The sequence below is a fragment of the Phoenix dactylifera genome, chromosome 6 (assembly GCF_009389715.1).
Source record: "Phoenix dactylifera cultivar Barhee BC4 chromosome 6, palm_55x_up_171113_PBpolish2nd_filt_p, whole genome shotgun sequence".
Taxonomy (NCBI): domain Eukaryota; kingdom Viridiplantae; phylum Streptophyta; class Magnoliopsida; order Arecales; family Arecaceae; genus Phoenix; species Phoenix dactylifera.
This window is the reverse complement of record NC_052397.1, coordinates 16,820,652-16,881,599: the sequence shown is the minus strand read 5'-3', so window position 1 is coordinate 16,881,599 and position 60,948 is coordinate 16,820,652. Positions and strand designations below refer to the sequence as shown.

At 39.2% G+C, this 60,948-nt stretch overlaps 4 protein-coding genes and 1 long non-coding RNA gene across 7 annotated transcripts; 3 read left to right on the top strand and 2 right to left on the bottom strand.

Annotated features, from left to right (window-relative positions):
- Nucleotides 1–13,753: 13,753 nt before the first annotated feature.
- On the top strand, nt 13,754–21,618 carry LOC120111124 (protein transport protein Sec61 subunit alpha-like). Its single transcript, XM_039127635.1, has 8 exons — nt 13,754–13,878; nt 14,291–14,368; nt 15,065–15,412; nt 16,782–17,009; nt 17,100–17,454; nt 17,518–17,645; nt 17,838–17,973; nt 21,021–21,618. Exons 3-7 carry the CDS (start codon nt 15,069–15,071, stop codon nt 17,950–17,952), a joined length of 1,170 nt encoding a protein of 389 aa, XP_038983563.1. The 5' UTR covers nt 13,754–13,878; nt 14,291–14,368; nt 15,065–15,068; the 3' UTR covers nt 17,953–17,973; nt 21,021–21,618.
- A 2,798-nt stretch (nt 21,619–24,416) lies between these two features.
- On the top strand, nt 24,417–32,097 carry LOC103707570 (microtubule-associated protein 70-4-like). 2 transcript variants are annotated; one of them, XM_039127634.1, is made up of 11 exons: nt 24,417–25,005; nt 27,233–27,318; nt 27,409–27,474; nt 27,567–27,737; nt 27,825–27,995; nt 28,085–28,240; nt 28,332–28,478; nt 28,780–28,851; nt 28,945–29,631; nt 29,727–29,866; nt 31,324–32,097. In XM_039127634.1, exons 1-11 carry the CDS (start codon nt 24,909–24,911, stop codon nt 31,334–31,336), a joined length of 1,806 nt encoding a protein of 601 aa, XP_038983562.1. In that variant the 5' UTR covers nt 24,417–24,908; the 3' UTR covers nt 31,337–32,097. The 2 variants fall into 2 exon arrangements, with proteins under 2 accessions (XP_038983562.1, XP_038983561.1); XM_039127633.1 differs by lacking the exon at nt 31,324–32,097 and adding an exon at nt 30,493–31,076 and having other exon boundaries at nt 24,418–25,005.
- LOC103707571 (pentatricopeptide repeat-containing protein ATP4 homolog, chloroplastic-like) lies at nt 31,983–38,615 on the bottom strand. Of its 2 annotated transcripts, none has more exons than XM_017842950.3 (2): nt 36,275–38,615; nt 31,983–32,486 (listed from the first exon to the last, which is right to left on the bottom strand). In XM_017842950.3, the coding sequence occupies exon 1, from the start codon at nt 38,459–38,461 to the stop codon at nt 36,305–36,307; it is 2,157 nt and encodes a 718-aa protein (XP_017698439.2). In that variant the 5' UTR covers nt 38,462–38,615; the 3' UTR covers nt 31,983–32,486; nt 36,275–36,304. The 2 variants fall into 2 exon arrangements, with proteins under 2 accessions (XP_017698439.2, XP_017698438.2); XM_017842949.3 differs by having other exon boundaries at nt 31,983–32,470; nt 36,275–38,613.
- Nucleotides 38,616–43,372: 4,757 nt separating this feature from the next.
- LOC103707573 (protein PYRICULARIA ORYZAE RESISTANCE 21-like) lies at nt 43,373–45,394 on the bottom strand. The gene is made up of 3 exons (XM_026804840.2): nt 45,238–45,394; nt 44,265–44,346; nt 43,373–44,142 (listed from the first exon to the last, which is right to left on the bottom strand). Exons 1-3 carry the CDS (start codon nt 45,247–45,249, stop codon nt 43,532–43,534), a joined length of 705 nt encoding a protein of 234 aa, XP_026660641.1. The 5' UTR covers nt 45,250–45,394; the 3' UTR covers nt 43,373–43,531.
- A 10,056-nt stretch (nt 45,395–55,450) lies between these two features.
- LOC120111123 lies at nt 55,451–56,532 on the top strand. Its single transcript, XR_005512273.1, has 2 exons — nt 55,451–55,572; nt 56,102–56,532. It is a non-coding gene; the product is annotated as an uncharacterized LOC120111123 (long non-coding RNA).
- Nucleotides 56,533–60,948: the final 4,416 nt, after the last annotated feature.

Here is a 60,948-nt window from a genome sequence, read left to right as displayed (position 1 = left end):
GAAAGTACTACAAACTTCCAATTCTATCCAACTTGGCACATAGGAGAGCCTAGAGCACCAGCTCCAAGCACCGTCAGAAATTTTTTGGCTTGCCTTATCAAGACATAGAAACTCTGGACCATATTTAGAAAGATCTAAGGCTGACTAAGAGCTTGTAGAATAAATTTAGATTTATTGTTTTATTAATGTACTCCCGCACGCGCATGTTTCGCTCATATAAGGCTGCTGCAAGGACCAGGCCACAGGTGATGCACTTGGCTTTTTATTATGGGTTACAAGAGTTCTGTCATCAGCTAGTCTAGCCGAGGATATATTCATTCCTTTCTTCAATTCATTGTTGCTACTTATTTGTTTCTTCTCTAGTCCACTTCACCACCCTTTTGTGCACCATATTTGCCCGAGCTTTCACTGCTTCTTCCCCATCCCGGCCACCCACTGATGTCCCACATCTCTTCAGCCAGAGCTGTTGTCGGTATTGGAAACGTCCTCAGTTTTTTGACTCATTTCGTAAGTAACTTAGTTAGTGCTTTCTTAAAAAAAAGAAAGTTAAAAAAAAACACATAGACATATTGTATTATATTCTTATGATCACCATCCATTTTGCTTTCGAGTCCCCATGCCTCCGTTCATTTGCTTGCCTCCTTTCAGCCTAGAATACTTACTGACGTTAAGCTAACCAGCAGAAGCTCACCCTTCAGGTGTCGCTTCTCGTGCAGGAGGCCAAGCATTCTGCCAGACATCCCAGCCTGGGAGCCCCATTCGCCTTTACTATAGTCTTTAGTTTTTCTTCATTCATGTGAGAGTCCATCACAACTTTTTCCTGTCCATGATCGACCCACCCCTATTTCTAATCTACTCGCTTTTGATGTACGAATAAATTTAGGAGTGGCAATCGGATCGGGTCGGACAAGATACACGCCAAATCAAATGAATGATATATAAAAAAGATTGAAACAAGTTGAACAAGTTAAATGGTTAAGCATTACCATCCAATAATGGTAAGTCTTCTTTTTGTTTGGTTGAATAGGAAAACTCTATACGGTACTCATTGTTTTGTCATTAATGAACATGTTAGACGCCTATGAAATTAGATGCTTTGCAATAGTTTATACTTAGGGAGAAGCTTTGGCAATTGAACAACTCCTGTAATGTCCGGGCCCAATACAGACTAGGCCCAATACTGTAGGGCCCAGTTTGAGGGTATTGGGCCAGGATGCAGGGTTAGCAGGTCCAGAAAGAATAGGCTCCCATCTTCCCCGAGGGCTGAAAAGACAGGATCACAGATGGCCAACGGAGAGACCCCCACAGGCATGCACAACCGGAGCCCGCCACCTCCCTCCTCCTCGGCAGCTGGGCCTCGAGCTGGCCTGAAGAGGGGGGGGTAGCTGGTGGCTCCCGAAGCCCTGAGCAAGGAGAGGATGCCACCTCTCCTTGGGGTCAAATCACAAGCTTAGTTTTTATAGACCTAAGCCCTGCTAACCCTAATCTTGGATATACCCTCCTAAGCTTCTAACCCTCTGATATTCGGTACCAGAGAGCTAGATCCCGGAGCTGGAGGTGGAAGGTGCCCCGCAGCCCCAAGGGAGGAAGGAGGGAACTTGCCGAGAAAGGGTCACTGCCCAACTCCACTCAGCCAAGTCAAGGTAAGCACACTGCCATTAGACTAAAGCAAGAGAAGAGGGGAGGAACCCCCTCGGTGGGGGTGTTCTCCTCTCTGTTCCATCCATGGAACAGAGGGGAGCACACCAGCACAAGGAGAAAGATCGGGCAAGGAGAAGACAACAACAAAACCCTAGGCCGGACCCACGGGCCGCGGGCCGGACCCACGGGCCGCGGGCCGGACCAAGGAAACCCAAGCCCAGGCCTGGCTGCCACCCGGGCCGAGCCCAACCGGACTCGGCCTACGGGGTGACAGTCCCCGGCCGCTGCTACTCTAGGGCTCGGGGGCAGCCCCGGGCCGCCGGTCAGGTTGAGCCGGCAATCGGCGTGGCCACAAGGCCGCCAGCCCCGGCCGGACCACTGCCTCCTCTCCGGCAAGAGGCGGTGGTGCCGGAGGGAAGGATCAAAGAAAAGAAAAGGAAGAAGGGAAGAAGAAAGAAAGAAAGAAAGAAAGAGAGAGGAGGAAGAGGCCGTAGATCCGGCCGGAGGAGAAGAAGAAGGCCGGAGGACCGGCCGAAATGGCTAGGGCTTCCGATCGGAACCAAGGAGAGAGAGAAAAAGGAGAGGAGGAGGGGACTTGCCCGTGTACGGCCGTGAGCGTCGCCGGTGCGGGCTCGGCCGGGGAAGCCGAGAGCTCAGCCGCGGGCTCGGCCGGGGAAGCCGAGAGCTCGGCCGCGGGCTCGGCCGGGGAAGCCGAAAGCTCGGCCGCGGGCTCGATCGAGGAAGCCGAGAGCTCGGCTGCGGGCGTCGCCGATCGCGGTCCGACCCCCTCCCCGTGAGGAGGAGACCATCGACCTCCCTTCGCCGGAGAGGAGAGGAGAGGAGGAATGGGAGATCGGGATGAAAGGAAGCTTCGGAAAGGAGAAGAAGAAAAAAAAAAAGAAACGGTAAAGAAAAGAAAAGAAAGAAAAAGAGAAGAGAAAAGAAAAGAGTGGGTTAACGGGCCGGAATCGGGTTCGGATCCGAAACCCATTAAGCCCAATAATAAGGAATTGGTTTAGCCAATTGAAGCTGAACCCGAGCCCAATCAAATTGGGCTAAGTCTGGACGAGCCCAATTTAAACCAGGTCCAAACCCAATTAAGTATGTGGGTCTCAGTAGGCCCAATTAATTATAAAGAAAGCCCAGTTCAAACCCCGACTTAACAGAAAGTAGGTCAAATTGACCTCGGGCTGACCCTAACTCCAGCCCAAACAAGCCGTACTGACCCTAAACCCAAAATTGAACCCAATTAAACTTGGGATTAAGCACATTGACCAAATCAGAGGACCCAATTGGCTAGAAAAGGTTGAACCCAATCTGGATTTAAACTGAGCCCCAAAGGCTCTAAATTGGGTAAATTGGACTTGGCTAGATCCTTGGATGGGATCCAAGCAAGTAAGTTCATAATATGATGGACTAAGAAATTTTATAATAAATAAATGGGGAATAATGTAATCCCTATGATGTTGTTTTAGGTGATTAAGGATTTGTCACCTGGACTTGAGAAATTTGGAAAGCGAATTGAAGTAAGTAATCTGTCTTAATCCTATCATAGATCTTGTATTACGTTTTATAAGATGAACCAGTGTTTTTTTATACAATTTGAATTGTATGCATGATTAGTGAAGAATGTAAGTAACCTGTCCTAATCCTGTTATGGATCATGTCATTAATGTTTCCTACGCATTTATTTTAAGTATATATGTTTCATGCATGATATGTTACAATGCATAAGTAACTTGCATGATCCCAGAAGCTATGGCTATGTATGCAACATGATGATACTGATATTTTAATCATGCATGTAAGTTTATAAAGTCTTAGCTAGCCCAGAGGCACTATAATGGGCTCAAAGATGCTACTGAGAATGACTGAGCCGCCAGTGGCTGAATAGTAACTGAGCTTGCCCCGCCAGTGGCTGAATAGTAACTGAGCTGCCCCGCCAGTGGCTGAATAGTAACTGAGCCTGCCCCGCCAGTGGCTGAATTGGAATTGGGCCTGCCCCGCCAGTGGCTGAATAGTAACTGAGCTTGCCCCGCCAGTGGCTGAATAGTAACTGAGCCTGCCCCGCCAGTGGCTGAATAGTAACTGAGCTGGCCCCGCCAGTGGTCGAGTCTGACTTCGCAGTAGCATCCGAGAGAAAAAAAGACCACGGCATGCCGGGGGCACGGTTTCATATGCATAATTTTATGAAAATTTTTGTGATTTGCACTACTGCTTTGTTTAAATTGCATACATGTTATGCCATGATGATTATTAGATAAACATGCATGTCAGCTTCTCAAACCCTGATTTACATGTTTAGCCTACTGATTGATCCGGTAGGATTATGCAGGATTACTTACTGAGCCGTGTAGCTCATATCCGTTCATTTACTTTTTCTTTCAGATCCTTACCACTGATAGCTGCCAGAGACACGTTAATCTGGTATCAGGGCTTCTTTCTTTTGGGGTGAAGCAAGTATACTATTGTGTACATAAACTACATAGAAGCTCTGTATTTGGGTACTGACCAGCAGGTTGTACTAAGAATGCTTTCATATGAAAAGATTTGGTTGGTTTGACTACCCTGTTACCCAGGTATGAGGCTGCGTGCTATTGTGGGCGGTAGTCGGCAATAGTACGGCCGTGTCACGGATCCGGGTCCGGGGCGTGACAACTCCAATCCACATGCCACCTCCCAGATTGAAGCATAGAAAATGTATTAGCATTCTACAGTTTAAGTATACGGCTACGTATAGGGTTTTTCCAGTTTTCATGCAGCATAATTCAGCTTAATTTTTAACTGTCAATGACTAACTTGGATCGTGATACTTTGCGCATGCATCTCCGGTTACATTTTTGTTGATTGTGTTCAAGTAGTGCATGCAATTGCTACAATAATCCCCAAAGCTTTTTCACTTGTCCTATTAGAATAACAACATATGGATGATATAATGTCATGGTACCTTATCACTGTATAATCTCCACCTTCATGGCTTGAATTAAAGGTTGATTTAAGTTTTTCATGCTTTGCCAATCTTGACAGATTTCACGAACATGAACATGGTTAAGCTTCAAACAAAGATTTGGGCCAACCTTAGGTCACAACAGTTGGTTGTAGAACTTAATTACAACCATTTACAAGCTTGGCTAACATCACCGCAGATGTTCACAGTTTTCCTTGAAATAATTTCTAACATTCCTCCAGAATACGGAAGAAGAGATTGTCACCAACTCCAATTGGGCTTCTTCAGTTGTTGGATAGTGAAGAAACTTAGGCTCATCCCTTATTAGTGTTGTGTAGAAAATGCTCAGCAAAAGGAAGTATTAACCTTTATGTTTAATTCATCTATAAGATAGAAATCCAAGTGACCGTTGAGATTAACAAATACCTAAGGAAGTCATGGAGTAAATTGGTGAATGATTTGAATTTGTAGCCTGTCTTCTCCAGAGGAAGTCTTGCAACTACTATGGAGTTTAACAACTTCTTTTGCTTTGTTTGTGTGGAAACATTAAGGTTAACAATGTTGCATCTTTTAGTTTGCCAGAAGATGAAGTTCATTAAATTTCTTTTTGTTCTGAAAGATTCACCACATTTCAGAGTAGATCAGATCGGTACAAAACAATTGTGTTAATAAATAAGTGTAGTTGAGAATAAATGGCATCAGTTATCGAAATAGCCAAGAGTAAAAGTCAAATGTGGGTAGTAATTATCAAAATGGGTGGTTATCATGTTTAGCATAAATAAATAGAATTTATACTCTGAAGGGAACCTTCGATAATCCAATCAATATATTATATCTTAGCTTATCAGTAGCTTTAACTTCGAAGTAGTATTAATTTAACTTAGTTCTCTATTGTCATAGCCCAGGCTACATCTCTATTCCTATCAAAATTTATCTCTTTCAAATGGTAATGTGACAGTGGAGTAAGTTCTTAAAGGTCAAGGCATTTAGATCCACACTACTCTCATATCTCTCCTATCACCATCTTTCCAGCTACTTTAATGCCAGTGGCACATTCAGATATTTATCTATCCAACCATCTAACTTGTGCCAACAAATTTTCTACCATGTTTGTCCTTTTATATGGTGTGAGAGAAACTTAGCACTAACAGCACTGGATATACAAATCTTTCATTTTAAATCTATCAAACAAATAAGTATGTACTTGTTCTAACAAATAAAAAAAATCCACTATCACACTATTTCACTTCAAATTCAAACCAATAATTCATCAACCCAAGATTTGTCATCTCAAGCTCATTAATCATAAAAGACTTAAATTCATCAATTTTTTTGTTATTCCGAATATCATTCAAATCATCCACATGTAAACAAATAATCAAAATTTTTGTGCCTTCAAACTGATGTAGAGTGGGGACTCACTTTTACCACGTTGAAATCCGTTACGAATAAAGTCTGCATCAATCCTATCATACCATGTGCTTGATGCTTGCTTTAGCTTATAAAGTGCTTTCTATCTTTTTTTTAAGAGGAAAAGTGAATATAAATAAGAAAACCAAAGATTTTGAAGTGCTTACCTTTTTTTCCATCTTGTCCATGCTTCATACATGGGAATATCTTCTAAAGATGATGTGAGGCACATGTTCAAAAAATATAATCTGCTGTAGATGCTGCCTCGGCCCAAAATTTGTTATGAAGTCCTTTAGCTTTCAGTATATTTTTTTGTCATCTTCACTGAACTCCTTGTTTTGCTCTCTGCTACATCATTCTATTGAGATGAATAGCTGGTTGTCAATTGTCAGCATGTACTATTAGCTTCACAAAATTCTTCAAACTCATTAGATACAAATTCTCCTCTTTTATTGATTAAAAGAGTTTTAATCACATAGAAACTTTCATTCTCTACTAAGATTTTTAAATTTTCAAAACACATAAAATACTTTAGATTTTCTTCTGAAAAAATAAGCCCAAGTCATCCAACTGCAATCATCCACAAATAAAGCAAGTGAACCTTGAGCCCTCCAATTAATTTTCTTTAGAAAAGCATTCAATTAATGATGCTTCCTTAGCATACATCCATCACAAATCATATCATCATGTTAGATTAAAGGAAATCCTTCTACCATATCTTTTTGATGCAAGAGATAATTGAGCCCTTTAAAACTAACATATCCACATATAAAGTGTCATAACTAATCATCTTCCAAAAATACTTTCATCACAATAAATGATGGGAAAGCATTATTTTTAACCACAGAAACTTTAAGCAAAAGATGCTTTCTACTTATTTCTCATAAATAAGACACTTTGAATGTTCAAAAATAAGATAGCATCCTTCACTCAAAAATTGGCCTGCACTAGACAATTTTGAATCCAATCTAGGAACATAAAGCACATTATGAATTTCGTTAATATTAGAGATTTTTACAACAACTATGTCATTTTCTATATATCTCTCTCTCAAAGCCATTTCCTATCTTCACAGAGCTCTTCACAGACTTGTGTAGATCAACAAATAGGTCTGATTCCCTATCATATGGTTGCCATAACCACTTTTTTCGTACCAAACACTGTTAGAATTTTCTTTCATAGCACTATAAGCAAAAGGTAATTTTTCAGATTTTTCTAACTCTTGTTTTCTTTCAATCAATTTAGCATACTGTTATTAACAAAACTTTTTAATATAGCCAAATCTCTAGCAATAATGGTACTGAATATTTTTTTTGGATTGAGCTCGATCATTACCTTTCTAATTTCTTTGATTTTGACCATCTGACCCCTTCATCCCTCTTACTGGAGCCATCAGAATTGTCTCCACCTCTCCGTTCACAGCCACGACCATATCTTCGGCCTTCGGAGTTTTGTTTGGACTGCTTATCTACATAACTTTTTTCTTTAAATTTGATAGATTCAATTTAGAACTATGGAAAGACTAGCTTAGGAAGAAATGAACAAAAGTTGAACTCTGGCTCTCATATTGCTACATAAAACATACTAACAGTGGAACCTTTCTAGAACTAAAATAATAAAATATTACAAAATAGGTAACTATTTATAGATGTTATCTTGGACTCTAATACTTGACACTATCTAGTTTTATAATTGGAACTCGAACTCAAGAAAGGCTTGGCAGCATGCTTGGAATCAAAATCTACTACATCAGTGTTATGTTTAATGGAATCGAGGAAATTAGTTAATTGGGGGTTGAAAGGGAAGGGCCGAGGCCACCCAGAATCAAACCCCAATCTTTTACTAAGAGGGTAAGAGATGTTACCATCCGAACTAGGGTTCGGACCTTATCAGAGGTTTTGGCTTCCAGAAAAGAACACCATCTTATATACTATGGCCTTTCTTTTCCTTTCTGTTTCTTCTTCCAAAAAAATATACACTGTCATGAATAATGATGTAATGAAAAACAACTCCCACAGATCATATGAGCAAATTCTTTTGACTAAGTAGTAGTCATTCTATAACGAGTAATGACATAACCAAGTACATTTCCTACTATTTCGCCATACATGCCTTAAATAAACAAAGTTAGATTCAAGTAATCATGATTTAAGATATTTTTGTTGGAGTCATACCTTATTTGAGCATAGCTCTTTTATTGTACCAGCCTCATCGAGTTGCAAGAGTTAGATAATTTATAGTTGAATCATCACGTCTAAAAGAAAATTCTTATACTTTCTCGAAAGACATTGCAAAGAGACCAACATGAGATTCTAAGCAATCATGTTTAAGAATTTTCTAGATCAGTTGTCTCTCATTTGAGCATTTCTCTTTTATCAAACCAACATCATGACTATGCTGCAAGTATTAGAGTAGTGACAACTGTATCATCACATGCTTAAGGAAAAACAACTGTTGCTATTTTGCCATACATGTCTTAAAAAACATAGTTAGATTCTAAATAGTCAAGTTTACTATTATTTTTTATAAAGAGTCTTACCTCATTTAAGCATTGCTTTTTTTTTTTTTTTTGCTGCTATAACGGATGACTCATATACTTCTAGTGTGAATACATCCAAAAAAGTCAAAAAGTAACAAGTCTCGGAGTGCTCTAGGCAGCTCCCTCTCACCAACTGAGAGAGCTCCCCTCGAGTGATCAACTAAGCATTGCTTTTTTGTTGTACTAGCCTTGCCATGTTGCATGCTCTAGAAGCAAAAATTCAAGTCATCATATCCCTAAAAAAAAGCTACTCTTACCTTCTCACATTCCTTGCCTCAAAAACAAAAATTAGATTCAACATAATCACATTCAAGAATACTCTGGATGAGTTGTACCTTATCTGAACATTTCTCTTTTGTCATGCTAGCCTGATAATTTTGAGAGTATTAGAGATATGGCTACCAAGAATCAGCACGTCTAGAAAACAACTCCTATAACCTTGCTCTAAATGCCTAGAAAATTAAAATTAGATTCTGAGTAATCACATTTAAGATTATGTTTGTAAGAGTTGTACCTAATTATTTGCGCAGCACCAGTCTGACTATGTTGTGAATGCTTGAGAAGTGATAGTTATATCATCACATGTCTGAAAAACAAATCTTAGTATCTCAGAATACATAAAATATTAGCTTTAGAACCTAAGCAATCATATTAAGAGTTTTCTAAGAGTCATACCTTATTTGAGCATTCCTCTTCTATCGTACCGGCCCGATGATGTTGCAAGCATCAGAGAAGTGAATGAAATCATCATGTGCCTGAAAACAACACCTACTATCTCCCTATATATGCTTGAAAAACCAAAGTTAGCGGTTAAGTAACATCACATTCGAGATTTTTTTTCCAAAAAAAACTTAAGCATTGCTCTTCTTTCATGCTAGCTTGATTGTGCTATGAGTGTTGGAACAGTGATGATCGAATCATCGCATGCTCAAAAATAACTCCTAATATCTCACTTTATATGCCTCAAAAACCCAAATTAGTTTCTAAGTAATCATATTCAAGATTTTTCTGGAAGAGCCACAGCTTATTCGAGCATGGTTATTCTGCCATACCAACCTACTTGAGTATTGTTATTCTACTATGCCAACATGTTGTGAAAATTAGAGATGTGAAAGCATCATTACATGTCTCAAAAAGAAATCTTGGTATCTCACCACACATAAAATATGAATTCTATATAGAACCTACATAATCACATTAAAACTTTTCTAAGAGATATATATCTTAGATTGCTCTTTGCAAGTGTTACAAAAGTGATAATGGAATCATCATATACCTAAAAGCAATCCCTACTATCTTACCATAAATGCCTGAAAAACCAAAGTTAGAGCTTAACTAATCATTTTTAAGATTTTCTTAGGAGACTTGTAACTTTTCGGAGCATTGACCCTCTTCATACTACCTGATTTTTGCAAGTGTTAGAGAAGTGACAATCGAATCATCACATGCTTGCGGAACAACTTCTAATATTGCACTATACATGCCTCAAAAACTAAAATTACATTCTAAGCAATCATGTTTAAGATTTTTCTACAAGAACCATGCTTTATTTAATTGAGCATTGCTACTCTGTCATACCAACCTGTTGTGGATACTAGAGATGTGACAACCACCATCCGATGTCCAGATAACAACTCTTTGTATCTCACTAGATACAAAAATATTAACTTTATAGCCTGAGTAATCAGATTAAGATTTTTCTTCTTTTTTTGGAGATAGAGAGGGATTCATCCCTCATTTAAGCATTGCTCTTTTGTAATACCAACCTAACAATCTCTAGAGAAGTGACACTGGAATCATCATATGCCTTAAAAAACCAACTCCTACTATCTTACCATACATGCCTGAAAAACCAAAGTTAGAGCTTCAGTAATCATATTGAGCATTTTCTCTTGGGAGAAAGTTGTACCTGACTAGTTACTGGAACATTGCTTCTCTCCTGTACAAAAATAATTGTGCTGGCTCTGCTGCAAGTGTTAGAGAGGTGACAATCAAATCATCACATGCTTAAAAACAACACCAAATATCTCACCATGCATACCTCAAAAACCAAAACTAAATTCTAAGCAATCTTATTTAAGATTTTGTAGGAAAATCATCTTATTTGAGTATTATTATTCTATGATGCCAACCTGTTGTCCCTATTAGATAGGTCACAATTGAATCATCACATTTGGAACATCCTATAATCACATCACACCAGTACTGCTCTACTACTGTAGCTGCACCTATGAAAAGTTTATGCCCTGAAGACTGGATCTCTTTTACCAAAAAAAAAAAAGAAGAAAGAGAGAGATAAGTTCTCAAAAGACCAATTTGCCAAAATATCCTTGTATTCCGATGTCTGAGATCTACAACATTTTTTTTCTTAAATCTTTTCTGAATAACCCCTGTGACCCTGTCTATTCCGTACAGAAAATACATCCAAAAGGCCACAGATTATTTTAACTACCCCGGAAGACACACCCAGGGACGCCTGTCGGATCCGGTGCTCCGCCGATGATATCTAATCCAATCCCGCCACGGAGACGGGCCGGGTCACATTAAAACGCTCAGGCGGTGCAGCTGGAACAAGTTTCTACAGGGATTCCGGGTGCTTCGCCGCCTCATCGGACGGCGGAGGCGGCATCTCCTTCACCGGAGGCGGCAGTGGCGGCGTCTCCTTCACCGGAGGAGGCGGAGGCCTCTCCTTCATCGGGGGCTGCGGCGGCGCAATCTCCTCCACCGGCATCAGTGGCGGCGGCCTTTGGTCGAGCAGAAGCGGCGGCGGCGCAAGCTCCTCCGGCATCAGCAGCGGCAGCTCCTCGTGGCCGGCGGCCACGAAGTCCAGCATGTCGCGGCCTACCACGCCGGCGGCGGCTTCTGGCGGCTTCTGCGAGTAGCGGGCTATGATCGGAACGGTCCAGAGGACTAGGGCAGTGGACATCAGTAGGGGAGCGAAAAAGCCAAGGATGGTTAGGAAACTGGGGAGGATATGCAGTATGCCGACGGCGGCGGCGATGCCCAGGGCGGCGGTGAGGAGGTGGTACCGCCACTCATAAAGGGTTTCCGGGATGGCCATTGGAGAAAAAGCCTCTTTTTTCAGCTAGCTCACAAACCTAGGTTTAGGTTTGATGAAATGAAAGCGATAGGAGATATATATACAGAGATTTAATTTAATTTATTTACAGTCGCATTCAAAGAGATTCCGAGTGCTTTATAATAAGAATTTGTCCTGTTCTTAGCCTTTTTGGGGCTGGGGAGGGAGGGGCAGTGCTTCCTCTCCCTTGTGCAATGTTATTATTTTCAATATATAATATATATATTTCTTAAGTGTTTGAGTTTGCTGTTTATTTTTTTTTCCCAAAAGAGAATGCTTTCCAATATACCATTTGTGATGGTTTTGAGCAATGCTTTAATCCTCACAAATGTGATCCAAGAATGGTACTTCTTTGCCGGAAAAATAAGAAAACCTATTTGGAGGATGATGTTTTTCTGAACTAGTTGCAGCTGTGCATAGAAATTTTATTTAATTTTTGTAAGCATCGCAAAGAATTTTTGGTAAATTTTGCTTAGCTTTTCCATGCTTGATGTCGTGTCATGGGATCGTCCAATGTAAACTAGGTAATGTACCATTTAGAGAAAAATAATTTTATCGTCATCTTCACCCCATGCCTCCATGACTCTTCTATCGACTCCTTCCACTTGCTTAATTTTCATAATACTTCTAGGAGATTACATTTTCTTATTCCTATTTGGAAAGAATTTTTTTAATAGAAAACCTATTGTTCTCCATCTTCAAGCAGCCAAAATAAAAATATTTTATTTTTAAAATTTTATTATTGTAAAAAGATTGGAAATGGTTATGCATAAAATTGTATGTAATTTTTTGGAGGGCGGCAAACGTTGTCCAACATAATGTTTGGAAGCTAGGAAGGCGCACATTGTTTTCTATGCTTGATAGCACACCATGTGATCATCTAATGCAAAGATAGCTATGTACTATTGATATAAATAAAATATTTTTCTTTTCAATTGGGCAACCAAAACAATTTGTTTCATGCATCTTCATCTTACTCTGGTGGCTTTCCTTCTACCCTCTCCTTCCCCATATGCAAGCTCCACAAAGTTCTAGGAACGACCATCTTCGTAGTTCTACTTGGAAAGAAATTACTCTTCTTTTTTTTTTCTTTAAAGAGAAAAAAATATTATGCCCTAAAAATTCATAATCCATGATTACAAAGTCACAAGGCTTGATTCTCCATGTTCTATTGCTGGCATTAAAAAAGTCTGGACGATAGTTTTCTGTTTTCTTGATGGAGGTAACTTCTTCTGCCTATCTATGAGAGAAAGAGAGGGAAGCATTCTCAATTTGTATTGAAATCTTCTCAATTTATTTTACCTTTTAACTATATGCACTTCTTTTGTGAAGAACATGCAACAATTAAGACATTTATAGAATTTCTGAGATAATTTTTGCTACCCACTTATGATAACCAAACATATCCATAAGCTTTTTTTTTTCTTTGGTTGGGGATGTTACCCTAGAAAACAGCAACATTACCTAGGGCATCAAAACATATCCCCAACTCCCAACCTAATGTTAACTCGACTATTGTTGTCACAGTAGATGGCGATTTGGAACATTTCAATGCTACCTTATCTATTATTATTTAAGTTGAATGAAAATAATCAATAAATCATTTTTAATTTGAGAAAACAAGATCAGAAAATATCAGAAAATCCTATGAGTTAAGGTCTGGCTATCCTAGATTAGCAGTGAACAGCCCCATAAGCTCAAGTCTAGTCTCAGCATATCTAGAGTGAGTAGAGTTACTAACGCATTGCATGGTTATTCTTGCATTCTAAAAACGTTTGTTTATTCTAGAGATATTCTATGGATCTGCTCTGTATCTGTTTTTTTACCTCTAGTATTTTGTCCTTCGATTTGTATGGCAGTGCTGATGAAAAAAAAAAAAGAAAAAGAAAAGGAAACAACAACAACAACGTTTGTTTATCTCATCTTCTCCTAAACTGGCCGGGAAGTCCAACCCAACGGGCACGCATAAAGTATGAGACTGGATGGGCCACCGGATTCACCGGGTTATCATAGTCCGACGAGATTGGCTGGCTACTTTGAGCCACGTGTTTCTTATTTACTGGCTGAAGCGTCGTGGAAGACACCGGAAAGCGCGAGCCGGCCGGGTCCATCTCGACTCCCTCCCTCTCTTCGCATTCTCTCATTTCGAACCCTTTGAGGCCAAGGAAGTGGAGAGAGGGAAGAATTCGCTCTCGGTTCCGCTAAGGTTCTTCGCGGGATCCTCTCCTGCTATTCGATCTTCGGATCTAATCGTATCTGGAGGTATGACAGCCTTTTCCAAACAAAAAGTCGAATTTTGACGTTAAAAAAAGTTTTTTTTTTTTTTTGTGCATGGAATATTTTGATTGATTCTTCTTATATTTTATCTTAAATCCGCGGTCTGATAGCTTCGCGGGGTAGCCCTAGATCTGAATTGGTCCGGTTCTTGATTCCTCGTGGTTTTGTGGAAAAATGTGTTTCCCGTGCTTGTCTTCTGCTTGAGAAATCTTGCTGTTTCTCTTCTTCTTTCAATCAAATTTCTTCCTTTTGATTATATCTCTTCATCATGTAGTGTTGAGGTGCTTCTAGATCGGAACTATATGCCATCTTAATATGAAATAGATGAGTTTATGGAATGGGGTTCGTAGAAAGTTCAAGTTATACCAATGCAACATTGCAATTTTCGTTCTTGTAGGTACAAAACAATTTCAAACCATGAAATTCTGCTGAATGGAACTTTATTGCAGTTCATCGAGGGGTGAAGGATTGAATGGTAACCTTCTGGATCAGTTTTCTTATCTGAAGTTATCTGGATACACATGCAAATTTTAGCATCCAACTAAATCTGTATTCATAGTTGGATCCATCAAAGAAAATAGGATAGGGACATTAGACAGATACCCAATATCTATGTAAACTTCCAAATCCATTTTCAACCGTATGTGTTCTCATGCAACTCTTCTAAACTCCAAAATGAAAGAGGTTATAGCATCAACATATTTTCAAGTTAATTTTCTTTCCATACGGGACATCTTTAATTTGGTGGATTGCATCCTTGACAGTCAACTTTTTAACTCAAAATGTGTATTTAAGCAAAATTATCGGGATCACTACAATAGTCATGTAATTAAATAGATGCTGCTTTTTATTGGAAAGCTTGTATACTTTTTTCGGAAATAAGAAAACATAAAGTGAAACAATATTTTACCTGTAAAGTTCAACTACCCAATTTATATCCATATTGTTTATTTCTGGTTCATGTCTCCATCTGTTTAAAATAAATATAGACACAAATTACAGCATTCATTTAATATAGGTATCCGAATTCATATCAAATGAAAAATGAGAATGTGGATTCTAATCTGTTTTAAGGCTAATTCCTCTACCCCTTGTTAAATGATGAATGCAAAATTTATCTAAATTCAAAGAGTGGTGAATTAAATAGTTGGCTACTCTGATCTGGAAGCAGGAAAATGACGGGAGGGTTCAGAGTGCTGCATCTTGTCAGACCATTTTTGGCGATTTTGCCCGAGGTACAGAATGCTGATCGGAGAATTCCATTTCGGGAGAAAGTGATCTACACTGTAATATCTCTTTTCATCTTTCTGGTCTGCAGTCAGCTGCCACTTTATGGCATTCACTCAACAACAGGTGCCGACCCCTTCTACTGGATGCGTGTTATCCTTGCATCGAATAGGGGGACAGTTATGGAGCTGGGAATTACTCCTATTGTTACTTCAGGATTGGTGATGCAACTGTTGACAGGATCAAAGATTATTGAAGTTGACAACAGCGTAAGAGAGGATCGTGTTCTACTGTAAGTACTGCTTGCTCAAACTGGAACACACACTTAATGATGCTGGGTTAACATCATTTGAGGAAAATTATTCACTATCCTCTAAAACTTTTTACTTGTATAAAAGATGATGCCTTTGAAGAAAATTATTTACTATCCTGTGTAACTTTTTTCTTGTGTGAAGGTTGATGTCTTTCCATTTATTTTATTTGCTTTTGCAATGAGGGATGAATGTTGCTTGCATAGTATGTTTTCAATAATGCGGTATTCTGCTATCATGATCCTTTTCCCTTATGACAAAAAAACTGATAACTAATTTGTTATTTTTTCTGCTCATGTTATGTAGACTGTAATGTGAGCTCTATAGAGACATCCTGCATTTATGTACAAGGACGTATAATATGGAGTGTTAACACATGGACAACTTAAGTAATATGGCAAGCTGAAAGCTACACAAATACCAACTTTTCCTAGTATACCTATATAAACATGAGATGTGCTGCTCTTCAATTATGAAAATGTCATTGAATCTCATATTAGTATCTGGATTCATTTTTGAATAGTTGATGGTCATATGAGATGGCTTGATAAATACTTTCTTATCATGTTATTGTTTTTATGGAAGTTTATCAACATATATGAATAAAATTATGTTTATGCAAGCTTCAGGTTCAAAGAATATTCGGTGTATAGTTGAGGAATTATGATTTGACCTTATGGAAATAAAGTATTTGTATTCGATGTTTTACTTCCAGTCATTTACATGTGTTGCTGAAGAGGTGGTAAAACAACTCTATTGTAGAAGAATATGTTATTAAGATTATGTATTGACAAGTTAGTGTGGATTATTGCATCTTATATTCAGATCTTTGAGGAAGGACGGGCACAAGGCTTATACAAAGGCAAGGTTTTAAGTACCATGGGACAGGGCTGTCTTGATTTTTCCATGGATTGGGAAGTCTTGTATAATAATAATAAAGATGGGAGATATCCCATACCATCTCAAATCCATTTCCCAACTCGTCTTGTCTCAAACTCGGGATGGTGGGATGCCCCGCCATGCCACTGTTACTTAAAACCTTGTATAAATGTGATGTTCATTAGATAACAAGAGGGAACATAGATGATGTGGTCATCGCTTTGATTCCCGTTAGGATTAGACCAGCAATCTGGCATGTTGTTTGGTGGAGATATGCTGTTCCATGTCTTTTCACCATTAATTGTCCTACCTTTGCTTGAAAAGGGACCTAAAATACAGGAGACCGAGATTAGCCACGAATGCATGCCTTCTGCATTCATTATTGTGTAAAAGGTTGTTAAATTTACTCTAGAGCAATAAATGTCTTCCTCCTCCCCAAAGGCTGGTATTTATGTATTGTCGTTTTCACAGAAATGGCGCACAGAATTTACTGGGCATCTTAATCGCCGTTGGTGAGGCAGTTGCATATGTTCTGTCTGGGATGTATGGCAGTGTCAGTCAACTTGGTGCAGGAAATGCTATACTCATAATCCTACAACTTTGCTTTGCTGGCATCATTGTCATTTGCTTAGATGAACTTCTTCAGAAAGGATATGGTCTTGGATCTGGTATTTCTTTATTTATAGCAACCAACATCTGGTGAGTTAATTGCTTTTCTATCTCTATTTTTTGCCTTAAATTAATACACAAGCTTAGATGTTGATAAACCAATTCACATTGTCTTTGTAGTGAAAACATTATCTGGAAGGCATTCAGCCCCACTACTATTAACAGTGGAAGAGGTGCTGAATTTGAAGGTGCTGTTATTGCTTTGTTCCATTTATTGATAACTCGAACAGACAAGGTCCGAGCTCTTCATGAGGCTTTCTACCATCAGAATCTTCCAAATGTGACAAACCTGCTTGCTACAGTTTTGGTCTTTCTTATTGTAATCTTTTTCCAAGGTTTTCGTATTGTTCTACCTGTGAGATCGAAGAATGCCCGGGGTCAACAGGGCTCCTACCCTATCAAGCTATTTTACACCTCTAACATGCCCATCATCTTACAATTGGCACTTGTTTCCAATCTCTACTTCATTTCCCAGGTATGAGATATGGCACTTTCAAATTTTCTTTACCTCCAAAAGGTTTTAACTCTTTCACTGCAGTTGCTGTACAGGAGGTACAGTGGAAATTTTTTTGTAAATCTGCTGGGAAAGTGGCAGCAATCAGAATATTCAGGAGGTCAATCCATCCCTGTAGGTGGTCTTGCTTACTACGTGACAGCACCATCAAGGTGATTATGCAGTTTGTCTATTATTCCAGTGTTATTTCTGTTCATGTTGGTGTACCGACCTAAGCTCTTGTTTGATTAGGTCTTGTTAGCTTACTTTCACTAAACTATTCTGTATTCATCAACATTTGTTGGTCAGTTTTTTTTAATCCTTCACTAATTATTACCTTCTTGGCTGAAAATTGTGCTCTATAGCCTGGCAGATATGGCTGCCAATCCATTCCATGCTCTCTTCTATATAGTTTTTATGCTGTTATCTTGTGCGCTTTTCTCAAAGACGTGGATAGAGGTTTCTGGATCATCAGCATGAGATGTGGCTAAACAGCTCAAGGTTCATCTTATCTCTTTTGTCATTTATATTTGTGTTAATTTTTCTTTATAAAAAGTGTATGGATACGGTCATGCCTAATGTAATGACAAATGTTCAGTTTTTGTCTTCTTTTTTTGCAAATAATACTGTTTTCAGAACACTTATGTCTTCTGAAATTATTAAACAGTATTGGTCTTTCTTTTTACTAATTCTTCAGGGCATATCATAAGATTTTCATAGCGTTAGCTACATCTGCCAACTCAAAAAAAAGGGTGTTGTTTTATATCTGGGTTGACTTGCTTCATCTTTCGTTCACTACAACTTGTGACTGTATGTTATTAGATGGTCGGAGGTTTTGTTGGGGATTTTAGATACTTCAGACTCCTCATTTATAAGGTTAATATAACAGAAATATAGAACAGTTTAGAAGTTTCTAGAGATCTGTGGTCTAACTGATGAAAGCTTTCTACTATGTCCTAATGTCTTTGTGTAGTCAGCAAGTCTATACTAGGTAAAGATTTTCTCATTTGTAGCCATTCAAGTTCTAAGTTAGGGAATCCAAGACCCAAGCAATGCAAGTGTTTGGGAGTCTTTGTTCTTTTCTATGATAACTATCTTGCTTTAAGGTGTGTACTCTAAGCTTAATTTTGAAGAGCAGTACGGCACCTACCTTGTTTGTTAAAGAGCAGTAAGAGCTTGCACTAGTTTCAAAACACGCTATAAACACCAAACTCCACCTTGGGGTCCTGATAATCTGCCATGTTGGCGTTAAGCTTGAAATGATCATAAAACTTGTCTTGAAGCTCCGAGTTGAGATGCCTGAATGCCTTTATTATCAACTGGATTTCTTGCTCTAGTTCTGGTATGCACTACCTGTGCAAGACCTCAGAGTAGACTACTCAACACGGGTGGTTGGGAACCATCATATCAATATTCAAGAGGCAGCTTGACAACTTAGATGCACAAGGTGCAAAACATTAAGATATCTCAGATCTAGGTACAAGGCTCTAAGTGAGGAGAACCTTAGCAAAGTATGGTGCAATATATATATACATATATATATATATATATATGTATGTATATATGTATATATATGTATATATACATATGTATCTGTGTGTGTTCATATACATATATAAAAACATTTTAGACAAGTGCACCCTTAAAATGATCTATATTATGAAAAAATGCCTAGAAATCAAAATTCATGTGCTTTGTAGCCTTTAACCTAAGAACAATGAACGATTTTAATAGCATGGTACCACATTTTGCTATGATTGGGTCATCAAAATGCATTAATGAAATCATGATTAATGAAGTGGGCAATCAATTAATATGGTCTATAATATATTTTTGATCTGATTCGGGAAAAAGAAGGAATTTGCTCTCAAATCTCTTAAAAGCATATTATATAATAGGAAAATAGGCAAAGTAGGGTCTAGGTTCCTTTTTTTCACCAGTGATGATAAAATTAAACGACAAAATCTTTATTTATACTAGTGAGATCTGCCCTTTAATAGTCCAGGTTGAATTCCTTTTTCAGTTAAAAGAGATTACAACTTTTCCAAAATAGACATGATTAATGGAAATGACCATAGAAAATCTAAAATCCTATATCAACTTCCACATCAATTTTGTCTTTAGCTACCTTGCTTAATTCTTTCTGGATTGAGAGATATGTTTGGATAAAGTTTCTCCCATAATGAAAAATTTTCACTTTGATTGACCTGTTTCAAGGCCCAAATGATGGAATTTGGCACTTGAATACTAGCTATTCCAATATCTTTAACGTCATATTGTAGATCTTGAAGAGTTTTCTGATTTAGAAAAAAGAGCATATCGTTCAGATATCATATGAGCAAGTTAGGATCTTTAGAAGTTTGACATGCAACTTAGCTTTACAATATAGCAGATCTCGCTCCTAGATTTTGCCTAGACCTACCTATAGTGGCTATAGTGGTCCACATCTAGTAGGGTGATCCTACTGGATCGATTTTAGCCCATTAATGCAATTAATGCTATTTTTATTTTTACTTGATATGTATGTTAAAGATCCCTAAAAATATATGATTTTCTAATGTCCACCAATTCTTGAAGGTGTAGATCAAACTCAATGGTGGGGATCTTCAATTTGAGTATTGTTATTTTTAGAATTGTTAGATATTTTATCAAATATTTAACATTTATTGTCTATTCTCACTCATATAAGTAATAAATTCATCAAGTAAATATATTTGATGTCAAAAATAATAGAAATACAATGCAAAAAAGTAATAATTTATTGTTCCTCCACACCCCCCCCCCTCTTCAACACACACATACACCCTAAATACACTCACTTAAAACACACTCATAGAGACACATACGCATGCAAACCACATAAACAATCTTGAAGGCGTGCTTTTTGGCCTAGGCACCTTTCTGAGGTGCTCATAAGATACGCATCTGGAGTAGCTGGATGAGTTACATTCTCTTGTGGTAGGCAAGGAACTTGGGTTGTAGATGGGCATGCCTTGCACCTCAAGTTCACCATAGACATGCCCATAACAAGGCTGGAATCTCGTGCTTCCTCTTTGAGCCCTTAAACTTGCTTATCTGTTCATAGTTTGGTGGTGGTCTGTGTGGGTCTTGCAATAGACCTTCGGCTCACAAGTGGTCTTTCTTTTTTTCTCTTCATAAGCATGTAATGAGACAGCAGGTTCAATCCTATAATTATAATTTTATACCTTGCATATGCAATTCTGACCTGTTCGGTGCATTCATACAAAACTCTTATGGTCTCACTGTGAATTTCATTCTTGAAGCTAGATAAGGTCCATGACCAGTACATAGCCCCATAGTCCAGATCATGTCGTGAGGATAAATAGAACAATTATGCTCTTTATTCCCCCTAGTTGCATCATACAAGAACCAGTTTATGAGTCACAAAGTAATTCTTGTTCACCTGAAAATCTATTACTGCATAGGTGTTTTCTTAACTTCTACTCTTTTATTTGGAAATTTTCACCTTATCTATGCTGATCATTTGACAATGACATTTTATTTTAACTTTTATTGTTTTGTTTTAGGAACAACAAATGGTGATGCCTGGTCATAGGGAGTCCAATCTACAGAAGGAGTTGAACCGCTACATTCCAACTGCTGCAGCATTTGGGGGCATGTGCATCGGTGCCTTGACGGTTCTTGCAGATTTCATGGGAGCAATTGGTTCTGGAACGGGGATACTACTTTCTGTGACTATCATATATCAATATTTTGAGATGTTTGAAAAGGAGAGAGCAACTGAGATTGGGTTCTTCGGATTTTGATTCCTGGAAAGTCGCACGGAGGACAATCTAGATGAAGGCTAAAAAGAGAGCCATTTCTTGCAGTTTTGGGGAAACATGAATGTGGGACAGATACAACTATACAAGGCCTTTTTAACATCAGGTGTAGGAGTACAAGAAGTTTAGCTTTCACCAGTGTAGTTTTTTTTGTTCACACAGACTATTCTGATGCTGGATAGACCAAGTTGAAAGGAAGATGTGTTGTGTCCAGCCAAAGTAGACAACATATTGTTAGTATTTCAATTCAGTTTAATTTCGTTTGATCTTTTAAGAAGCTAACAGATAAATGTTGATCTCTAATTATCTTTGTACAATGAATTGTTACCGCTTAATGTTTTTAGCTTGTTAATCTGTGCTTCTCCATGCTTCAGAAACTCCACTCTTTTACTGCTTGACTAGAATTCAAAACAGATTTTGACATTTACAGTCATGCAATTTATACTGAACGTCGGGATGCTTCATGGAATCTCTAATGCAAAATATGTGCAAAAGATATTATTTGACAATTTTTGTTCTGCATTGGAGTTCTGACAGAATCCTTAATAAGATCAGCAGAAAGTAGATTATTTATGAAGAGAGGAAGGATATTATGTGGCCATGCTGTTCATGATTTAAGAGGATCAGAGTACACACCATATTTGTGGTTGGTAATGTTTTTCTTCTTGTGATTAACCAGTTTGAAGTCTCCAATTTTAAAAAGATCCTATCGACATCATCATTCTCATTAATGAAAAAGTGGTCAAAGATTTACATAATGGAACATGCTACAATCGCTTTCTCTTAAACTTGCTTGAAAAACAATTAAAGAGGAAAGGCTTGCCTTGACAAGGACTAAACTTGAAAGGAAAAGAGGAAATAGCCAAGAAAGAATCAAAGATGTTGAAGTCCCGGGAGGATATCAAACGTCGATGAATCTTGATGGATGTCGAGGATATATTTTTAAAGCGCCCATCCTTTATATTTCATTGCAATTCTTCTGGCCGATTTATTGCGGTGGGTAGTGAAAATTGGTAATAAATGTCAGATAAAATTCAACAGCTTAAAAATTGTCCTTCAGAAATTGCTGATGAAGGCAGTCCATCACAAACCACGGATAAAAGCTCATGCTGGAATTCAACATTAAGGCCCCCCAAATTTTTCTCACAGAAGTGTTAAAGGTCCCTAAAACACATTCCTCCAGATTCTATGTTGTAGAAAATCTCATGAAAAGCTTCCCCTTAAATTACATTTTGTTCCATTAAGTATCGTTTCTATATTGTTTATTTCTTCAAAATCTAAATATCTTTTTTAATACTTTTTGATGAAGAAATAAACACTGAATTGTTCCATGCTGAAATTTCCATGGACTATGATAAATCAGTAGTAACTGGTCATGATGCATGCCTGCGTTTTAAGCCTGTCGACGCCAATTTTACCAGTTCATGATGTTCATTGTCGACAGCACCGCGATGATCATGCCATTTCTCTGTGTTATCTCCACAGCTTCTAAATCCAGAACCACCTAAGCTACCCTTCCCTTGCCACACAAAATGTCACTCTCCTCACCTACCTCAGTGTGTACAAGTTTAAACCCAATCTTCTTTGGGCCACATGATTTCTCACCGACATCGGTACACTAGATCCTTATCTCATGCCATCATTGAAAACTTGCAGGTTGTAGGATGCATGTTCTTGTCATCAAAGAATCACCATTAAGAAAATTATCTTCTCATGGAAGAAAAAAAATGAGGAAAAAAAACAGTTCATTTGTTCTTGATATTGTTCCATGATGTTATGATGGATATGAATCTTTTCCAAGAAGTATATTGAAGGTTTTAGTATCTGTGGCGTAGCCCGAGACCACCTACCACTGCCAAGAACTTAGATAATCTTCATATCATTGTCTTAGCTAAAGTAAGAAAACGTGTCAGTGGAAACCCCACTTCTTGAGATGTCAAACAAAGTATAATACTGTGTTCTCATCGATTCGCACCAATTGTTTGTTCCAAAACTCTCCATGCTGTAAAGGAAGATTGCGATATTCAGTGATGTTTGTGGAAATGTTTGTGATGGCTTCTGACTTTATCATGGTGTTGGTGAATGATAGACCCTTTCCTTTGTCTTCTCAACAAGACAAATAAAATAGAACAAAACAACAAAGGCCATATGGCAAGGTGTCCCAGGGAGAGCAACCCTGGTGTTACGGGACAGTCCTTCAAGCAAAGGAAGGGAGCTTGGTCTAGTTTTTAGTGATATCTTTCAAGCTACTTCAGCCTTCAAAAAACAAACGTCCGGATGATCTTTGCATGACTGCAAACAGATGTGAGCTTGGAAGTGTTTTTTTTTTGTCAAATGTTGGTTTCTCAAAATAAACAATGAACGGGTCTAGAAACAAGGTATTCTAAAACAGCAGCTGCCAGGAGACAAGAACTCAAAGCTTGGTTTTTTGTCGGAATTATATTGTCCTGCTCTTGCTGTGTTGGTTACTGCTGTCTGATAATATTCATAGAATCTGATATCATTTTGTTTTCTAAAAGTATATATATATATAAAACTATAATCCTGGGCTTGAATTAAATTACAAATTTGCAAATCAAAAGTGATCTCAGTAATTGAATCCATTATGTCAGCAGACTGAGGGTATATCTTACAAGTCCAGCTAATTAAAGAAGAAAAACCATTTCACATTGATATTTTTGACACAAACAAGGTCATAGCTCAAATTATGATCAGCCTTCTCCATTTGGAGGAGGCTCCCGTTTTGTTTTCCATTGAGATGCTCTAGGATTTATGTATCATTGTAGATTGACTAGAAGTTATGATGACAAATCTGTAAGACATGGAGGCCTTGCATATATCATATGATTGAACTTTTTTTACAAGAGTTGGAGCTCCTGAGCTCCATCTTTCAGAATAAATTCTAGAGCTTTTATCTAGTTAAATTGAATAATTTAAAAACCCATCTCTATCTTTTTTTTATTATTATTAACGACGGCCGACACAAGAAAATGTGCAAACACAAAGTACTAATTGAAAATAAACTGCACACCATTTCTTATACGCGTTTTCTCTCTCTCTTTCTTTTTTTTTCCTTCTCTTGTATGTATATATATATATATATATAGGATGTAAATAGAAATTTGGCTTGGGACTTCTTGTTCCTTGGTCCCCTGGGAGAATCTTCCCTCGAACGAGAGTTAAAGCTAGCCATCATCACCAATCCTCCAAATCATATATGAAACCGTTGGAAAATAGACCTAGCCCATCTTTTCTCTGGTCCTGTGGGGTTTATTGCCCTGATTCCCATATCTAAAACTTCAGACAGAAATCTTATTAACCACTTGCACCAACAAATTGGTACCTATTTACCAATAAAACAGCCGGCTTTCTCTTCAGTCTACGTCGAGTTTTTCTTTCTTTCTTTTTTTCTAAAAATCTTCTCCCTTCTTCTCAGCGACGAAACGCGCCTTCTCTCTCTGTCTGTGGAATCTAATTCCATTGATAAAATGGCTTCTTCTACACATAATCCATACTATAAATACCCCAAACAGCCTCCTTTGTCTGCTGGGCTTCTCTCTTACGAAGTTCGAACAGGGGAAGTAGGGGAAGCAGGGGAAACAGGGGAGTCTGGAATAGAGGACTGCGAGGGAGATGGGTAGCCTGGGCGAAGCTGGTGAAAAGGAGATGTTTCCAAGCCCTCCAGATCCTGTTATGATCGAACTCAATCGATTGGAGGACCAGCTTAGAGGTATGTTTATGTACAAGACTCCTTTGCTCTTGTTTTGTACTGGGTGTTCTGCTTCAAGTGTTTATTGTCTTGCATGAAGGAAAGGTCGTTCCTTTTATAACGAAGTTTAATGGACATCGTTAATTCTTATCAAAAATTTGTCCTTGGAGGATTTTTTTTTTTCTTTTTAAGGTTTCCTTGAGGAGGTGAACTTCGGTTTCCATTTCATTTCGTCTGTTCTTCTAATCGACAGTATTCTGTTTGTAATTTCTGATTGGCTTGCTCTTTATTTAGTTCTTATGTCCCGGAGATTCTATGGTTAAACATTGTTCTAGTTTAACGTTCTATTTCCATGGAGGAGTAGAAATAATTCGTACAAAAGAATAGGGGAGCTTAGCACCTTTTTTCTGATTGACTTGTACTTCTGACTCTGCTGGAATTTGTGGCTTTTCTTTCTTTCTTTCTTTCTTCTTCTTTTTTTTTTTTTGATGACTGGATCGAGATTACTGTGGAGTCATGTAGGTGGTTTATTTTACAGTATAGATAATGACTGAAGGAAAATTCATTCAGAATTAGTTGATACTTGATGGCTGCTTGTGGTCTTCTGAGAACAGTTTGAGGTCATAAGGAAACAAATTTTACTGTTGGAGACCATATGGCTACTTGATGCTACTAACAAGTAAAATAAAGCTTATGTTTGCCTGCATAAAACCGACCCCTTTTCTGGAACATTGGTCTCAGGTCATTGATGGTGTAACATGACTTGATTTGTATTGTTAGTTAAGAACCAAGTCACTGAGTTTTCTTTTTGATATATAACTTACCCATGAAAATGATGTATACCAATATGTAGTATACTAGAAAGCCATAATTTATCACAAAACAAACTAGACTTAAAAAAATAGAAAAAAAACCCTGCTGTATATACTTATTTTTTATCACTTTTAATATTAATCATGTTCTTCTTGACATTAGATAACTATTTCTCCCTTACTTCTGGTTCATTTCTTCCAAGTAAGCCTGAAAAGAATCTGAAAATTGTAATATGTCATAACCTAAAGCTTGACCCTTGTTATTAACATGAAGGTATGACAGAAATACTGGTGCAATTACTTGGGCATTATGCATAGCAGAAAGCCAAAGTTACTGTTCTTCCATTTTAAACAACATGGACAAAAATTTATGGCATAAGAAATTTGAGAGGAAAATTTTTTTTAACTCCTACTGCCTATTCTTATTTTTCTCTGCAGTTTGGTGCTGCATTCGTTCTTGGCCCTCTTATTATTGTTTTTAGCTGCAAAATTCTTTAGCCAGACTTCTTTGTTTCTATAATTTTACCATAGGGTTTTGCTCCTTTGCCATTTTATGGGATATCATTGGAGATGGGCAGCCTAATCAGTAGAGAGACGATATATTGGATTAGTTCTAGATTAGCACATATGAGTTTGAGATTCTTCATCTAATATATCCTATTGACTCTACAGAATTTTCATTTAATATCTGAGATGAAGAAATGGATACGCTTTGTCTCCACCTTTTTTGTAAAAAAAAGTGGTTTTTTTTTTTCGGTCCGAGTTTTTGTTGTGAATTAGATATGCGATTTGTGCATATGAAACTTTTGAATGTCAGAGGTGTCTATACTGTGTTTATACCAAGACCTAAATATAAATTTATTAGTAATGATACCTAATATTCACAAATCTCATGACTTGCCTGCTTTTTTTCTCCCATATATCCATGTGGCCTGATTCTGATACAATTTTTAGAACCACTTGAAAGCTAAATATCATTTAGTAAAATTTCTAATTTATGAGCTGCTTTATATGTCAAATGATCTTAATATGAAATGTGTGGATGTAGGATGAGTGGTATTTAAAAGCAAGGTTAATATTGAGACAGAGGCACTAGTCATCCTTTTATAATGTGGTACTGGCTTTAATCACTGAGGGGATAACATGACCGATGTGAGTTCATGTTCAGATTAGTGCAAGAGGCAATTAGAGATCCGGATTTCCCAATAAAGCTTATTGGTTGTGTTTATGTCTTGCAGTTTAAGAACACCTCCTTCTTACTATGAATATTAGTAAGAGTTGTTGGTTACCCGTCAAGAGAGCCAATAGTTATTTGAATTATGAATTATGAGTTAGACTACTAATTTGCCTATTTAATTGGAGTGAGTTCTTAGTTAAATGTAGCAATACACACCTCCAATTCATTTGCTTGCTTAAGTCCTTATTTTGATCTGCAGACAAGGAGAGGGAGTTGGGACTTGCCAACTATGAAATCAAGGCTTTGAAAGCGACGGAACTTATGAAAGATAAAGCTGTAGTGGAGGTAATGAATGTACTGAATTCCTCTGAAATGTAATTATTTGGATATCGTGGGTGTTTATTTTAAAGTCATTCTATGTCCTATTCTTTCCAGCTTAATAATGAATTGAAGAAAGTTGATGACAAACTCAGAGCTGCCGAGAAGCAACTAGAACAGAAGGTGTTCTGTTTGTTTCTTTAGATTTGGAATCTGTGAATATAGTTCACTTTAGATGGATAGCCTTTTTACAACTTAGATATATTGCTAAACAGAATCTTGAGATCAAGAGGCTAATCAATGAGAAAAAAGAAGCCTTGGCTGCACTGTTTGCTGCAGAGGCAGCTTTGAGAAGAGTTCATGCATGTCAAAAGGATGAGGAATACCTTCCAGTTGAGGCTGTGATTGCCCCACTTGAGTCTGATATAAAAAAGTACAAGAATAAGGTATGAGGCATAGGTTCTTCTGATACCATTATAACAAAAAACATCTGTAGTGTTGGTGTTTTTTGATTTTGTGGACTTATACTGCAGATTACGAAACTTCAAGAGGATAAAAAGGCTCTGGAACGGCTCATAAAGTCTAAAGAGGCGGCTTTGATTGAAGCAAAAAATATATTGTGTATTGCTCTTGAACGGGCACTGATAGTAGAGACTGTGCAAAACAAGAACATTGAATTGAGGAGGCAAATAGAGATATGCCAGGCATAACCATAGATGTATCCTTTTTGTTTGTGCACAAGCTGTGGGAAGTTAGATCACTAACCTTTCTGGATTCCTTTATCATGGTGCAGGAAGAAAATAAGCTTTTGGAGAAAACAAATCGTCAGAAGATTGTAGAAGTGGAAAAGCTTACTCAAACTATTCATGAACTTGAAGAATATATTCTTGCAGGCGGTGCAGCTGCTAATGCTGTGCGTGACTATCAGCGGCAGGTTGCTGAATTATATGTAAGGTTTTAGTTTGTCATCATCTGTTCCTCTATGATTCTTTCTCCAGAGGTTAATTTGGGGCATTAATTTATCATCATCTATTTTCTAGGAAGAGAAAAAAACTCTTGAGAGAGAGCTAGCAAGAGCTAAAGTTTCAGCAAATCGGGTGGCAACTGTGGTCGCAAATGAGTGGAAGGATGGCAATGGCAAAGTCATGCCTGTCAAGCAATGGCTGGAAGAGCGAAGATTTTTGCAGGTACTTTTGATTTGAACAAAATGCAAGAATTTTCAATGGTTTTCCTGACTGTTTGTATTTTACCTCATTTTCATGAAATTCCAATGCTCTTGATGTTATTTGAAGGGAAAGAGGAAGCCTTTCTATTTTCCAAAAGCATAAGAAATTACTGATGCTATTTAAACATGGTCTGAAAAGATAGCAAATAGCATAGCCATAGATCATACATGCATTATCATTTTAAATTCTGTCTGTCTTGATAAACTGATGGATAACATTAGTTACATTTAATGTCTTGACTTAAATGGTGATGCATTTGTAGGGAGAGATGCAACGGTTGCGGGATAAGGTAGCTGTAGCAGAAAGGACTGCCAAGGCAGAAGCCCAGCTTAAGGTATGAAATCTTACAGCTCACTTTTTTGGGTAAGTCTTTTTGTACTATATTTTACATTTATTCCTTGGCTTTTCATGTGAATTTAACGTACAGGATAAACTAAATTTGAGGCTGAAGACATTGGAAGAAGGTCTAAAGCAAGCACCAAGCTTATCACCAAAGCAAGTTGAGAACTCCAAGAAAAAATTTGGGTGCTCTTCAAATGAGGAACCAGAAAAGAGACCAACATTTCATTCAAGGGCTTCTGTTTCTGCCTCTAGACTCTCAGTTTTACAACAGCCTAATTCCGCATCAGAAGGTGTTATCACCAACAGAAATATCAAGCCAACAAATAGCTTGAAAAACAAGTTTGCTATTGGAGAAAATCTGGTTAGAAAGAATTTCTGGGCTCCAAAAAGCAAAGTTTTTGATGATGATGGGAAGGATAATGCAGAAAGAATTGCTAACGCTAATGGTAATATAAGTGATTCTATTGAAGGAAATACGGAGCCTTCACAAGAAGTTAAAGCCAAAGGTTGTGGTGACATTGAGTTGCAAAACAAGGGTGGTTCAGAAGATGACTGTGATGTTACTGTGCAAAGAAAAAAAGTGGTTCCACAAGAAGTTACAGTCAAAGGAGTTGGTGACATCAAGTCAAAAAATAAGCGTGGTTCAGAAGATGCCTATGAAGATATGGTATCAGGTTTTCTGTATGACAGACTGCAAAAGGAAGTCATCAACTTAAGAAAATCACATGAGGAGAAGGATCATATGTTGAGTGCTAAGGATGATGAAATCAATGTGAACAACGAACTTTTAGATAATTAAAAGCATTCCTCAGTTTCTTTAATTCTTCCTTTATGTTTTTTGTGACATATGCCTGTATTCCTATGCAGTTGCTCCAGAAAAAAGTTGATGCAGTAGCGGCGTCTAGAGAAAAGAAGATGAGGAGAGTAGCGGCGTCTAGAGAAAAGGAAGTGTTGGTGAAGTCAGAGGATACTAAACCAAGAAGCAAAACCCCAATCATCTCAAGAAGGTATATACTTGTTTCGCCATTTTGCCTCTTGGAGTGTGTTAAACTAAATTTTATCATGATTTGCTTCTCCTTTTGACTAAAATGTTACCTGTACTGGAGAAAGAGTGTCTTAAGTTCCCCTCAAAAGAGAGATAGAGAGAGAGACTGTCTTAAGTGTTTCATAGAGGAAATATATGTAGGGTCCCTCTAAACAGTAAGTTCACATTCTGTTTTCATAAAATGGCAGAAATATCAATCTGGAATTAGGAGTAGTCAACCTCTCCTATCTTCAAGCTCTGTTTTTTTTTTTTTTTTTTTTTTTTTTTTTTTTTTGCAGTTCTTAATCCTTTTTTTGTAATTTTAGTGTAATTGAATCTACTATGTTTGCTTCTAAGATCAGAAATTAAGGCAACTCCTCTTCGTTTCTGCATAGGGATAAGTTGGTGTTCCTTTATATTCACAGTTTTAAATTAGTCTTTTGAAAACCACACAAAGTTGCAGAAACTCTGCCCTTCATTATTCCAGTTTCCTGAACTGTTTACTTTTATTGAATTCTTATGACTTCATAATACTACTAAGCAACCGAACTTTACATTTAGATGTCTCTTTGCTTCCTTTAATTATGATATGGCCATTTGGTTTTACAGAGCTGTGAATCATCAGGAAGCCTCGAAAAGCTCAAGAGCTTAAAATTTGCTTCAATCCTCGTCTCATCATTTGCATCCAGTGAGGTGCTTATGTACAGCTTGGGAGAACATGATTGTTCCTAGTTAAAGAAATTTGTGTTTATAGAGGGAGGTAGGGTGCAATTATGTAAAACCTTAAACATGCATATCGTAAATTATATTCACATTATGCAATGAAAGTAAATTCAGTTTTCTATAAATAACCTTTTGAGTTGGTGTCCAAAAGCACTGCAAGCTGCAAATGCTGCTGATTGCTTGGTGAAATGGTTAGGACTTTTATGTCGCGCCTGCAAAGCACTATTTTTCTTGTTTGAGAAAGAATATCCTTTGTCTTCACTAACCGAGTAGTTCTTCTGTATTCTGGTTAGAAGCGAACAGTTTGAATATGCCTTTCTTGATCTTGTTCAAACTGAGACATATCTTGCTTGGGGGAATGCTAGAAGCAAACCAAGAACAAAAAAAAGAGAGAATAAAGTTTAGTATCAAATTTCTTTGTTCAATGCATTTTGAAGAGTGTACTTACAGAAGGCCGATCAAAACTGTGTCTCTTCATAGCAAAAAGTTAAAGAAGGGTGCTGAAACCAATTAGATGCACCATTGGAGGTCAGATGCTCCTTGCTCTCACTTCTCAGTACTGCGTATTGGTGCTTCAGCACAGCTTCCTGGGGTTTTTAGTACTAATTCTTGTCAGCCTCTATAACCTCTACCAACGAATGCTTACATTTGATAGATTTCTCTTATCGGCATCCGGAGCTATTTGCATTTCATAGTCTGAATTTATCCAACTTGCAGGTGCATGGCTTGATGTTTCAGACAAGCATAAAGTATATGATATATGAAGATGTAAAGGTATATGGTTTTCCCAGAAAAAAAGCATGTGCACTGGGATAGAGGTCGTCTCGCAGTTTTTGGCATATAGAGAATCCAACAACAGGTGCTGCGAAAAATGGAAGGAGGATACAACTTCTTTATCATGCATGTATGGTATGAATGGTTCCACAGGTAGGCTTCTGATTATTATACTACTATGTGAAAAAAAAAGACAGAGCCAGTCTTCTACAGGATCTTGGGCATGTATATAGAGCCCTCAACTTTGTAAAATGTGAGCATGAGAGATATTGTGAAAGTGTTATTGTCATGATTAAATCATTAAAGATTCCTGATTCTTGTCCATATCATGTGTTTGTGAGTGTTCTCCTGGCCCCCCCTAGTACTTTAAAAAGCAGTTGTCTTGGAACTCATCTAGCAGTCATACTATTCTGTCAAAAGAAAAAAGAAAAAAGAAAAAAAAAAACTAACAGTCATACTGCTCTTCTCTATTGCATTCTCTGGATAAATCGAGCTAATAGAGCTGCTGGATATCAGATAATTAGAAATGGCACATGTTTGGCCGACTCTTAGGTACGTACTACCACTGCAATAAGATCATAATGGAAAAAGGTGTTGCTACATTCAGCAAGTTCACTAATCATGGAATTTGAGAATGAAAGTGTACAATCATACGCCCTTCTATTGTTTATTAGAGATAAAACAACGCACACGTTTGGTATTAAGATACACTAAAAAGCCAACTTCGGATCATACTGCTACTCCCCGACCTCCAAGTGCCAAACATTTCTATACTTGCAATCCACCTGGCTAAAGATGTCTGGATTTAATTTCACATTCAGATGCATCACTGGCTTTTGACCATGCCCGGATGCGTGTAGCATTTTATGATGGATAAATTAGCCTAGATAAGCTATGGAAAGCCTCTTGTGCACAACTACACATGACCAAGGGGAACTGAAGCAGCAAGCTCGTGGACCAAGGGAAGCTCAAAGAGAGCACCAAAAGACAATCTCTGCCTAATGATAATGTGTCCTCCAAAAACCTCGACCGTGCTGGAACATCTTCTAAAACCAAGTCATTGTAGACTTCTGAGTCGAATGAGACAATCCTGCAAATGGCTTTCACTAGATTGAAATGAACATCGCGTAAATGCGCTGAGAAAAAAGAATTCCAATATGATGAAAATTCAAAAGATACAGAATGCTTTAGTTCTAAGAGACTGTACCAAACAATGCAACCATATGTGGATACTTTGTCTTTACAATCAGATACCTTTTGACCAAGAAAGTTGAATCCTATGGTTCTAAAGCACTCAGAACACAAGGAATAGGAGGACAAATTCCATGTAGAAGCTACATTTTCTAGTTTATTTTTGGGATTCATTATTGTAATTCCCTGCATTCCTCTTACAGTACATAATATTTCAGCCTTGTTGATCCAGCACAAAGCTTGGAGCCGATAGATACATTATTTACAAATAAGATTACATTAATAACATAGCATAATTCTACTTACTCATCAAAATCAAGTTTCATATCCTCACTTTGTTTAGAGAAATGCCAAGGTATCCCAATCTATAGAAAATTTTCCCTACACAGCTGCCTTGCTATATGGCATAATGGAATTGGTGCTGCATGAATTGGAGAGCCCCTTTCTAGTTCACGGTTGAACTGGAGAGCCCCAATTCCACCTTACCCATGCCCATGTGTTACACAAGGCAGTCCTGACCCTGTCCAATCAGATACCACAGCACAATACACAGCAGGTGATTAAACTCGACCTTTCCAGTATTTGTGACGGTCCAAATTATGGTAACCCCGCTACCCATCCACCTCACTCACACCCACTCCCTGTCCCCTGGAACCAAAAAGGGGAAAGAAAAGGAAAGGAAAGAAAAAAAGACATGCACACATGCACATTCGCGCACAGCACACACGCACACAGACACAGAGAGAGAGAGAGAGAGAGAGAGAGAGAGAGAGAGAGAGAGAGAGAGAGAGAGAGGCAGGGGGAGGAGGGAGGGAGCAGACAACGACTACATCGATGATATGCCAAGCCAAACATTGTAAGAAGTTCTGAAACTACATTGAACATATACATGTACCTGGAACAACTGTAAAATGACTCAGAGAGAATTCCCTAATCCATTATAAAGTTCTTGTCAGTTTATCTCACTAGAAGATTTTTTTACAAATGTATCTTAATGAGACATTAACAACTAGTGCAAGGAATTCACAACTATCATGAAAATTTCAAAAATCATTCAAATTTTTTTCCAAGATGTTCTGCAATATAATGTACTCTACTTCTTTCTTCTAGACAGCTTTTTGCTAAATAAACTATTTATTTTGATGAATTTGAATTGTGACTTGTTGATGATTCAGTCAAGCACAGTATAAGAGTTTCAGATGAAGGTGAACAAAACCATAGCTCATACAAAGAGACTAAAACTAAATCTACATGGAAAATGGTGACAATAAATCTATAGAACTTTTTTCTGATAATAATATGCCTAAATATCAGTTGTTAATAAAGTTTTAACGAAAAGTTTGCATAGCAAAGCTGTAGTAAGATGATTATGATAGCTTTCAACTTGTGTTACCTAGTCACTCATGTCCATGTCCTAGAATCTATGTCGAATACATATTTAAATCACATACACATTAGACATTTGGATACTTATAAAAAAAAATTAATTACACTTTCATTCTTTCTAGAAATTGGTCAAAAATATATATTTCAAAATAACTTTGTAAAATACTATTTCTCAAAAATCCTTATACTAATTACAAAGTTTAGATGAGAAACATGTATATTAGAAAAACTTGAGATATATCAACTTTTAATACTTTTGTATGATTAAAAGATATATATATTTTAATTTAAAATAATCTTTTTCTATGTATTCCAATATGTCCCTTTTCTTTTCTCCTCTTGCCAAGTCAGACGCTTGGACACTTGTTCGGATCTGGTTCTCATGTTTATCTCCATGCAACATTGCTTTCAGCCACGGCAAAAACTGGCCCTACGAAGAAAGGGTTAACAGGACTGAGGAAACTTGATACACATGGTAAAGTGCTAACCGTAGCTTAAAACCTAGAAACAGTATTTTGCAGGCTTCATGATACACATACTATGATCTGCTCCTATCTAAAATAAAATGATGTCATACTAAATGCATCTCCAAATTGTTTCTCATAAGTTTCATTAAAATTTCTCATCACTTTTTCAGCCTCTAAACAGCATCAAGTTCCTCTAGAATAAGGCTAATTATGCCTTTGCAGCACTAGACATCTACGGTCACAAATAGCACACACCACTCTGGTTTCTGATGTCACCCTAGAATGTCTTATTTCAATCTCCATCTGAATTTTGCATCTATAACGAGCTCATTATTTGTACAACTCAGTTTAGCTGTACAAAATCATCCCTCTTATATTTTGAATTTTTTGATCGGGCATAATTAGTACGTGAAGGAGATTCAGGCAAAATGTTTCTGCAAAAGGCATCATGCAATAACATTGCTATGATCAACCTCATCCATTAGCCTTATAAAGTTGGACCACTAATGTTATTCTATTCATCTTCTTGCTACTAAATTTGACCATAGTCTCAATAAAACTACTAAATTAAAATCCATACACGAAATACATTTTTTCCTGCTTCCATTTTCCAAGGTGTTCCATCATGATTCTAGGTTAGCATTCACCCCCATAAAAACTTTACTCAACACATTATCTAAAAATAGTAGTTTAAGAGGCTTAATCCTTGGAATCTGTTAATGTTACTTGTGTAATTGTTCTATGTATAATCAAGTGTATAATATCAAGCTATATAAATGCATATGTGATGCATGAATAAGAGACAAGAATGTTTTTTACTTGTTGCTTGGAGAGTGTCAATTAATACCAGCCAACTTATCAGTTGTTACCTATAAGACAAGTCATACCGGCCAAAATGAAATTTTGGCAAACAAAGAAAAAATCCTACAGATAAGTGCGTTTATTTGATTTGATAAGCACATTCAATGACTCCAGGCTCCAGCTGTCAGACAACAGGTCAAAAACATATTGATATGGTTACTTCAATACTAATTGATTTATAATGAAAATGTCCTTTATTATTTTTTTTTGTTTATTACTTTGTTTGACAGGACAAAACAAGCATATACACGCACACATTTTTTATTGAAGCATTTGCAGTAATGTGATCACTGGCAATGTTTCTTACTAGTAACAGTGGTATTTATCTGTCAACCTGGTAATTGCAAGAAAATTTATGACGTGTGGGGTAACTCAATTTATTATTTTTTATTTCCAAGGATGTAATGTAAGTATTATGAATTTTCTTAATCAAATGAAGATAAACACATCCGTCCCCAACTTCATGCATGTTACAATGTGTGCTTCCTGACTTTCAACTTCTACAACAAGGAGGAATAGAAACAGTTAATGAATAATCAATGACAAATCCATGAAAATTGAAAACAAAATTTACTAGTTTCTAGATGGAGCTGCAAAGATTGAGCTTACTGCAATAGAATGGCAAATTTATTACAAAGAAAACTCTGCATATAGTCAGACGATCTGAAACATATTCTTCCAGAGGGGCACAGTGGGTGGAGGGGGTCAACTTTTTCATTGTCACATCACACCATATATATTGAAAATATTAATAACCAGAGTTCATGATTACAAAAATGAAATGTTATGGAAATGCTGAGACACAGAAAACAAAGGAACAGATAAGGGATGAACAGAAGAAAAGAACAAGAATCAAGCGATATGCACCTCTGATTGTAAGCAAGCAACATGTGCTAAAGCAAACATTTAAAGCACTAAAATGATATTCTGAATATATGCCAGAAAATCAAAATGATATTTCAATTGCAATAGAGAAAAATGTTGCTTACAGACAAGATTCTTGTATCTAATGATGCAAACTAAGCAGCAACCGACTCTGACAAATTCCTCGACTCCAACCATGATTTAGCAGCAACTTTTGTGGTCAGAAACCATCCAACCTTATCTGGTGCCTCATGAAATGGTGCATTCAATTCTCTCAAGTGTGACTCAAACACAGATGCCAACCCTTTTTCTGAATATTTATGCTTCCCATGCCCTGTATGAATACCCAGGAGTGGAGGCAACTCCTCTCCATTCTCTAAGGCCTTGGACAAATCATTCATCCAGACATGCAAAGCAGTCAATGCTGCTCCAAGAGAAAGACTCTTCACATGTAAAGACCACTGTGTAGGAGATTTTGACTGTAGATCTGTATATATCTCAAGCCGAAGTGCCATATCCAGGAGCACACAAGCTTTTTCTGATTGACTGAGGTTTACACAGAGATCTATCAAGCAATTACAGTAAGCCTTCTTCACTTCATTACTGATGTTCTCGAAGAGCTCTTCAGCTTCTTGTTTGACTGCCTCATTGGCAGATCCTTCATCCACTAGTAGCTTCACTAAAGAACCCAACTGGACATTAGCTCTCTCAATACAGTTAATCACCTTCCCTAATTCTTCTGTCGGTGTCTGAGTCAGCACATTCAAAAGACAGCCACAAAACCGGTCATCTGGTGTTATCCCCAACTCTAATAGCTTGTCAAAACTTCTCACAACATCATCAGTCTGCCTAGCTTTCCCATAACACTGGATGATTGATGTAAGCACAAAGATATTTGGCTGATATCCAGCTTCTAACATCTCATTTAACAAGCCTTCTGCCTCCAAAACTTGTCCACTGCAAGAGTATGCAGTAATCAGAGCCGAATAGCTCCAGCTATCAGGCTTACAGTCATCAGGCAACCCCTTCATCTCCGCAAAAATCTCAGCAGCTTCATCAACACAACCAATATCAGCACACATCGATAAGAGCATGTTATACAAGATCACATTCATCTCCATCCCTTTCTCCTTCATCTGCCTATAAACACTAAGCGCATCCTCAGCATAACGAGCCTTGCAATATGATCTTAGGAGAGCAGCATACGTCGCCCTGTTGGGCACCAACCCCTTCTTATCCATCTCTTTAAAGATAGTCTTCACTTGCCACGGCCTCCCGGCCCTGCCCATGGCATCGAACAAGGTGTTATATATGACCACATTTGGCTTCACACCAAGCGCCTTCATTTCCTCATACACATTAAGTGCACCATCAAAATTCCCCGAATGACTGTAAACTCTGATCACCGTCGCGAACGTAACGGGATCAAGACGCCACCTTTCCTGGCGGGCACGATCATACAGGCCAAGAGCCTTCTCGATATTGCCCGACCGGCCATAAGCATCGATCATCGCGGAGTACGTAACATAATCCGGGCTGCATTCGAACTCGGGCATCTTCTCGAACCACTCCACAGCTTTCTCCGGCAAATTACAGAACCTGGCGCAGCTAATAATGGTCGAAAACGTCACGTTATCCGGCTTAACTCCCCTCTCCAGCATCTCCTTCCAGAGGGCCTCCACCCCATCCCAGTTTTTAGACTTCCTCAGTACCTTGAGCGTCACATTGTACAAAATCACCTCTTTGTCGATCTTGATGCTGTTCTGGAACCACCTGAGCGCGAGGACGGCGTTGGCAGAGTTCTCCATGCAGTTGAGGACGGTGACGGCGTCCTGCTCGGTGGGGCGGTCGGCGAGGGCGGAGATGGCGGCGGTGACGGCGGCGTCGGTGGGGTCGGAGGAGTCGAGGGAGGCGGCGAGGACGGAGAGGCGGGCGTAGCGGGAGTCGGAGGAGTGGTGGCGGAGGCGGGCGGCGCGGGGGCTGTTGGGGTTGACCCAGATGGAGTTTTTGGAGGGGGTTTTGGGCTTCTGGCTGTCCAGGGATTGGGGATCGGAGTCCATAGAGGTCTGGGAAGAGGGGTCTTGGAGGGAGACTTTAGTAGGGGTATGAAGCGGAAGGAGGGGTTTGGGTGGAGGGGAGGAGAGGGAGGGGAGAGGGGTTTTGATAGGGTTTTTGTGCTTCCAAGAAGAGAGGAAAGGGGAGGACAAATGGAGGATTTGGGCAGAGGAGGAGAAGAGGGGATGTGAGGGGTTGTGGGGGAAGGAGTGGAGGTGGTGGGATTGAGATTTAGAGGAAGAGAGGTGGAATGCCATCTTTCCTTCTCTCTCTTCCTTTGGTTAGAATGTTGGGGAGAGGGCTTAGAACTCTTGGGGAGCCATAAAAGATCTCTTATCAGTTAGCACTTAGCATCCAAGGGTGGTGGTGCTTCAAGGGCTTTTATTTTAATAAGAGAGCTGGTTTGGGCCAGTGAGTGAGCTGGGCTGGTTGGGCTTGGTGAGGCAGAAATATGGAAGACAAATAAGTAACATTTCCAAATACTATACCATGAAGATAGTTTGCAGCAAAACATGTAATAAGTTCACTACAATAACAAATCTTGCTTCATCCAAGATTTCGACCAAGTTATCAAAAATAAGTTTAAATACTTGAAGAGATGGAAGTTCTCACCAAAAATAATGAGATGATCTGAATATGAGTCTTGCAAAGAAGAAAGAAATCTCTGGATGTGATGCACAAGCATGTTAGTTGGAAAATATACACTGATAGGCATCTCATCTTTCTGGCCTAGACCTGCACACATATAAGCAAGTTAGCATATATATCGAAATGCATGTTATATATCACCACAGTTCTCTTAAACACATCATATATCACCAAATCAGTAATTTTATTCAACAGTAATTCAGTGAAATTACGTTTCATTAACTAGTTAGCGTACGTCCGACTCGATAATGTTATCATGCTAGTATTGGACTAGTTTTGCTCACACTTCAACCCATGGCAGGCCAAAACATATAACTAAATATAATTTATCATCTTGATTTGATTTCGGCATTGGACTAGTCATAGCATGCTCCAGCCCGTGGCAGGCCAAATATATGCCTTGCTTTTGCGCATGGCTGACAACCATAATATTATATCTTAACCCACGGCTAACATGCCATGTTTCACATATGGCCAGCTAGTCCATATGACCCCCTCTTTTTTCCCCCTCTTATAATTATGAAAAATTCATTTTTATTATGTCATAACTATGAGTAAGTATAGTTTGTTATCTAGAATTGATTTTCCGACATTGGATTAGTTGCAGCCATGCTTCAGCCTGTGGTAGGCTAAACACAATATTACATTTTAGTCCAAGGTTGCGACAATACATACACCACATTTTTTGCATGATTGATCAGTCCAGATGCCACCGATGCTTCATCATACAATCATAATTTTCTTTGAATCATTTACACTCTACATGATTACTATGCTTAAGCACAAATTAATAAGCTTTATACAAGTCTAGACTTAGTAACATCATAATCCATGCAACATCAAATTAATCAGCACATAACACACATAATTATATATATATATATAATATCCACAATCATACAAAATACATTTATATACAGAACTTCAATAATTATGTAGATGATTGTGTTGAGGAATTCTTACCTCTACTAGTCTCAGACTCAAATACAATATCGAACTCAGAGGCAAAAAGGTGGGCAAAGTGTTTTGCTTAACACCTTCTTGCCCCGACTATTGTTCACATATGGAGCCAAATCTCGTTATCAGAATAATTTTAACTATCCATGAATTATGTCAGATGATCATAGCAAGGTTGGTTTGGAACTCTCCTTCTAGGGCCACATAATGCTGACATGGGATCCTTGGATATGCAATACCAACTCAAAGCTTCTAGTTGCACAATGTTGGCCTAGGATCCCTCCAAGGGTCAATTGATCTACAAGGTGTTGGGTCTTTTCCTCGGGTCCATCCAGGCATCTAGAGAGAGAATAGAGAAAGTAGGGAGAGAGAAAGATCCCCAAAGAGAGAGCAAGAGAGGAGAGAGAAGGCAAGAGAGAGAGAGAGAAACTTACGGTTCTCTTCTCAAAAGAGAGGAATGAAGAGGGCTCTAAGGCCGATCATACCCTTGGCGGCAGCGGCAGCAGCAATGGCCCTCGGCAACCAAAATATGGCCATGTTCGGCAATGGCGACTAGCCCGACGGAAGAAGAAAAGAAAAAAAATAGGGGAGAGGAAATAGGGCATCCAAATCTAGTGGTGACTCTTCGGTAGCAATCGGGTCGATGAAGCCGTCGATGACAACCGAGTGACTCAAAGATGGGTATGGAAGAGGGATTAGGGTGGATTATCTTGTTTCTGATAATGAATCGATGGTGACTCATTGAGAATGATCAACATAAACCAAAGGAAAACTCGAGGTACTTTGCCGACAGTTGATCAGAGTTTGGGCGAGGTGATTAGAGCGAAGAGGGGTCCTTTTATAGGCTAAGTCTAGGGCTCCGACGAGCTCTAAGCTTTCCAGCGTCTGACGGAGTCAGGGAAGAAGACGGACTCCTTCTAGGAATCCGCTTCTTTCTTCTCACTTGCGAGCCACATGACATACAGGTTTTTTTTTGTTTGTCTCATGCTAAAATTCATGCTAGCTTATGGGCTGATCAATGGACCGGGCCTTACACCTTTGAATAGCCCCATACAAATCTTGCTGTTCATGGCCTCACACTCATCTTTGGACTCTCACAGTCAGACTCGTTATAAGTATTAAACAAGTAAACTCTATGAATCAAAAGGTGCTTCATTTATTCCCTTGCTCTCCTGTTTTTTTTTTTTTTTTTTTGGTAAAAACAAGGAGCTCAACTCTGGATTGAAATAGAACAACCAAGTTTAAAATCACATCATACATACTACTAAAGTACAGCCAAATATTCACATACAGATTTGAACGCTTCCAATAATAAGATTTAGAGCTAGTAATTGGTGTAGATAATCCGCTCAACTAGCGCAGGATACAGAAACATTTGGAGGCTATGGCTCTTTTTTTATTTTTTTGGTTTTACTAAAACGGATGTATCATACAATATGGGTATGGACACAATAAAAAAATTGAAAAATAATAACTTCCAGAGCACACTGGGCAACTTTCTCTCCCCCACCTACAGAGTATTTTCAGAGTGATTGGCTACATACGATACTACCCAATCCGCAGCCTCGTTGGCATATTTGTATACATGCTTCGTCTGAAAGACCATCCCATCACAAATTATGGCCCGGATGCTTCTAAGCAGCAGGTGGTAGTCACCCACACCACCCGAGCTCCATTGGATCCACTCAGTAACCATCGCCGAATCGCCCTCAAGCAGGACAGCTATAGCTTGCAGTGCTTATCAGGCATAACCAAAGCCAACCCAGGCCGCTCTCAACTCAATTCGGAATCGAGTTATCGAAGATCTAATAGCCTCCAGCTGCAATCATCCTAGAATCCGGATCCCTGATGATAAAGCCAGCACCTCCTCTCCTACCGCCATCCAGCACGCAGTTATCAAAGTTGATCTTAAGAAAATTCGAAAATAAAAGCTTCTAGGTGAAAAATACTGTAGCTGTGGCTTCACACCGAGAGATGCCCACCGAACCTGCTGCCCTTGCTCTCCCATTTAATGTGACTCCCATTTGTCTATTTCATCAAAAAAGAATACCCGTCCATCCACGCAAACCGACTAAACGACAACATCCTTAGTTATCAAAAATGTTAAGAGGGCTTATGGTCATAATACTAGATGCTGACTAGATTTTTAAGTGAGCAAGGCTGGAAATCTTGTTTCAACTTGCTTTGTCAAGTACCTACTGGCAAGCGGCAACGGCACGGGCATTGTCAATATGTGCTGGTGAATAAAAACGCTGTCAACTCCAGCTGTCCCACCTCCAATCAAATTGAACTTAAATGTAGTTGGGAGCAATATGGCCAAGAAGAAAAGACACAATCCTGAAGGTCTTTTCGATTGCAAGCCATGATAATAGTATGAAAGAGAACGGCAGCCGTGGATGAAATTCCAGGGTTTGAATTTTTCAGGCAATTAGTAACTTGACAACATACCTAACAAGTTGACATTTTCCCGTCTATTGAAGAAACAACTCTTAGGCATTGTTTTAAATCCAAAAAAAAACTAATGCATTGTTCATTGAGATCATAAGAAATATGATAGCAGAGAAGGGTGGATTGAAGTGCACATTAATTAAAGAAATTGCTTTAAGATGTGCCATCTGAATCATGAGTTGCCGGCCATGACTATGTCAATCAACGTCACGCTTGCTCGGAAGAAGAAATAAAGTAGCAATAGAAAAATAGGGATTAACCAAATGAAGGCAAGCCTCTCTCACTTTGAGAGAGACGCTTATTTACTATTCCTTTAATTAGTTTTGAGTCACAATGCTGTCCAAGTCCGAGTTTGAAACAGATTGAAGAAGACCAATTCTCGAATAATGAATGGCCATCCATGCATGCTTTGCATGATGACCATGAGTAAACAAACTTAGATGGCATCAAAAACAACATTTGGAATCAAGTGATGGGTCCACCATGGATGGTCATGAATTTTACGAACTGATCATAGGCTACTACCAATTAAGATCTGCCGTACCGACCATACCGATGTATCGGTGGGCGTCGGTACCAGTTCGGACTAGTACTGAATCGGTACCACTGGTTCGGCTTGATTCATGCATTCAAAAGCCTCCAAAAAAATTGGAACTGGTACAGGCGGGTACCGATCGGTATGGGTCGATACTAGTTTTTAACATCGAATAGGACCGGCCAGAGCCAATATTGGTTCGGTACGGGCTGAACCAACTGATACGGATCGGTTCAACATTCCTTATTACCAATAAAGAAAACATAAATAGCAATGCCGAATGCAACATAAAACATGGGTGGAGAAATTGGACTCCTGACAGCAACGAGTACCAATCCCAACCATAATGAAAACAACCAAGAAAGGGTTCATGTCCCATCTCCTACCAACCTATGTTGAGAAGACCATCTTCACTGCTATATGCAGTTTCCTGCACCACCCGGCAAACCCTACCAACTTTCTGATAAGCTTCCAAATTCATCATTCATCAACACAAAATCAACGAGACGTCCAAATAATCTAAAACGATTAAAGCATTAGTTTATTTGTTCATGCAAGATGATTATCCAAAACAGACAACTTCACAATAGCCTTTATATATATATATATATATATATCACCTCTTTACTCCCTCATAGATCTGACATCCCCCACCTTATTTAATATTCACCCAACAAGACATGAAATAATAAGATTATGTAATAAATATTTTAAGCAAAAAAGAGAAATGGGAACATGATCACATGATGGTACATGACGTTGATGGATCCTCCTCGCAAAAGAAATAGCATGGCTTATTCCCTTCATAGGATGGCCCACCATGGGCCATGGGTGGACCATTGGCAACCCATCCATACACCCTTCCACATGACCAGCACCGGCACCCCCCATAATACCCCTCGTAGTATGGCGCACCGCAACAAGCCGGCCAGACCGGTGGCTGACCCGGGACCGGACCGACCGTCACCGGTTCAGGCTTCGGCGGCTTTGGTTCACCCTTTGGCTGTGCAGGCTCGGTCTTTGGAGGGTCCGGTTTTGCGGCTGGTGGGTCGGCTTTGGGCTTCGGTGCCGGTTCAGATGGTGGTGCGTCAGCTTTTGGCTTTGGTTTTGGTTCTGGTTCGGATTTAGGTGGCTTGGGTTTCTCCTTCTCAGCTGGGGCCGGTTCAGCTGGCTTAGAGTCCTTGGGAGGGTCTTTTGGCTTCTCCTTGATCTCTATGATTTGGATGTCTTTGATCACCTTGCAGGCCTTGCAGCGGAGCTTCTTGGAAAGCTTTTGGGGATCAAATGGGCCAGAGATCGTGACAGTGTTGTTCTTCTCATCGTAGGAGATAGTTTTTATGTTCTCTCGATCTTAATTGTTCGAAATTATGGAGAGAAAGAAGGTGATTAGTAGAATTGTTAGTTGTAATATGGAAATAGAATGGAGCTGAGAAGCTTTTTTGGGGGGAGGAAGGAGAGGAGTGGTTGGTTACCTTGGAGCTGGCAAATCGTTTTCCTGATCTTTTTATAACAACGGTGGCATTCTAGGTCAACTTTCAACACCAACGTGGAGATCTGCGATAAGATTTATAAAGTAGTCGCAGTTTAGTGAAAGTGAAAACAATTTTTAGAAGACCCAGCCGTAAAATATATGAAAATAGTTAAAAATTAGAAATGATAACATGGTCTTGATATGGGGATTAAAAAGAAGGGAAAAGAAAAAAGAAAAAGAAAAAACGAAGTAGACGCATGTACGGGTTTAAATTTCTAGCACATAGCATTTTTTATACTATATTTTTGGGAGAAAGTGCATGCGCAAGAACCCCATCAACTTTCATACCGCAGAGATAATGAAACAAAATCATCTCCAATCCTATTAGAGAGAGATTGACTCTCAGAGATAGAGAGAGTACGTGGTTCACAAAGGAAATAAGAAGCCGCTTATTAGAGAGAAGAAACAGAATGGTGGAAACTTGTAAACAAGAAATAGAATTCAGAAGTTCTTCTTGGGGTGGAAGAAAGAAGGCCGACTTGCAGATAAAATCAATATATATATATATATATATATATATATATATATATATATATATATATATGGGTACTAGAGAAATTGGACAGTGAAGAAAAAAACAGCAGATTGGTCTAATTTCAACGGAGAAGAGAAGACAAAAGAATGATAACTTTGTACAGCAATTTAAGATCTAAGTGAGAAGGAAAGACAAGATCCAAGTTGTGACATGTGATTCCAATGATAGTGGTGAAACAATCAAGTTCTAAGTTTCTACCATATGACAAATAATAATGAGTAGCAAAGTTTCAAAGTATCATTGACATAAGTAAACTTTGATACAATGATAGTATGAGAATTATAAGGTTAATTTAGTGAGGACAAACCATCACAAGCCTTTGAAAATTACTTGCAGAAAATACAATCAAATGGCTTTTGGAGAGAGGAGAATGCCTAACCTTTCCTGCCATTGCTAGAGTGAAGCCAGATCCCAACTCTGGATAGGGGAAGCGAGCGAGCGAGAGAGAGAGAGAGAGAGAAGGGAGGGGGAGCGGTGGGAGAGGGGAACTTGTATTAAAACGTGTCCAGGCACCTACCACCCAATCACATGGGGTCACGTGTCCAAGAACGTTGAGAGATATCGTCTAAAGCATTAGACTTCTAGCTTGTTTGCATGCGCCACCGCACTTGAAATGGACACGTCCATGAGTTGGCTACCTTCGCGTTCACTTGTGCAGCCTTCACGCTTACGCACGAGAGCCCAACATTATTGACCTTGGAAAGAGAGTCGGACAAAGAAGGGGTTGGAGTTAGCTCACCTCATTCACAGCATCTATTTAAAATATATGATCTCTGGAGGAAATTAAAGGAGAAGGAACAGAAGGAATTGCCATGAATCTAGCTAGTAAAGGGAAATCTTAGTGTATTAATAATGATGAATGGTCTACTACGGAGGTCAGGAAGACAATTAACATGAAGTTCCAAGCTTGTATATATCTCCTAATCTTAGGATACTTCCACCATATCGAGATAGGAGTGTATGCTGCTCGTCGTCAAAATCCATGACAGGAAATTTGTCGGTGTCCATAGATATTGATGGAGATATCGATAGATGTCAGAGATTTAGGTGGCCGGTCATGATGTCAGAGATTTAGTACCCAACTAGCCTAAAATTGGGTGTCAAACCATTCCCACTAAATTGTTTGGGGGTTTGTGTGAACCTCAAAACAATAGAAACAATGGGTGCTAGTAAAAAGAATTTGCTTTTAAGTGTAGGATTTGAATTTGAGCGCATTGGTTTCCTTTTTCCTTGTATCATATCATTCATTGTACAAAAGATTCTAGGTTCCCCACTCCCTCTTTCTTCGGCAAGAACTTTTGAAATACATTTATGGTTGAACCTTTAGGCCAGGTTGCAAACTATGGTCATTGAAAGCCATAAACCAACTACCAAAAGAAAGCCATAAAAACCCTAGTAATTTGTATGACAATACTACGTACACATGATAGGCATCTATAGAGAAGTAATATTGTACTCCTCAATAATCTATATATACGTCCTACCTTGTATATGATAAATAGATTAAAAGAACAATCAGTAATCTCTTTCACACACACAAAAAAAAAATTCTGCGTAATTAGCAATATTTCGAGAATTATAATATTAATTTTAATTATCCCAACATGGAGAGTCTTCTGATCCATTACACCATATTTGTGATCTTGAAAATAATGATTAAGAACAGAAGAGAAGATAGCAATATTTTTTGATGGGGAGGTCGTGACAGATTTCTTTCTGGTTGACATGAGCATGACTGTGGTAATTTCAGCCGATCATCTGGTTGTTGTAGTCCAAATATTTGCATCCATGTATGTACGAGCATGAGTTATCAAGAGAGATGTCATCTCAAGATCAGCTCAAACTTTCTCCACTTTTTTTTTTTTTGCTTAAATCTTTCTCCACTTTGGGAGCGAAGAAAGCGATAACCATTGCACTAGAAGTATCAAACTAGGAAATTTAAGATAAGATGTGAAAGAAGATCCATAAAGTACATATAGATGTGATAGAAGACTCGTTGTACGAGGGAATCGAATTTGATTTTCTCTGCAAGGAAATACTGCACCTCTTGGCCTTAAACATTCTGCATGAAAATCCACAAATGATGTAGGAAAAAATGTCATTGCAATGGTGCCAATGGTTGGATGAGAATCGACAGACTGAGATTGGGGGCAAAGTTTCTTGCACTCTAGTCCTCTTGCTACAAGTCCATATCATAATTAATCAGAAGAAATTATATACTACATCGTATGCACCATATAGCTATGCACCGTGCCAATCACCTTGGCTCATTCCTGTGGCTCAAATTTTATTAGGTCTGACCTAAAAATCTCTAATCAAAAGAATTTATCAAGCCAGGCAAAGTGTTACACCTCGAACCTAGAGCACAACAGACGCTGCATACCTATAGAGCGGACCATACGAGCATGCAATATCACTGATTAAATCATATTATCTCAAAGAAATAATAATAATTCTTCGATTTTTAAAAAATTATTTAATCAAGAACTAAACAAATCATTCTTATATTCAATTGTCACATAAGAAAAATATGCTGACTATTTATTATTATTCAAATCAAAAAAAAATTGTTCAAACCAAAGTAGTCTAACTAGTCTAAACTAGAACTTCGGTAATTGCGAATATCTTCAGAAGATCTAGCATAATTCCCCAAGTTCCGATCAATTATGATTCAGGATCTGAAAAAGAAAAAAAAGAAAAAGTAATGAGCTATACTAACTCAGTAAGTAACATAACACCACAAAATGGGGTCTACGCATACAAATTAAATAATTAAATAGCATGATAATTACTGAAAATAAATCAAATTTTAAATAATACATATATATCTTTTAAAATTTATTATTATTTTTATAAACTGATACTAAAGTCCAACATCAAGCTATGGCTACATAACTTAGTGGCATGGGTCATTTACAGGATGCACAAAGTACCAGATGTCACTATTCTAATCACCGGTAGTTTGGTGTCGAAATCAGTTTCTCATATTATAAGTTGATAGGGCATTGGAGGGGCTAGATCATAACCGTGTTGAGAGTACATAAATATTAAACAAATTTCCTAATTTATCTAATTATATTATCTAAATTTCATAACATAATACATATTTTTTAAAATAAATACTATTGTAATAATAACATGCCTGACCCATGTAATTAAGTATAAAATAAATACCACAATCAAATATAATAAACTAATTACCACAATCAACAAGATTTTTTTTGTCAAAACATCAACTAATGTTAATTTAATTGATCTATCACAAGATCATAAATTATAGCACATTATCCATCGTAGAGCATTTGAGCATAAAATATTCTTCAAGATTGATAATTATACTCAAATTCTTTCAAAAGCATAAGCTAAAAATCTAAGAGAAAAAAAAAGGTTCATAATAAAATATTCAAATTCGAGATCAATTAATGCTAGAACCAACATTCCAGTAATCATAGACTTCAGTTGCTAGAAATTTTCTTTGCATGGTAGATAGGAGAACCTAATAATGAAATAATATAATGATAACCTAATCAATCAAGAATCAAAAATACCATCTTTTTCTTTGACAACGAAATTCTCCTGATAAGAAAAACCATCACAAACTTTTCCAAAGCAAAGCGATGCTATTTCTAACCAACCCAAAAATTATTCAAACCACCAACATTTTCGAGATTTACTAGTTAACTTCCAATCAAAATACCAACCTTCATTGTAAACTGAAGAGAGAGAATTTTAGTCTGGGTTCAATCAGGAATTTGGTCTTGGTTGTTAATAGCACGGGCCATCCTTGCATCTAATCCACAAGCCCAAGAGAAATCAGTTTTTTTTTTAAATTAATAAATAAATAAGGACAAAATGGGGAGAAAAGAAGAAATAAGAAGAAGAAGAAAATGAGACGAAATAGAGGGAAGAGGAGAGATGAGACCAAGGAACGGTGGTGGCAGCCAAGTTGTGGTGGTAGGGGGGTCAATGGCCAGCCGGAGGCGATGGTGGCTGGTGGAAATGGGTCGCATGGCCAAAACTAGAGAAGGGAAGCGAAGAGTGGCAGCACCCCAAGCTGCCTCGATGGCAAGGAAGAAGCAAGAAGGTGGAAAGAAGCTCTTCCATGAACTGTAGTGGTGGCAACACTCAATTGCAGTAGTAGATTTTAGCAGATTTTGGTAAAATAGGTCTCAAAACAAAAAAACAGAGCAACAGAAAAAATAGAGTGAGGACGAGACTTCGGGTGACAACACTTGGCTGTGGTGGCACGACGGCCACCGGAGAAAAGGAAGAAAGGGAGGAGGGGGCTCGGAGATGGTCCGTCGTGGGGGATGAGGGGAATTTGAAAGAAGGTTTTTGAAAAGGATAAGTCCGATATAACAGTGATAACGCCAGCCGTTCGCCGGTTGGAGTGACCCTAACGGTTGGCAGCCATTGGCACCAGCCCCGCGGAGATCACGTCGACCGTTCTCTGCGGCCATATCTCCAATGAATAGGAGATCGGGTAGAGGAATGCGGTTCCTTTATTCCGATCCTTTTTCTCCCTTTTTTTTTTGAAGTTCTTAACTGAAGTCGGTTGGGCCTGCCAACTTCAGTCCAGAATAGGCCTACTAGGCCAATTCTCATGCAAAGACTAAACACAAATAAGTTGAGTAAGCAAGGAGTCTGCTTTTAAGCACATTACAACAAAATTAGGAATCCCTAACATTATTTTAGTGATATTTTTCAAAAAATGTTGGAAAATGCTTGTTTAGCCCGCATTTAAATCAAATTACTGGGTCTTTTGTGAAATCCATTGAATTAGCGATATTATTTTCTGGTATTTTTGGGAAATGCCACGGAACTGTATTTTACCCAAAATTTTTGGTGAAATGCTGGTTATAGAAATATATTCTTATTGTATGATTAGCCCATACGAGTTAAAAATGCCGGTTAATAATGTATTTTTGCCAGCTTTAATAAAGTAACTAATTAAAAACCTGGATTAAAATAAAAAAGTCCTAATTAAAAACTAAAACTCCACGCCTAATTTCTCCCCCTCCCGTGCTCCATCCTCCGCCCAAATCTGCCACCGTTCAAATCACCACGAACAGATCCCTCCCACCAGCTGGATCGCAATCCCGGTTGCAATCCTAGTTCCATGATCAAAGGAACCACAAATTATTGTAGTCACTTTAAAAAAAAAAAAGACTCGATGTTACAATCTAATTTGACTAATATTTTTTCTTTTCCTTTGAAAGAGTGGGAGGCTAAGGTATAAAGCAAACGGTACGTGCTCTCTAATCCAAATCTATAGGCAGCCATATCCGCCAAACGATGGCGGGGAAGAAAGAAAGCAAAGCAAGTGAAGGTAAAGGAAATGACAAATGATAAGATTTTGGGAGTGAAAGCGAATGAATCTAAAACCTACTATGAGACTTTATATTGCAACACTGCTTATGATAAGATTAAAACCACGTTCATCATGAGCTCCATTGCCCCAACTGAGGCAGCGTATCAATATCTCACAACGAATTCGGCATGGGGAGGACGAGATGGGATATTGAGGTTCTCTACCAACATATGGGGGGAAAGAGAGAGGGGAGGCAAGGCTACAATTCGGTTTCACAAGAGGGGAGCCGAAGACCACGGTGACCTCGTCGCCAAGGAGGATTGAGCTCCATCCCGCAAGCTGCAAGGAAGCCCTTCTCCCCCATCGCCGGCACCAGAGGGGATTTCTACCTCAAAATCATAAAACCCAGCTCGGATTCGTCAACGCTGGGGAATGAGAGATTCGGTTCTTTGCCTTGATGGTGCTTGCGAAGCACAAGGAGTCGAAGAACATGCTGCCGGGGTAGCCTTGGTTGCTGGAGGCAATGGCAAAGTTCTCAACAATGCAGGACTCGAGGTTGAAGAAGTTGACCCAATGCTTGGACCTGACCTAGCCCATGAGGGGCTGGGTGCCGAGGAGGTAGCCAAAGGAGGAGGACCATGGTGGCCACGGCCCATCACTCATGGATTAGGCGTCGAGGGTGGACTGTTGGGGAGGTGAGGAGCCAAGGAGCCGAGGAAAGAAGGAGACAGCAGCTCGGGCTTGGGTCGGGCTTGGGCCAGGTTGATGTGAACCTGAGCCCGGCCCATTTAATGGGGAGCTCAAACTTCAGGCCCAGCCCGGCCCGTCTACAATTCTCCAACCACAAGCGGGCCAGGCGAGCCACCCGGGATTTGAACAGGCTAATTAGGCCTCAAACCATATGGGGAACCCTGAGGGAAGGAATTGGAGACTCAAACCACCTAGCTGGTTTGTGTGTGAGAGAGAGGAGTGGGAAAACGGGCAAGAGAAGGAGGAAGAGAAAGGTACAAGGTTGGGGGCGGGTCAGAGGAGGAATAGAGGAGAGAAACCTTGGGGGGGAGAGCAAGAAGGGGAAGTGCTATAGGGGTTCCCTAGCCACAACGGACCAAGGAGCCTAAGGGAAGAATGCTTCCAAGAGATTCTCTCTCTAAGCATGGGGTTGAGAGAGCCCTGCCTATGAGAAGTCTAACAATAGCTAGCAGCGCAAATCAAATTCAAAATAAATTCTACTGGATTTGTTATAAATGTCCTTGATTACTTTATGTGAGAGACCTTTTTTTGTTGAACATGGGATGCAACCTTTAACCAAGTTGATAGTCGATTGTCTAAGGGTTTGCTCATTTGCCCGCTATCAGATATAGTGTATTTACAAATATAGAATTTGAGTTGCAAGCATCTAAAACAACTATTTAGATATTTTCAATTGCAACTACAAATTGCATTTGGACTAAAAACATGAATCTAAATTTTGTAATTGAAAATATAGGCAAAATTAATTGATCATATTTCTAATTACAAAATTTGTTGCAATTGGAAGAAATCTCCAAAAGAGATATTGCACCTCTCTTCAACTATTGAAACTTAATATTCTATATTTTATTAAAATATAAATTATTATAACAAAATATATAATTATTATAATATTATATGACATTTTCTAAAAGTATATTACTGTAATAATTAATGTTATAATGTTGATAATATAATTATTGTTTTATGATCATGCCATACTTGTTTAGTTGTTTCTATTATAACATGATGATTCTTGTTGTACAATAATTATTTGTTGTTAAAATAATATATTATAAATCAATATTCATGATTATAAAAATATATTTAAGTGAAAATTATTTTGTAGTGATATATCGATATAATTACTATAGCAATTATTATTATAGTAATTTGTAATATTATTAATTTTTCTGTTATAGTTATAAAATTATATGATAATTAATATGCTATAATACAAGGTAAAAAGTTTATTATTTTCAAAGGACAACCTTATTGAATCAATTATAGAGCTATCTTATCTATTGTAGGTCCATAAAACTAAGTAGTCACAATTGTATTTGTTATTTTCAATTATAAGCAATGAAAAAGAAACAATTTTTCCCTAGCAAAAAAAGAAACAATTTTTGCAATTGCAATATCAAATGGAGCATTTATAGTTGCAACCTATATTTAGCTCGTAAGAATTAGAATTGCAAGCAAAACACAAACCTTTTAGCCAGAATTAGAAACCACAGCTCGGAGAGCGTTAAGTCGTGGTCGTCCAAGAATGGCGTTGTAGGCCGAAGGCAGACGGACCATAAGGAAATCCGTCCTCACAGTACTTTCTCGGAGGGCGAGTCCGATTGTGACAAGAAAACTAACCTTGCCCTCAATCGGGACCGAGTCTCCGGTGAATCCGACCAGCGGGGCATTCATTCTTCGAAGCTGGCTTTCCATTAACCCCATTTTTTGGTAGGCATGGTAGTACAAAATATTTGCCGAGCTTCCATTATCAACTAGGACACGCTTTACATCAAACTTATTTACAATCATGGAGATGACCACAGCGTCATCATGAGGAGTCTCAACTCCTTCCATATCCTTGTCTGAGAATGAGATGACTTCGGAGGTGCGCGGGCGCTTCGGAGGGGTCCTTTCCTCGATTGGTCCTTCAGCTGAGTTTCCTCCTCCAATGGTGTTGATGGTGCCGGCGATGAGCCCGTTATCATTTGGATTTTCGGGCGGTGTGGCATTTTTCACTGGCCTTCTTTCCTCACGCCGGTTCCGCACAAACCGGTTGAGTACTCCGTGACAAATAAGTGCCTCGATCTCGTCTCAGAGCTGCAAACAATCCTCCGTGTCGTGGCCGTGGTCCCGGTGGAAGCGGCAATACTTCCTAGGGTTGCGCCGGGCTCCTATATCCCGCATCGGGGGTGGAGGTCGGAAGAAGTTCCGACCTTCTATCTCCATTAGGATCTCGGCCCGGGGTGCGTTGATGGGAGTGTAGTTCTCGTACCTCCCGGTGGACTCCTTAGCCGGGGGAGGTTCTTATCTCGGCGGGGAGATTGGCTTCTCTGGTGGCTGCGCTCTTCACGGCGTTTCTTCTGCTTCTTTGAGGCCTGCTCGGTCGCGCCCCTCCTAGATGCGATAGCCTCTTCGGCCTTCGCATACTTCCGAGCTCGGGCCAGCATTTTAGTGAAGTCGGCGGGAAAGCTCTTCTTAATAGAGAAGAGAAATATGTAGGAGCGAGCCCCAGTCTTTAGTGCCGACATGGCTATCGACTGATCGAGCTCGCGGACCTCCCAGATTGCAGCGGTAAAGCGGTCGAGATATTCTCTGAGGGATTCCCCCTTCTTCTGTTTAATGTCCAGGAGGGAATCTGATATTCGCCGCTGGCGCCGGCTGGCAGCAAAGTTGGTAGCGAACTGCCTGCCGAGCTGCTCAAAAGAGGATACCGTGCTCGGCTTCAGTCCAGAGAATCAAAGCCGAGCCGTTCCCCGAAGAATCGCTGGGAAGGCCTTGCAAAGCACAGCCTCCGAGGACCCTTGCAATGCCATGAGGGCTTGGTAACTTTCCCAATGATCGAGGAGGTCGGTAGTTCCATTGTAGGGCTCCACTTGGGGCATTTTGAACCTCGGTGGGACCGGCTCATCCTCGATCTGGCGGGAGAAGGGGGACTTGGTGGTAAACTCAAGGTCACCCTCGCACCTTGCCTTCCTGCTGTGAAGCGTTTCAATCTGGCGCTCAAGGTTCTCGACCTTCTTGTCAAGCTCCCCAGCCTGGGGGATTGCCACAGTAGTCTGCTCCGGCTCGCGACGGTCCGGGGCTGACTCGGTTTCCGAAAGATGTGGCCTTCTGTCTATGCTCCTCTTTGGCACTTTTCTCCGGGGAGATGCCCGGGCTGAGCCTTGGCGACAGCATCGCTCTTCATTGTTGGCCCTCGAGGAGCCATGGAGGTTTTGGCCTTGGGGCACCGGTCCGTTTGGAGGAAGCACTGGCTGGACCTGGGCCTGCGGAGGCAGCATAAGTGGGGCTTCCACATGTTGCAGGCCTTGGACGGCTGCGGCCAAGGCTTGGACCTGCTGTACCAGGATGTTGAACTGTTCCGGCTGGACTTGGGAAACTGGATCAGCCGGAGATGGCGAATTCTGGACAGAGTGTCCAGGACTTGGTGGGAGACGCCGGGAGGCATTGGAGACTCCTTTGCTTTTCAACTTCATGGCCACGACTCGGGCCCTTCCTTTAGCGCCAACTGTTGCTGGAAATTGGATCCGGGGGCGACCGTCGGCTGAGAAGGAGGAGCTCCAGTGCGGGAATGGCGGGTGGCGGTCCGTCGGCGGTCGGCATCCTCCGGGGAACCTGCAAAAAGCCGGTGGTCGGGGTTTCCGGTGCCGGCCCTCCAATGCCTAAGTCAGAGAGAGCAAATGTATGGGAGGAGAGGAAATATGTCTCGGAAGTTTTCAGGGTCCAACCCCCCCTCGGATGAAGGGGTTCCTCTTTTATAGAGGGATACTGGATTACCTGTGATGTGACGAGGCGACCGGATTACCGTCATAATTGAGCATGTCGTATAAATTAATGCACGATCGTATGAATTAATGCAGTGCCGTAGGGATCAGGCTGGAGCCAGTGAGTTGTTGTGGTTGATCGGACGTAGCCGAGCGGGTCAGCTGTTTGCCGTGGAGAGCTTGAGATCCATAGATAGCATGCGCATTGATTGTTGAGTGAGCCGGAGATCAGCAGAGGCTATGCGCATTGATAGTTGAGTGAGCCGGAGATCAGCAGAGGCCATGCGCATTGATGGTTGAGTGAGCCGGAGATCAGCAGAGACCATGCGCATTGATGGTTGATAGCAGTAGCAGGGCATGGTCCCCGGTCGAGCTGCAGAAGGATGTGACCGCAACAGATGGGTGGCGAGGTCGGACTTCTGAGGTCGAGGGTGCTGAGGTCGGATGTCTGGGAGTCGAGCGTCTGGCCGAGTGCCGGATCGGGAGCTCTGAGGTCGGGCGCCAGGTCAGGAGCTCTGAGGTCAGGCGCCTTCAGGTCGGGTGCCTCGAGATCGAGCGCCTTCAGTCACGTGCTGGCGATCTGCTCACGTGCTTCAGGGCGATTTATTTTCCCCCAACACGTAGTACCATCAAGTCTTCGATTCAATCCTTTCCAATAGTTTGGATAGAAACAGTCACTGAAAATTTTTACCCTTAGCGTGATGGCAATTCCAGCCACCGGACAAGCCTCTCAAATGCTCCAATTATTGCTGGTAGGTTCCAGGTCACAGTCTCCCCTCCCTCTTTTCCGTCGGTCATTCGCGTTATAAAGAAGGCAACCCCCAACCTGCCCTCCCCGCCAACTACGCTCGAAACCTCACATCCAGAATTAGGATCTGGCTTCAATCTAGGAATGGAGCAAAAGGTTGCAAATTCTCCTCCCTTCAGAATCACTTCTCTATGTAATTTTGAAAGGCTAGCTCATGATGATTTTAACTAATGTCTCTTGTGGATCTCATAATATCATGATCTTTTTCCTAAAGCTTACAGTTATATGTTAATGATAGCATGAAGCTTTGGTGTTCCCTATCATATTTTTATCAGAATAAAACTTATTTGAGGCGGATCGTTTCATCACTCCTGAATCTTTTCTTTCTTTCTTGTTTTGATTAACCTGGCTATGTTAAACTTTGATATAAGTTATTGAGCCTCTCTTTATTAGCTTAAGATCACAATTATTGTTAAATTATTTCTAAATATGTCAGTTGAGGAGGAAAGTTTCGAGCTTGCCTTTTCTTTCTTTTTTTCGTTCCTTCGTTTTTTTTCTTCTTATTCTTTTAATACTCATATTAGCACAACGACATCATCATTTGTATTGCATATTTGTTTTCACATATTCCCAAGCGGAGGTCCTTCATTTTATTTTCACATTTACTAAATAAATCCTATCACAGGTATGGTGCTGTCCGACACCGTGCAAACCACCATGTCCACGACCGTGTCAACCACAAATTTGTCAGGTTTGGTGCTGGGTGCTCTGCTCTAGGGGGTGCCAAGGAGGGTCTTGGTGTGGCACTTGTAGAAGGAACTGCGGATGTGTGCCTTGTTGTACACGAATGCCCTCTGGTGGAACCTAACGCGGAGGATCCTAGTTGATTCTTAAGAAGGATCCTTCAACGTCATGTACCGTCGTGTGATCTCGTGTATGCGTTTTTTTCCTTTACCAAAAAATAATAACAATAATAATGGTGAAGGACGTTAGACTTATATATGGGAGAATAATGTGGAAATAAATTGTTATTTCAGTGCAACATTTTCTTTTGAAATATTGTGTGAAAGAAATATTTTATGTTTTATAATGTGAAGTTTTTTTCTTAGTATTTTATCCTCTTGTCTTCTAAGCGAGAGGTACCAGCAAATCCTCTGCCTCGGTTGGGTTCAAAGCTGGGTCTTGATTGCATCTTTCGCATGAAAAAAGTATTCATCTTCCTTCACACGAATTCACCATTAGATCACCCAATGCACAGCTCTCAAAGCACTCCAAACTCCATTATTCATTCATAAGCATAGATGTGTAAGTGGCAAATGGATAATCCAAAGAAAGATACAACTCTAATCCTTTGAGACTTCAAGTATTAAGCTTGGTCTGTTCTGGACTCAAGTACCGACAGAGTGGATAGGTGGTGGGGTGGCTTTGATCCCATTTATTTTCCTTTTTGAATAAAATAATCGCATGTGGTTTATCTGTCAGCTCCTACGGTGCTTGATCTCTCAAGATTGTTTGTTAGAAAGTTTTTCTATCCACATTGGACTTTAGTTAAACTTGAGGTCAAAAAACTGTCAACCAAAGAGTCCATAAACAACCAGCCAAATCCTCTTCACATGAGACTGCCATTATGGTCTTTTAACAGATCTATTCTTGACAATATTTTCTATAGCACAACTCCATCTACTCCTTAATAAGTTTGTAGCTAAGCAACAAATCCACTTGTCTTCTAAATGAGAGGTTGGGTTCAAAGCTGGGCTGCGATTGTATCTTTTGCACCAAAGGAGTATTCATCTTCCTTCGTACAAATACACCGTTGGATCATCCAATGCGCAAATCTCAAAAAAATAACAATTAATTAAAGAATAATTATTTTAAAAATAAAATGATTAAAAAATTTAAAGAATTATTGATTAAAAATCCCATTTAAGGACATAAAAGTGATTAAAAAATATTTTTTGATTTGAATGATATCATGTCAGCAAATATCTTGGATTTTACCAATTTATCTTGATCGAGAAAATAGGCCAAGCCTTTTGCATATATTATATCCAAAGTTGTCATACAACTCGAGATCTCGATCGAGATAAAAATCTTGGTTCCTTTTGATAGTGATCCAGAATGATCATCAGACTCGATGTAGATCAATTTGGACATTACAAAAAAGATTGGACATGCTTTAGGAGCAAGTCATCACATCGGAGAGCTACATCATGTACTAAACTTCCGAAGGCTATAAATTAGCCGTACGACACTAGATTAAGATGATTTTTTTTTAAAAAAAAATCAGACAGCTTTTCAAGCTCTATAAGATGGAGCCACCTCTTTAAGGGTGCAGTGCAGTGAGCGAATAGTAACAAATTTCATCGTTTACATTCTAAAATGGACCAATCTAATAATAACTTTTCCTTTTAGGAGAGATTTTGACCGGATGTAACTTTCCATATCGAAAAAAATTGGTGGAACGACTAGAGACAAAGTCAATGTAGGAGTTAAGATTTACCTCATTTTGGATTTTAACTTTTTAATACTTATTTTCACTGGTCATGTCGATGAGATCTAGTAGATTTTCAACTTTGTTGGAATGAGTTGAATCTACCAATTCCATTCAGACTGGGTTATGTCGGGTTCATTCTTGGGATCTTGTCATTAAATTTTTTGATTCCTTATGATTTATTCTATGTTTTGTGTTGTAGATTAATAAGATTGAAGTTAAGAGTGGTTTACCTGGGGCGTCCAAAGAACAGGAACCAAGACCAATGCCTGCCTCTCGCTACTCCTCCGCTAGTAACTGCTTTGCACCACTTTCAAGTAACCAGTGCCAAATCAGGAGCCTTCACACAAATCCGTTTGAAGAACAAGACACTAGCAGCACTACAGGAAAACTCATTTTTTTGGCGCTTTTTACAACCTTTACCGACGCTAATAAGTATCGGCTAAACTTCCGGCGATGCTAATCAAAACGTCGCAGAAGCGTCGGCGATACCGGAGTAGCAAAAGTTTTTGTCGACGCTTCGTAAAAGCGTCGGCAAAAATTATAAAGCATCGGCGAATACCAAATGGATGCGAACCTCAGGGTTTTCGCCGACGTTTTAAAGCGTCGGCAAATCATAACCAAACTTTCGCCGATGCTTTAAAGTGTCGGCAAATCCCGTTTTTGCCGACATTAAATAAAAGTTTCGGCATACTAACTTTCACCGACGCTTTAAAGCGTCGGCAAATCCATTTTTACCAATGCTTAAAAGCGTCCGAATTTGTATTTTTTTAAAAAAAATAAAAATACAAGTGCATATCATAAAACACACATTATAACAATATAAACCTGTATTACATTATATTGACACAAACATTCAAATCATTCGAAATATTTATATTGTCATATCTGATTAAATTTATATAATAAGTTTAGAATTACAATGTACTTTGAAAAATAAGAAACATATACATATCAAACTCTATAAAAAACATTCTAGAAGGTATCAGGGACGGGATTCAGCTCCATCATCATCATCTCTACGAGCGTTTGAAGTATCAAGAATCTACAAAAAAAAAGAAACCTTAAAAGTTAGGAATAATGTGATACATTAACTCATACATCATAATTGATAATATGTAAAGTATTCAAATATATATAATTATTTATCTGAGAAGGAAGAAATCGCTGTAACAAAAATGAAATATTTGCAAGCTGAGACTGCAAATTTTCTTGATTCTGCTTCAGCTCTTCAATAGTTGCTTGAAGATGACGAACTTCTGCAGTGTTACTACCTTCTCTGGCATTTCTTATATACAAGCCCACTGCAGATTTTGGTGCTGGACCGAAAATTGCCGACACTTGTAAAAAACGTCGGCAAAAAAGGATCGGTAAAATCTGATCATTTTCTTGTAGTGCAGTGATTAGTTTCTTGAACCAGGAGTGAAGAAAGAGGAAGCTAATAAAAGTTATTATCTTCGAGTAACCTCAAGGTTTTCAGATCTTGGTTGGAATGAGTTGGTGATCATTTTGATCGTTGTAGGTTGTCCAAACCTATCAACTTTGGGCCTGCATCAGGAGAAAGGAGATTCATATTCCATCAGTACACGTCATATTCCACTTCCACCAATTTTATGATGAAATTAAGTGATGGCTCTTTATGAGAGGGTAAAAATTCATTAAGATCTAGGCTAAAAAATTCATGCTGCAAGAGCTATGCCTAATGAATCCTTTTTGTGCAACCTTGGATAGCTAGAAACAGGTTATCCATTTCCTAATTATTTGCATATTACGCATGCTTTGGATGAGTAATAGGCATCGAACTAGCATAGTTCTTCAAGACCCAAACAGTGGGTCAAAATTTTTGGACAACAGTATTCCATTTGTCATCATCCACCGTGCAGACATTTAGGGTTTTTGTTGGGCATCGCAGATTCATGAGCGCCAACATGAAACCACTTCCAAGATACAGAGAACACTGCCAGTATGTAAAAAGGAGAACTAGAATAGAACTAGACACCACCTGCTTGATAGAACAAAAGCAGCCTTAAGAATAGAACTAGACACCACCAACCCTACCAAAAGAAATGCAGCCATGCTATAAGCTTTTTTTGTTAGGCTTTTTTTTTTTTTTTGGTAAATAAAAGGAGGGGAGGGGGAGGGACCAGCCCACCTGCGTAGCAGCCCCAACTGGGCTCCTCTTCCACCAGGAAATGTTCGATACAGGTCGTAGGTTTTCGCGTGCCTTCCCCGACTCGTGAGCTCACCCCACTGGGCTCACCGCCTCACGTGTGGGTACGTCACCCCAGCGCCACCTTCGTACAGATGGAAGGAAAGCATATCCGCCAGCGAGCCACCCGGGCGTGGGGCATCCGGTCCTCTAATTTAATCGACGTCCGCACGTTTCGAACCCGAGCAACTCGAGTGGAATTATCGCCCCCTTACCACCAGGCTACCACCTTGATTCAAACCTCACCTCACCATCTTTCTAGATATGACTTACAGAGGCCATTACCTTATCTCCACCGGTGCGCAAAGCAACGAGAGATTGCATCAGTGGTGGTTCTCATGATTTCCCCCATAAGGATGGCACAACAAAAGGGTGATCTAGCATAAACCGGAGTGTGGGATAGTTAGGAAATGATAATGTAACCAATGTCACACTAGAACAAGACTGCCAACCACAATGTGTAGAAAAAAAAACAAGCTACACACAAAAGACTCAAAGATGAATAAGAGTGAACAATTAATTGAAGAATAAACAACTTGTAGTTGTGTTCCCAATGATAACTGATAGGAAAGTATTTTATCGACTTTATGGAGACTTTTAATGCATGCCTTCACATTAATTACATGTAATTAAGCATAGCTAAATTCTCTCTTATCTGTTCGCAGCCGTTTGATTTTCATCCCAAGTTCGCCTTTTACAGTCTCTTTGAACTCCAAAATCTGGCGAAAACTTATGACTTATGGTTTACAAAATAAACCCATGCAAATTTTGTAAAATCATCAACAAAAATTAATATGCAATGAAATCCAAAATAAGATAAAATTCTAGTTAG

What these genes read in the sequence shown, in the direction of transcription:
- LOC120111124 (XM_039127635.1), top strand. Translation starts at nt 15,069, where the DNA reads ATGACGGGAGGGTTCAGAGTGCTGCATCTTGTCAGACCATTTTTGGCG. An exon ending in ATCTCTACTTCATTTCCCAG is followed by an intron (nt 17,455 to 17,517) that starts GTATGAGATATG and finishes CTTTCACTGCAG; the next exon opens with TTGCTGTACAGGAGGTACAG. An exon ending in TACGTGACAGCACCATCAAG is followed by an intron (nt 17,646 to 17,837) that starts GTGATTATGCAG and finishes TGTGCTCTATAG; the next exon opens with CCTGGCAGATATGGCTGCCA.
- LOC103707570 (XM_039127633.1), top strand. Translation starts at nt 24,909, where the DNA reads ATGGGTAGCCTGGGCGAAGCTGGTGAAAAGGAGATGTTTCCAAGCCCT. An exon ending in GGCAAATAGAGATATGCCAG is followed by an intron (nt 27,996 to 28,084) that starts GCATAACCATAG and finishes ATCATGGTGCAG; the next exon opens with GAAGAAAATAAGCTTTTGGA. An exon ending in AAGAGCGAAGATTTTTGCAG is followed by an intron (nt 28,479 to 28,779) that starts GTACTTTTGATT and finishes ATGCATTTGTAG; the next exon opens with GGAGAGATGCAACGGTTGCG.
- LOC103707571 (XM_017842950.3), bottom strand. Translation starts at nt 38,461, where the DNA reads ATGGCATTCCACCTCTCTTCCTCTAAATCTCAATCCCACCACCTCCAC.
- LOC103707573 (XM_026804840.2), bottom strand. An exon ending in AACGATTTGCCAGCTCCAAG is followed by an intron (nt 44,143 to 44,264) that starts GTAACCAACCAC and finishes CGAACAATTAAG; the next exon opens with ATCGAGAGAACATAAAAACT.